We start from the raw sequence: 72,089 nt of genomic DNA, 5'->3' as shown, positions 1-72,089 counted from the left end.
CCTCTCCTCCTATACTGAATGATAGCATTGCTGGATAGAGTATTCAGGGCTTCAATTTTTTCCCATTCAACACTTTGGATATATCATGCCACTCCATTCTGTCTTGGAAACTTTCTACTAAAAAATCAGCTGATAGTCTTTTGGGTTTTCCTTTGTATATTACTGTCTTAATTTCTCTTGCTGCTTTTAATTTTCTTTCTTTATCACTACATTTTGACGATTTAATTATACTATGTCTTGGTGTGGATCTGCTCTAGTTAATTTTGTGGGGGATTCTTGTGCCTCTTGGATCTGGGTATCTGTTTCTTTCCCCAGATTATGGAAGTTTTCAGCTACTACTTCTTCAAATAAATTTCCTGCCCCTTTTCTCTCTCTTCTTCTTCTGTGATTCCTATAATACAAAGGTTATTTGTGTTTGATAGAGTCACTGAGTTCCCTAAATCTATTCTTATTTTGCATAATTCTTTCTCTCTCTTTTGTTCAGCTTGATCACTTTCCATTACTCTGGTCTTCTAGGTCATTAGTTAGTTCCTCTGCTTCTTCCATCAGGCATGTTTCTCATTTTGTTTATGGAGCTCTTTATCTCTGCTATGCTATTCCTTATCTCTGGATTAAGTTCTCACTTATACCTTCACTCTTTTCTCAAGTCCAGTGAGTACTCTTATGATCATTTCTTAAAATACTCCACCAGTCATGTAACTTACATCTGTTTCACTTAGATCTTTGGCCATGGCCTGTCCTGTTCTTTGGTTTGGGAGATATTTCTCTGTCTCGTCATTTTTGCAAATCTCTGTGCCTGTTTCTGTGTTTTAGGATAGACAGCTATGTCTCCTGTTTTTGAGCATAATAGCCCTATGAAGGAAAGGTCCTCTACTGCCCTGCCAGGTAGTATCCCCTCTTCCCCAAGGCCTGATGCTTCCAATTGTGCCTCCAATGTGTGGTGCATGTGCTCTGCTGTTTTCTCCTGGCCCTCTATAAGGCCAATCATCTGCAAAGATTCTCTTGGCCTGTTGTGGGAAGTGTTTGGTCCCCAGGCTGAATGTGGAGCATTTTAACGAGGTGTGCTCTGGTCTGCTTGTGAAATGAGACCTTTTACACCACTGCCAGTACTGAAGCTCCACAAAATTCTCCAGTCAAAAGACGTGGTGTGAGTATAGGTTTAGGTCTGTCTTCTAAGTGAGGGGATCCATTCCACTGGGACTGAGGCATGTATGGCTGTGAAGAGCAGTTCCACAAAAGCATGAGGTGGCAGAGCTGGATATAAGTTAAGTAGCAAGTGTCAATGCTGTGCTATTTCCCACAGGTGGCCCTGTTTATGCTGAGGGGCCGGGGTGGCAGGTGCCGTTTCCTTTGTTCCCAGAGTGATCTTCCTGTTAATGCTGCCTTTCTGGGACAGGCTCCAAGATGAACAAATAAACTCCCCACAGTGTGCCACAGGTGCTCTTCAGATCACTGTTTCCATGCTGTGTGTCCATGGGCTATTTACCTTGTCCTCTCTCTAAAAGCAGCTCCAATTCTTTCTGGGCTCTACCCAAGTCAAGTTCACTGACCTTTAAAACCAGGCTTTAAGTCCCTCTGATTGCAAGACTCCATGCCACTTGGCTCCCCCTGTGTTTCCAAGCTAATTGCTATGAAAATTCGTTTTCCCATGCGACCTACTATGTGTTAGTCTGTCTCCCATCCCTCTACATGACTACGGCTCCCTCCCCTCAGTGGCAGCCACAATCTGTTTCTGTCTCACACTGTATCTTTGTATTTCCTACCTTTTTCAATGTGGCCTCTTCTCTACCTTCAGTTGTGGAGCTTGTTCTCCCAGTCTTTGGGTTGATTTCTGGGGTATAGGATGATTTGATAGTTATCTAGTTGTATTTGTGGGACAAGGCAACCCTAGGGTCCTCCTACTTCACCACCATCTTCCCCTCTCTTCCATAGAGATTTTGTTTTTAATTTTTTAATGTGTATTTATTTTTGAGAGAGAAACAGAGCATGAGTGAGGGAGGGGCAGAGAGAGAGAGAGACACAGGATCTGAAGCAGAATCCAGGCCCTGAGCTGTCAGCCCAGAGCTTGATGTGGGACTTGAACTCACAAACTGTGAGATCATGACCTGAGACAAAGTTGGACCCTTAACTGATTGGGTCACCCAGGGATCCCTCTTCCATAGAGATTTTTAAATGTTTTTCTTTATGATTGTAAAACAAATTTAAAAAATCAATAAGTATACCGAATAATTGAACAGCACTAATTATCAAATTAACCTAATTGATATTTTTAAAACATTACACTACATGATGGAAAACTAAAAATGTCTTTCAAGTGTACATGTAACATTCATCAAGATAAACAACATACTGGAGCATAAATTTTGTCTCAACAAACTCAAAATTATTAAAATTATAGAAGCCCAGTTCAGGATGGTGACATGGGAAGATCCTGAATTCACCTCTTCCCATGGACACCAATTTACAGCTACATAAAAAACAATGCCTTCCTAAAAAAGAAAGAAAAAAAAAAACTAGCTGAACAACTGCTAACATAAGGCAAACAACAACAAAATACCATACCTCAAAGCAGGCTGGAGAGACTGAGACACAATTTCACCATAAACTTAACCTCAACCACATTGATCTACATTCAGGAGGGAACTCAAAACCCAGAGCTTCTCCAAAAAGAGTGAAGAATTTGAACTTCACATTAGGCCCCTAACTTTTAATACCTTCACCTAGGAGATGAGCCCCTAAGACCTGTAGTTTTGGAAACCAGCTGGGCTTGTGTCCATGAGATCCACAAGTCTATAGTAAACTGAGAAATGGCTCTTGGATTGTTCAACCACTAGCACATATGCACCCTGGGTCACAGCACAGAGGCAGTCAATTGAGAGGCACCCAGACTTTGTGTGAAGGAGGCCAATTAGCAAACCTTTATAACTGCAGCCTGAGGGGTAGGCTTCTAATTAAACATACATGTAAGGACCCACTGCAGTCTTCTCCAGAGACATTGGGAGATGAAGCCAACTTTGTGTTCTCCCTCTGCCTTGACCCAGAGCACCAGTATTTACTGGAGAAGCGCTTGTTCGCATATCTGGTGCCCTGGGTTTTACCTCTGGTGCCCCAGTTTTTGTGGCTGTTGCCTGGTTTGCCTAGATCTGGTGGCCAGAGCAGCTTACTTTCCTGGGTCCCATGGGACAATAACAAACAGAGATATGGTTTGGGCCAGCTACCATCCACCAGGGCACCACACAGGCATCAGACTGAAACACACTCCAGTATTTCTATGAAAGGGCCCTATTTACTCATCCTGGAGCTGAAGATTGAAGCTGGCTTGGCCCACATGTAAGGACCTACTGAGATACACTCAAGAGACAGAGGCTAGTAGATGCCATCTTTGCACTCTCCCTATGCCCCACTTCAAGTCATTGGTGTTTTCCAGAAAGGAGCTTTTTCACCCATCCAGCACCCCCATTTTTGTGACTGCCACCCAGGGGACACCTCTAGATTATGGAGCTCTCTGGTGCCTAGTGAGCCTTACACTTGTGCTCCCAAAGATCTGTATATATTTGCATACTTTAAAAAGCATACTGAAAGTCTGGCTTCCAATCAGGCTGAATCTAGATGCTGTCTGAGATCATCCCCTTTGGGACACTGATAGGCCTTGGCACACTCTCAACTACCTGGAGTACTAAAAATAAAAGACCCTGCTTAGACAAGCACAAAGATTTGAGAGATAACCAAGAACTACAGCAGTTTTGAATGATAAGTTTCATCTCCTACATGAGGCCACACCTTCAAGACTAGGAGAGGTAGCTTTTCTATCTTATGCATAAATGCCAATACAGAGAATCAGGGGAAATTAAGAAATAGGAATATGTTCCAAATAAAAGAACAATTTAAAACCTCAGAAATAAAAATAGAAAGAAACAATGATAAGTCATTTATCTGATAAAGAGTTCAAAATAATGGTCATAAAGATGCTCACTGAACTTGGGAGGAGAATGGATGAACATAGTAAGAACTTCAACAGGGAGTGACAACATAAAAAGCACCAAATAAAAGTCACTGAGCTAAAGAATACAATAGCTAAAGTAAAAAATAAACCAGAGATGTTCAACAGCAGATTAGATTAAGCAGAAGAAAGGATCAATGACCTGGAAGACTCGGCATTGCAATTCACTCAATCAGAGCACCAAAAACAAAAAAGATGAAAAAAAGTAAAGCTCACTTAAGGGGTTTATGGGACAACATGAAGCAGACCAACAGTCACATAATAGGGGTCTCAGAAGAAGAGAGAAAAAAAAAAACAGCAGAGAACTTATTTCAAGAAATAATAGCTGAAAATTTCCCTGAAGGAAACATTTATCCAGGTCCAGGTGCTACAATGACTTCTAAACAAGATGAACACAAAGAGACCCACAATAAGACATATGATAGTTAAAATGTCAAAGGTTGGAGACAGGGAGAGAATCTTAAAGCATTAAGAGAGAAACAATGTGTTACATACAAGGGAAACTCTGTAAGACTCTCAGCAGATTTTTCAGGAGAAAGTTTTCAGTCCCCAGAAGAGAGTGGCACAATATATTCAAAGTGGTAAAAGAGAAAAACCATCAACCAAGAATATTCTACCCTGAAATATTGTCATTCACAATTGAAGGAGAAATAAAACATTTTCCAGACAAGCAAAAGCTAAACAGGTTCATCAACACTAACTCAGCCTTACAAGAAATGTTAAAGGGACTTCTTCAGGCTGAAAAGAAAGGTTACTTTTTACTAACAGAACAACATAAAAAATATAAATCTTACTGGTAAAGGTAAATATACAATAAAATTCGGAATAGTCTAATGTAAAGGATTAATCACTTCTAAAGCTACTGGGAAGCTTAAGTAAAAATAGTAAAAGTAACTATAACTACAATAATTAATAAGGGATACACAAAATAAAAAGATGTAAAATATGACATCAAAACACAAAATGTGGGGAAGGAGTAAAAATATAGTTTTAGAATGCATTCAAACTTAAGTTGTCATCCACTTAAAATAGCTTGTTATAAATATAAGTTGTACAACATAAGCGTCATGGTGACCACAAAGCAAAAACCTATAGTACATACAAAACCATGTGTAGTCATGGTTTAGAGAATTTTTTATTTTTTTGTCCACATTGTTCTTATTCTAGCAACTGACTTCTCTGAAAGCTTTTTTCTTTAGATCAGGTCCCAAATTTAGAACTATAAAGACTGACAGGGTATCTTTTGCACTGAGGTCATCTTTAGTTTTCTGAATGGATGTGTAATAGTCTCTTGTTTCGCTCCTTTATCTTGCTTATGTAGCCTGTGGAATGAACGCATGACTAAAATAAAGATGCTAGCAACAATTAGTAGGGCTGTATGCTTCAGTGTTCTCAAAATTGCTCAACAGTATTGAAATAGTTGGTTTGTTTGATAGGTACACCCCACTAGAAGAGATATTGAGACAAAGGAAGTAGCTCATTCTCCCCCTTGGAAAGAATAATTACTAGTAAGTTTACTTTTTCAGAGTAGAAACTTGTTTCTCTAGGGGCACCTGGGTGGCTGAGTTGGTTAAGCATCTGACCCTTGATTTCAGCTTGGGTCATGATCTTTCAGCTCCTGAGTTTGAGCCCTGCTTTGGGATTCTCTCTCTCCCCCTGTCTCTCTGCCCCCCCCCCCTCCTCTCTCTCTCTCTCTCTCTCTCTCTCTCTCAAGTTAAAAACTTGAAAAAAAAAAACTTGGTTATCTATAAGGATGGACTATAAGAAAAATAACTGCTAGAAGATTTTATTTATTTTCAATAAAACAAACAACATTCCAGACACAAGCCTGGAATCACTGGGCAGTTGCTAGTGAAAAACAAAAGTGGAGTTTGAAAAACAATCTTGCCAATATTTACACTGAGTAAAGAGGTGCCACAACACAATAACACAAGGTCTAGATTAAATGGACAGAAAACCAAACATCTTCCTATATACAATGTTCACGGACAGTCCTATGAGACATTGTTCTTTCCAGTTTTTTTCTCTCATATATATATATATATACACATACATATACATATACATATAAACATATATACAACATATATAAACATATATAACATATATAAACATATATATGTATATGTATATATAAACATATATAAACATATATATGTATATGTATGTGTATATATATATATACATATACATATATATATGTGTATATGTATATGTATATATATAATTATTTTTTTTTTTAGGTTCTCAAGGCATTATAAAATACAGATAAATTGAACATAAAAATGACATTCAGAAGTTGAAACCCTGTCCACTAACTGAGATAGCACCATAGTGTCAAGACTGGCTCCATCCAAAGTTCCTAAGGGAGGACATCACTGAGATCTCACTGGGAAGAGTCCTGTCCAACTCTGCTAAGTGCTAATCCAGCCTTTAAATGACTCAGTCTTCTGTTGACAAAGTATGTGTTCCACATTAAGAAGAAATTGGCCCTGTTTATCCATTTCTTATTATTGTTATTTTTCATTAGGTTAGGGACCACTAACCTGCTTCTCACTTTAAGTTCCATATTAGTGCTAGTAGCTTTCTGAGAACTGTAGGACTTCTGTACTGAGCACCACTTTCTTTCGGGAACCAATTTAACTATCTTTACTGAGGATATGAGCCCTTATTTGACATTTCTTATACACAGCAGAAGTGGAGCAAAATTGCTTCTCCTCTTGCTTTCAGTGAAGTTCAGCCTCAAGATCACCTGTACAAGTGATGGTTGGGTGACAGTCGCACCATTGTGTTTCCTGCACTGTTCTTATATTGAAGAAGGGTGTGAAGTATATAATAATTAAAGAAGCATAATTTTATTACTCATAACATAGGTCATACTCCTTGGTCCATTTTTTCAAAAATTATATTCAATTTTATCAAATATATACACATAAATTGTATTCAAATTTATATGAAAAAGAGTTGATAGTGTTCTTTTTATGTTTCAATATGTTCCTGATATAGAATTACCTTTCTTTGCCATTCCTTTTATTCTATAATCTAAGGTGAACCTTAGCTTGGATTTCCCAGATTATCACATCACAATTAGCTTCTGAGTAAATTAGGATTACAGTTTGTCAAATTAAATGTGACATTGTCCTGGTCATGATCACATGACTTTCAATAGTACTGAATTATCACTGGGGTCCAGGAACATGGCTTCTTCTGAAATCCAGAGACAATAATGACTTCTACCCCACCTCTCCACAAAATGTTAAACTTAATAGAAATATATTTTTCCAAAGTGAGATACTATTTCTGTTCTGAAACTTGCACAGCATTATGCTGAGAACTCTGGAGTCATGATGGAAAATAATAAATTGGATTTAGGAATTTGGGGACCACTGGTTATCTTTACTAGGAGGGACACTTGTACGTGAGCTGTGGGTTTCATTACATAAGGTAAATTCAAATATTGTTATGTCCAGCAGTGAGTGACACTAATGAGGGAATCTTTTCAAGGAACTAGAATTACAACACAGCAGCCACCTCGATTTATATAAACAAAATGCCATCAGGGCCTTCATTTCAAGGTTAAGTAATTTGAGAGGTTAAGTAATTTCCCCAAACCTACAACACTATGTTATGCTGCAAAAAGGACAAGATTAAAGGTCTTTCTGACTTACAATTCTCTTCCCACCACCCCTTCAGCTCCTAAATACACTCACAAGTACATTTGTTGAAACAACTCTGTCTTCCAGTGAGAGAAATAAATGCTCCTAGAGTTTCAAACTTGTGTGAAGCACAAAATTGGCTCACCATAGACGTCCAAAAATGTTTCACATATAACTAGATCAACCCTTAAGGGTACTAAATTAAACCAACCTTTCTAACTCAGGAAATTCTAAGTTTCAAAATTGGATCTTAATACTGAAACTCTGACCAGCAACAGATGATGCTTTTCATCTCTGAGACTGATTGGTTTTCAACACAGAGATTACCCAATCCAGAAACAAAAATGAATTCCTTCGTTGGTATTACTTCGGATGTGGGTGAAGGATGGTCCTAGTCCTCACTGAAATTTGCCTGCTCCCCAGACCCTGTCCTCTCTGTTCTCCAACATGGCATGCCTGTGGTTCCCTAGAAGTTTCCTGATGGCAGCTCTGATGGTAATGCTGATGGTGCTGAGCCCTCCCCTGGCTTGGGCCAGGGATACCCCACGTAAGTACATACCTTGGTGCATAAGCTATTGTGGGGTAGAGGTAGAAAGGGAGTTAGCTTTGTCACCACATCCAGGCCAGGTCCCTTAGAAATTTCTGACATTTTCTTCAGTGACCACCCATCTTTTTTATATGGATCCTCCATTCTTTCCACAAAAAAAAGAGCCTGCACGCTTGTCCTTTCTACAAGAGCTTCAGAAGGGGCCTCCATATATATAGGCCATTTCTTCTTACTTCTCTTCTAATAAAACCTCTCCAGCCTTCCATCCCTTTCTTCAGGTTCTTCAGAAAATTTAGAAATAATGGTGTCCAAACGGTTTCCCATCCAGTTGTTCCCTTTTTTATGTTGAGTTATGCCAGAAAAAGGGTAAGTCTGTCTGAAAATTTTATGGGGAGTCAAAAGAGATTAGAAAGATCTCTTTTAGAAGAACTTGTGTTATGGCCTCAGCAGGATCTCTGATGTTGGTGCCTCTCCCTAATATGTGAAGATATATCAAAGGGTCTCCCCCATTATTTCCCTATCCTTTATCCCCAAACCCTAAGGTTTGTAAGACCTGTATCCCTGTGCTATAGATTCTCTGACAGATGCTGGGATTTTTTCTCCCTCTATTTCTCCTGTGGAGACTACCCTAGAACTGAAGCACAGAACCTTAGTACTTGAAATGACCCTATAGGTAAGGAGCATCCCTGGGTGTTCTTTGATGCCTTAAAGAACTTAAGCTATCTTCTAAAATCCTGCCACAGGTTAGTGTTCATTATGAATCTATTTTGGCCTTTCTATACTATCAGCTTCTCCTACATCTCCCCTTTCTCTGGCCTGAGCCCACAAGAAGGTATTCAACTAATACAGAAAAAATTATATGAAATTCTATTTGTATTTGTCAAAAATAGTCAAGTATCAGCAATTTCATATGGTTCAAACTGGACACCCTGAGCAGGTTACCAGTGGTGTGAAGGTTGTTTATATTCCTGGGGCTGAAAGTCAAGGGAACTCACTGGCCCCCTGGAGTCTTAGCCCCAAAGTTTGTAGGGTCATTCATCATGCCCTCTCCTTAATTAGCCATGTTTTTTTCCCTCTACTTCCAGTTCCTCCCTATTCTTTCTTCAGCTATGTCATCACCATTACTGAAAATCCCCACTGTTTGCCCAGACCCTCAGCACTATCACAGATCCATTGGATGAAATGAATTATAATGAAGTGTTCTCCTTAAAATCACTTTTTCTTACCTGGGAATGTGTCTTCTGACTAGTAGAAATAGAAAGAGGAAGTTTGTCTGTATTTTTCACAGGAAGCAGATGAGATCTAATGTATTATCAGAATAAAAGAATGTTGGAGCTTGAGCCCCTTCATACTTCCAGAATACTTGCAATGATCAGGTCCCAGAACACTGGGTTTCTTCATTTGGGCCACAGATATTCTTAAGCAACTGTTATGTACCGGATTCTGTTCTAGGATCAGAGAATTCTATTTGGATAAGAAAGAAAGGCCCTACTGTCATGGAACTTACCTAACGACAATAATAGGATAAATATTTAACAAAAAAGAAAAAAATTCCAGAGAGAGCTATAAATGCTCTTTAAAAAATATATCAGGACTGTGAAATGGAGAGAACTGGTTTCACTGACTTCAGCACAATGGGTAGGTAGTTCTCCCTGAAAAGTGACACTAGTTGACACATGAGTGATGAGAAGAAGCCAGTCATATGAAGGATCTAAGGGACAAGTGTTCCAGGGAGAGGGAACAGGGGAAAGGTCAATGTGTGGGAAAATGTTTGCTGAGTTTAGAAGACAGAAAGAAGGCAAGAGTGGCTGAAGCATAGCAAGGAAGTTGGAGAGTGACATAAGATAAGGTTGGAGAGGACAAAAGGAGCCAAATCATCTTAGATCCTGATAGCAATGGTAAGAAATTTGATTTTTATTTAGAGAGATATGTGGGGCTACATAAGGGATAAAGGTGAGTCCATTTATATTTAAAAAAATAATTCTAGCCACCATGTGGAGATTGGAAAGTAGAAGGCCACAAATGGAGTCAGGGAGACCATCTGGGAGCATGATATAATTCTCCAGGGAAGACATACTTGTGGCTTCATTTAGTGTGGTAGTGGGTGACAAAGACAGTAGTAAAGGCAAAGTGAACAGATATGGGACAGATATTTGTAGGACATGTTAATGAATTAAACGGGTGGGGTGGGTAGGTAGAAAATCAAGCTTATCCCTAAGGATTTTGTCTTCAATATTGAGTAGGTGGATGCTGATGCTGTTTACTGAGATAGGGAAAACTGAGAGAGGAAATTATTTGAAGTGGTCATTAGAAATAAAGACTTTCTTTCAGTTTGAAATGATTGTTTTTAACTTCTTCTTTAAAATTTTTTAATGTTTATTTTTGAGAGAGAGTGAGAGAGAGAAAGAGAGAGAGACAAAGCATGAGCAGGGGAGGGGCAGAGAGAGGGAGACACAGAATCCAAAGCAGGCTCCGGGCTCTGAGTTGTCAGCACAGAGTCTGACGTGGGGCTCAAACCCACGAATGGTGGGATCATGACCAGAGCTGAAGTCGGACGCTTAACTGAGCCACCCAGGCGCCCCAAGTTTGAAATGATTTTTGATATTTATGTGGAACTCTCATTGGTCAGAGAGAGAGTTCAAGAGGAGGCCAGATCTGGAGGCATGTATGTTGGTGTCATCGACACATGTGCTGTGTTAAATTCCAGGAAAGTAGAGGAGGTCACATAGGGACAGAAGAGGGCAAGAACCAATGAGTTAGCCAAGGTTACTGAGAAAGGTACCCAACACATGGAAGTCAAGGAAAGTAGTTTTCTTCACTGAGGAGGGAATGGCCGGTTGTGGTAAGTACCACCAAGAGGTGGGTGAATTGAGAACGTGACAGCAAAGTGAACTGGGTTTGGTGGACTTGATGTTTGCAGATTCGGTCGAATATCCAAAATAGAAACTGGACTGGAGCATTTGAAAAGAGAATGGGAGCTAAAGAAATGGAGGATGGATTAGAGATAACTCTTGAGTAGTTGATCTCAGGGAAAGACTGTACTCTGGGATCAGGAAGCAGCTGGACCTAAAATATAAGAATAAAAGAGCACAGGGCAGGTTTGAGGAAAGGGCACAGAACTTTTTGGCCCTCCCCAAGCATGCCAGTCTCCCAGAATCTCCACCTGTTCACTAACCCAAAAGCTCCCTGAACCATGACTTTTGGGCTTTTATGGAGGCCTCATCACATAAGCATCATTGATTAAATCCTTGACCATGATAACGGAACTCCAGCTTCAGCATTTCCGCCCTCCCTGGAAGTCAGGGGGATGGGACTAAAAGTTTCAACCCACTTGGTTGATTCTCCTGACAACAAGGGTTCCCAAAGCGGTATCCAAAAGTCACCTCATCAACATAACATAACATAACATAACATAACATAACATAACATCAACATAACATAACATAACATAACATCAACATAACAAAAGACACCTTTATTGTTCTTATCACTTAGGACATTTCTAGTCTCAGGAGTTCTGTGCCAGAAACTCAGACTAAGACCAAGTATATATTTCTTATTATAAATCATAATACAACAGCAGCTGATTGCCAAGACAAAGAAACCAGTAAACTTTGGTCCTGAACACATTTATTTTGCTGGAAAAACAGCTCTCCATTAGAACTAGATTTTTTGAAAATGTAAGTTTCATGTAGGACCAAGATTTTAAAGAGGTATGATACTGGAACTTTTTTCCATGTAATTTTCAGCTTCTTCATGATTAACAGTGACTTTTTCACCAGTTTTTTCCAGATGGTTTTCACTAGTGGTTGTCATCCGGAGATAGCTCACCACCCCTCCTCCCTGTTTCTTTGCCCCATGATTATTTGACAATATCTGGAGCCAATTATGGTTCTCACACTAGGGGTTTCCTCTGACAGCGAGTGGGTAGAGGCCAGGGAGGCTGGTAAACAGCCTACTATGTCCAGAACAGGCCTCCCCAATCCACAACTACAAAAATGATGTGGCCCAAAATGTCTATATAGTGCTGAGGCTGAAAACTGCTTTATACTGTACTACTTCTAACATTTCTACACTCACACTTTATATACACACTCATCCTCCAATTTAGTATTCCATGGTTAATTTTAGCTTGTTTCATTACTAGACAGTTGCACAAATTTACCGCCTTTTGTGTTGAATCTATTCATTCAAAGCAAGTGCAACTCTTCATTTTTATTTTTTGCTTTAAGCCAAGTTTTTCAATATTTCACAAGCTTTTGCTCATTACGTCTTTATCGACTGTCAACAACTTGCATTTTTAAGTTTTAAATAGTGGTGACTGACACAAATATTTTCCAGTACAATGCCTCACATTTCTGCAGTAATTCTATTTTCTAGACCATTGATGATATCAGAAGCTTCCATTTATCCATATTACTTTGTTTTAATGTTTATTTTATTCTTGAGAGAGAGAGAGAGCACAAGCAGGGGAGACAGAGACAGAACCTGAAACAGGCTCCTGGCTCTGAGCTGTAAGCACAGAGCCCAATGTGAGGCTCAAACCCACAAACAGTGAGATCATGACCTGAGCTGAAGTCAGGCACAACCGACTGAGCCACCCAGACCCCCCTATCCCTCACTTTTAACCACAGGGTTATTCTTTAACTCTTTTGGCATTGTCAAATGACAAAACTAAATCAATTTAGTAAACTATGTGATATCCTTTATTCAAGGCAAAATAATCCATGGATGGGGGAGTAAAGTGACCCACAAACTGTGGAGCACTTTCCCCAAGGGATTTGAACATTTATAGAGCATTAGAAGAGGGAACATGGAGACAGTGCATGATTGGCTAGAAGGTTAGGGATTTCCTTGTAAGGTGAGCAGGTGTGACTTTCCAAAGTCAGGTAAGCTAGCTAAACCTGAGTTGGAGAATTGTGATTGGTATCTGTTAAGGTTGCTTGACAGGTGTTTCCTGTAAGTGCAGGATGACTTAAGTTTAGATTTGGGATGTGAGTGAGATGCTGGGGTGGCCTCCATTTTATGGGTCCTGATAAAGAAATTAACTTTATTTTCACAGTTAAATTACATACAGACAAAAACACCAAATCTATATACATTTATATCATATATACCTATGTTTACACATATTAAAGCTACAGAATCACAAGTAAGAGCTCTGAGACACATTTGACTCCTTAATTCATCAGATTATATTTGCCGTATGAATTTTGGCACCAAAAAAAAAAAAAAAAAAAAAACCACACTTGATTTTCTGAGCTTCCTGGATTTAGAAATTCGGAAGTGGGATTGTGACCCTGTATTAGGATCACAGTTTTACTCTCCTTAAAACTCTTCATAGTTTCCCATTATATGTAATATAAAGTCAAAATCCTAATATCACCCTCAGGCTTTAAGTGCCCAGCCCCATATGATTTCTCCTTTCCTACTCTCCTTTCCTAATCATTTCCCTTTCCTCCTCTCACTGTCTGTGCTTCAGTGAACTCTTTTCTTCTGGTTTCCCAAGCAAATTCACCATCAGCTCTTTCAGGCTTTTGCACATTGTATTACCCTTACCTGAAATGTGTCTTCCTTTCTCCCAAACACACACACACACACACACACACACACACACACACCCTGTCGCTCACATCTACTTACTCCTTCCTGTCACATCCTAAACATCCCCCTTGAGACCACCTGTCTGGCACCCTAAGGAAACTCAGATCATCCAGTTATTCTCTGCTCTAGAACTGCAGGCTTGTCTTGTGACATTTCTCACCCCAGGTAAATAAAGTCCTGCCTGGCTGGGTTTTGTCTATCAGTTTCCCTAAATTTTAAGCCCTGCGAGTGGAGGGGATGTGGGGCTGTTTCCCTTCTCTGGGTTCGCAGGGGCGGCAGGGGCCTGAGCCAGCTCAGCCCAGACCAAGTGTTGGGTGGGGGTGGGGGAGGGGGACGCAGGTGGGACGTGTGTCAGGCCAGGAAAGGGCTGTGGGAGGCGAGGAGGGAGGTGGGTGTCTGCCGGGGGGAGGCGTCCAGGAGGAGGCGGTGAGGGGCAAATCCTCAGGCTGGGAGGTCCGCCTCTGAACCAGAACCCAGTGACCCGGAGAAGCTCCCAGGAGAGGGGTCACCTCCCCGCCTCCCCCCGCCCCCACCGGCAGAGGAGAGAAGAGCCGTGGGTGCTGGTGGTTTGGGGGTGCGGGTGGAGTCCCGAGGGGTAGCGGCGTCAGTGTCTTCCAGGAGCCCACAGGTGACCGGGTCGCCCTGTCCCCACAGCACATTTCTTAAATATGTGGAAGGCCGAGTGCCATTTCACCAACGGGACGGAGCGGGTGCGGTACCTGGAGAGACACTATCATAACGGGGAGGAGAACTTGCGCTTCGACAGCGAAGTGGGGGAGTACCGGGCGGTGACAGAGCTGGGGCGGCCTGACGCCAAGTACTGGAATGGGCTGAAGGACTACATGGAGGAGAGGCGGACAGCGGTGGACTGGTACTGCAGACACAACTACGGTGTTGGTGAGAGCTTCACGGTGCAGCGGCGAGGTGAGCGGGGCAGGGGGGCTGGGGCGGCCGGGGCTGCGCGTGTGCGACTGTGAGACAGACACTGGGTCCCAGTGAGCCTACAGGGTGTTGAGCAAGTGCACGTTACGGGGATCCCTGCGAGAGTGCGACGTCGGGGAGTGTGGTGTGCCTTTATGACTGTGGGGACAGCGTGGTTGTGTCCTTGTGTGGCTGTGGGGACAGTGTGGTGTGTCCGTGTGTGACTGTGGGGAGGGCGTGGATGTGTCCATCTGTGACTCTGGGGACCATGTGGTTGTGACCATGTGGACAGTGTGGTGTGTCCGTGTGTGACTGTGGGGACAGTGTGGGAGGGGTGCCCTGTGATGTGAGGGGGACAGAGAATGGGTGTGAGGGGGGCTGTGGGCCTAGATGTGGGGACAGGGAGGGAGGGTGTGTGGGGAGAGGGAGCAGAGGGGGGTGTCAGACATCCTTGGTGGCCTCTGAGGCAGAGGTTAGACAGTACAGGGGCTGGAGGTGGTGGACTGACTGGGGCAGGTCATTGGAGACATGGAGAAGGCAGAGGACAGTGTCTCCAGTTGGGGGTGAATGTTTACCAGAAGGCAGATGAGGATAGAAAAGAGTGGGGAGAATGTGAGGCCAGTCACACTCTGTTTCTGACATGTGTGTGCCCTTCTTTCTTTCTTTTTTTCTTAATTTTTTTTCATTCAGTGTTGTTGACATACAATGTTTTATTAGTTTCAGGTGTACAACATAACACCTTTGACAAGTTATACACTAATCAGTGCCCACCACAAATGTACGATCTGTCACCATACGTGACTATTACAGTGTCATTGACTATAGTCTTTGTGTCGTGCCTTCTATTCCCATGGTTTACTCATCTCATAACTGGAAGCCTGAATCTCCCACTCCCCTTCACACATTTTGTCCATTGCCCACCTCCTTTCCCTTTGCAACCATCAGTTTCTTCTATTTCTAGGTGTGATTCTGCTTTCTGTTTGTTTATTCACGTGGTTTTTTTAGATTCCTCATGAGTGAAATCATACGGTATTTGTCTTTATGAGTCTGACTTAGTTCACTTAGCGTAATACCCTCTAGGTCCACCCATGTTATCCAAATGGCAAGAATCCCATTTTTTATGGCTGTGTAATACTCCATTGTATATATGTACCACATCCTCCTTATCCATTCTTCTATTGATGGACACTTAGGTTGTTTCCATATCTTGGCTATTGTAAATAATGTTGCAATAAACATAGGAGTGTATATATCTTTTTGAATTAGTGTTTTTTTTTTTCATCAGATAGATACCTAGGAGTGAAATTATTAGATCATATGGTATTTCTAATTTTTTTTTTGAGGATGCTCCATACTCTGTTCTACAGTGGCTGCACCAATTTGCATTCCCATAAACAGTGTATAGGGGGTTCCTTTTTCTCCAAATCCTTGACCACACTTGTAATTTCTGATCTTTTGTATTTTAGCCATTCTGAATGGTATAATGTAATATTTCATTGTGGTTTTGATTTGCATTTCCTTGATGATTGTTGATGTTGAGCATCTTTTCATGTGTCTGTTAGCCATCTGTATGTGTTCCTTGGGAAATGTCTGCCCATTTTTTAATCAGATTTTTTTAAGATTTTAATTTTTTTTAAGATTGTTTATTCTTGAGTATTCTCTATACCTAAACTCACAATCCCAAGACCAAGAGTTGCATGCCCTGCCTACTGAGCCAGGCAGGCATTCAATCAGATGTGTGTGTGTGTGTGTGTGTGTGTGTGTGTGTGTGTGTGTTGAGTTTATAAGTTCTTTATATATTCTGGATATTAACCCCTTATAGTATATATAATTTTCAAATATCTTCTTTCATTCAGTAGGTTGCCTTTTTGTCTTGTTGATTATTTCCTTCATTGTACAAAAGGTTATTTGGATGTAGTCCCAATAGTTTATTTTCCTTTTGTTTCCTTTGCCTTGGGAGCCATATCTAGAAAAATGTTACTATAGCCAGTCTCTGAGAACTGCCTGTTCTCTTGTAGGATTTTTCTGTTTTAGCACATGCCTTTCTTAATTCTGAAAATTCTGAGATAGGGGCACCTGGGTGGCTCAATCAGTTAAGCATCCAACTTTGGTTCAGGTCATGATCTCTCAGTGAGTTTGAGCCCCAAGTCAGGCTCTGTATTGACAGCTCAGAGCCTGGACCCAGCTTCGGATTCTGTCTCCCTCTCTGTCTGCCCCTCTCCTGCTCATGCTCTGTCATTCTCTCTTTCTCAAAATAAATAAACATTAAAAAAATTTTTTTAAATTCTGAAAACCCTAAAACAAGTGTGCCTCTGTACATAAGCATTTCACTGAGAAAAAAAATATATCAGACTAATTGTTGAGGGCTGGGAAACTTTGAGGCACCTCTACTCTCCCCAAGGCTTCTCTTAGGTAAATTTCCTGGGACTTTTTTCTTTTCTTAGAGAATATGTTTACACATAGTTGAAATGATTGTAAAACTACCTTTTGAATTATAATTTTGATTCTTATCATTAACATACTGATGTATCTCTTTTTATAATGTCAATCATATTTAAGTAGCTAATACTATTACTTTGTGTAGTTACACAATTTACTTCACAGTCCCCTTTATTAGGTTCTTTCAATATTGACACTAAGTTGGAAATTTCTCTATTTTTTTTCTAAGCTTCTATTTTTTTCACATATTTATATGCCAATTATACTGCCCTAAGTATTTTCTGTTATCCTATTATCTCTGAGATCCCAGTTTTTTTCAGTAATTTTATGGGTTCCCTATGTAGTAAGATTAACACTTAGCTGATATTTGATTCAGCATTTTCACCATTTTCGGGTATATATCTCATTCTGTTTTTTATTTTCCAGGTTAAGAATTTACACATTTTTACTTACTGAAATGTACTGTAAAATTGTTGCCAATGATTCACCACCAATCTGAAATCTACTACTTTGTGGTATTATATAAATGTTCTCCACCAAGTTTTCCATTTCTTTTAAAACAATTGTATTAAGTGAGGGCCTGATAGTGTCAAAGATGGTCTCAAATGGTAAACACAAAACTAACGAATCCCAGACGCTGCCCTGGCTTCAAATATCAGTGGAGAAAAAGAGATAATTATAAAATAACAATTCCAATAAACGTGGCTTTTTGTTGTTGTTGTTGTTGTTGTTGTTGTTGCCAAGGATAGAGATGGATCACCTGAGTGTAAAGATAAGAACTTTTGAATGAATGACTTTCCTTCCTTCTTTCGCTCTTCTTCAGGATCATGCTTTTCTTGAGACTCAACTCATAGATACATAAAATCATCTCTGTGTGTTCCTGCCTCCCAGGGTGGAACCATTTCTGTCATTTTCTAAGGTGTGAGTGCACTGAGGTAACATTCCCTGGATTTCCTACCTTTTATCCCCATCTAGACAACTGCTGTTCCCCAATTTATTCACAATGCTTTGAATCATATTTTCTCTCAAAGTAAACAAAAACAATAAATAGCTAGCATATTATGAAAGCTGAGTTCCAGCCACTGTTTTACATATTTTAGATCCATCGATCCTCATAAAAGCCTAAGAGGTAAGTTAATATATTTTCCCCTTTGTAGGTGAGACTCAACTAAGGCACAGAAGAATTTAAAAATTCTCCCAGGTTCAACTAATAAGAGTCAGAGCTTGGATTTAAGCCCAGGCAGCCTAGCTCCAGATGTGATACCTTCAATTAATATATCTTATGTCAGGCAAAGATTTGTAAACACTTCAACAATGAATAACTGTTTCACACTATGGAAAAAAAACACATAAATTTCCATAACACCTCTCGATTCTAATGGGCCTGTGCTGTCAGGATTGAATTCAAGACTCATGAGACTGGCTGGTACTGGGCCACGTGGCCAGCTTTGAGGGAGGCCTGCACGAGATGCAGCCTGGGACCAGAGACCGGAGGCAGGAGGGCAGCCAGCCAGGGAGACTCACTCTGTCGTCCTCACTTAGCCCCGCTACCACTTGTCTTCTAGTTGAGCCGACAGTGACCGTGTTTCCCTCGAAGACGCAGCCCCTGCAGCACCACAACCTCCTGGTCTGCTCCGTGAATGGTTTCTATCCAGGCCACATTGAGGTCAAGTGGTTCCGGAACGGCCAGGAGGAGGAGACTGGGGTCGTGTCCACAGGCCTGATCCGTAATGGAGACTGGACCTTCCAGACCCTGGTGATGCTGGAAACAGTTCCTCAGAGTGGAGAGGTCTACACCTGCCACGTGGAGCATCCAAGTCGCACGAGCCCTATCACCGTGGAATGGAGTGAGAAGCTTTCTGATCTCATAAGTTCCTCACCCAGCAGGGAGGGGACTTTGCTTTCCCTGAGTGTTAGGTCTCTCCTCTCCCCACATCATACTGTCATTTGCTCCATGTTCTCCTCGCCACAGGTCCCTGGGGGTAGCCAAGTGATTGTTTCCACAAAGACCTTACTCCTTGGGAGACAGTTATGCCTGGCAGGCAGAAAGAGGTCATGCCTGTTTTGAGCCTCCCTGTGATATCACAGTTCATGGTTCCCCCTTGACCCTGGGCACCAGCCCCCCACCTCGGGTTGGACTTGTGCTTTTGGCACTGTTGCTCTGAGTTACCCATTGTGACCTAAAAAGAGGTACGTCATCTACAATGTAGGGACCTTCCTGACATGAGGAGAGTCCAATCTCACCTCAGGTTTCTATTGGCTCTGTTCCCCTGGACAAGCTACTTAAACCTCATGGAGTCCCACGCTCCTCCTCCATCAAATGTTGAAGTAGTGGATTTAACAGAGCTGTGATATTTAAAACGACTTCATTGCCTGAGTCTATTATATATTCAGTGTGATTTTTAAATCTCTTTTATGGTAACGTCCAATTATTCTAGTACCTTCAGGCAGACTTCTTCCCCCATTCTCAACGCTCTGAATCTGAGTCTCAGTTGGAGAAGGAGGACTAGGGATAAACATCACTACAACTAGCTTCTTCTCTCAGGGGTACAGTCTGAATCTGCACAGAGCAAGATGCTGAGTGGAATCGGGGGCTTTGTTCTGGGTCTGCTCTTCCTGGTGGTGGGGCTGTTCATCTACTTCCGGAATCAGAAAGGTAAGGCACCTGTTGGTAATTGAGACTCCCCATAGAATTTTTAGGGGAAGAAATATGGCTTTTTTAAAGTTATTTCTCTGTGTATCAGAGGCTCTTTATAAAACATCTCTTTAACCTGGAAATTTCCTGAAAATCCAGACATTTCCTGGAAACGCATGGAGATCTTGGGTAGAATCCCAGGGGCAAATGCAGAAGGAACCACTAATGAAATCACAGTGGATTTGTATGACACAAATTTCATAGGTCACCCCTCTCACTTTCTGCTCTCCTCTCAGCCCTGCCATCATGTGATGTGGGTGGTGGTGTTAGAGAAGTCTAAGGAGTGGTCTCTGGGGCTGGGGACACTGTATTGGGGACAGACTTGCCGCCATACTTTTAAGTATATATGTTCCCCCTCTCTTGCAGGACACTCTGGACTTCCACCAACAGGTAATGCCTTTAATCCTCTTGTAGAGATAGACTTGGGCTCTTAGAACTGATGTAGAGACAACAAGCCAGGAGACAGAAATCATAGGAAGACTGAAATGTGATCAGACAGTTTGCAGTAAAGCTTCTTTTCACCTGTTAATAAATGGTTTGCACTCGAAAGTAGCTTTGGTTCAAGGATACTTAAAAATATGTTCTTCTTACTGTGGTGCTTTGACATGAGGCCCTGAGAGAGGGGAGAGGAAGCTGCTTGTGGAGGTGGGTCTGGGAACAACACTCTGCTCTGTCTTCTGCAGGACTCCTGAGCTGAAGTGGAGATGCTGACACTCCAGGAAGAACCTTCTTTTCAAGCTTCTTTGCAGAGTGAAAAGGTTCCCAGCTTGGCTAGGGGAAGAGATCTTGCTGCTTTAAAAGTTAGTTCTCTGTAAATCAGTGACCCTGTAGAAAGCATCTCTTTAACCAGGAAAGGGCCCATATTCCTTCCACAAACACGGTGCTTTCTCAGGATCTGGTTTGCCCTGGCTTCAGTGACCCCGCAGAACCCATGCTTCTTGATGGCTCCCTCCACCCCCTCCTTGACCTGGAAGCCCCAGTACTGACTGCAGTTCCTTATCTTCATTCTCTCCCGGCCCCCTGTGAATGCAGCCCTTACAGCCTCCCCTGCATTGGAACTCACCTTCTGCTCACGTGTCTTTAGAAGCTTTTCTCAAATAAACGTGAAAGAGACTTATTTTTAAGTATTGGTCTTAGGGACAGGGGCCTCTGGGAACACACTCTGGGTACAGATGCTTGTAAATACCATCTTCCCACACTCCCCTCTGCCTTGCTAAAAAGCCAGCAAGTGCAATCTTTTTTTAGTCACATTTTCCTTTATTTATTTGCCTTTTTTCTTTTCTTCTTATTTTCTTATCATTTTCCTTTTTTTTTTTTTTTTTTTCATTTTTTCTTTTCTCATGGCAGTTCCCATCCTTGTAATGCCCTCTGCCTTGCTTTCACCAGTGGGCATCATCTTTGTGCTATCCCTCTGCCGTGTTCTACAGCATTAATATCTCCCAGAGGGGAGCTTCTACATATGTCTGGTGCACTGGATTTTATGCCTGGTGACCTGGTTTTTGCAGCTGCCACCCAAAGAGGTGTCCCTTAATTGCCTGGCTCCAAGGGCACTGGGACTTGTGTCTCAGGTTCACATAGGACTACAACAATCAGAGAGGCAGTTCTTGGCAATTGTCTATGGGACTGATTCTTGGTGGAGGAATGCTCCCAGGATACTGCACAGGGAGCAGACTGAAACACACCCCCAGTCTTTCTGAGAAAGAGGCCTATTTGGCTTGCAAATTTGTCCTGAGGGGCAGGCTTCTGGTTTGGCACACTTCTAGGGTATACAGAGGTGCTCTCAGGGAACAGAGACCAGTTGATGCAATCTCTGTGCTCTCCCTTTGCCTTATTATAGCTCACCAGTATCTTACAGAAAGGAGCTTATACACCCTTCTCAGACTAGAATAATGTCTGCCTTTTGAAGTCTCCAGAAAGGTTTACAGCCAGCCCCTTAGATGTGTGTTTAATTAGAAGCCTGCTGCTCAGGCTACAGCTATGGTGATAAGCTAATCAACCTGTTTTGCAGAACAATTGAGCTCCTGGGTCTGTTGCTTCTTGTTGTGCCCTGAGGGTGGGAGTTACTAGAGAACTCTTTCTCTGTTGGTTACCTTTGTGGGGGACCTGCAAACTTCAGGCCAGCTGGCCACCAGAACCAGGTGAAGTAGAGTGTTTCCCTGGTGGCAGCAGCAAAAAACAGGGAACTTGAGAAGGGTATTTAAAATATTTAAAATAAAAATTAAAAGCTCATTATCATTAAGGAAACCTTCATAAAACTTCAGCAGATTTTTCAGCAGAAACTTTTTTTTAATCTTTTCTTTGGGAGGGTGGGTGGGAAGAGTGCACACAAGTGCACAGGCATCGGTGGGGGAGGGGCAGAGGAAGAAGGAGACAGAGGATCTTAAGCAGGCTCCACACCCAGTCCAGAGCCCAATGCAGAGCTTAATCTCATGATAGTGAGATCATGACCTGAGCCTAAATCAAGAGTTGGACACTTAACGGACTGAGTCACCCAGACCACCCTCAGCAGAAATTTTAAACAGAGAGTTATTGAAGATGTTGTAAGAAACAAATTCCCAACAAAGAATACTCTACTTAGCAAAGTTATCATTCAGAATTGAAAGAAAAAAGGAACACTATTAGTAACAACAAAACATGAAAGTATAAATCTCACTGGTAAAGGTACCTATATAGTAAAAGCAGTGGATTAATATACAGTTTATGAAGCTGGAATAGAGGTTAAAAGACACAAGTAGTAAAAATACCTGTAACTACAATAATTAATTAAGGGATGCATAGGATAAAAAGATGTAAAATGTAACATCAAAAACACAAAACATGAGGGAAGTGTAAAATTTAGAACTTTAGCGTGTCCAAACAAGTTATAAGCTTAAAATAGACTCTTCAAAGTTGTTATATGTAAGCTCCATAGTAACCACCAAGCAAAAAACTATAATAGATACATAAAAATAATAAGAAAGGATCTAAGCATAACATTAAAAAAGTCTAAAACCACGACGGAAGAGAGCAAGAGAAGGAGAAAGGAATGGAGGAATTACAAAGCATCCAGGAAACAATTAACAAACTGGCAATAAATACATACCTATCAATAATTACTCCAAATATAAATGGACTATATTCTCCAAAAGATGTAGTGGCTAACTGGATAAAAATATAAGGCCTATCTATATGCTGCCTACAAGAGACTCACTTCAGACATAAGCACACACACAAACTGAAAATGGAGAGATGGAAAAAAGATATTCCATGCAGATGTAAATCAAAAGAAAGATGGGGTAGCTATATTTAGGTTGACAAAATAGACTTTAAAACAAAGACTATAACAAGAGACAAGGGCATTACATGATGATAAAGGAATATAACACTTGTAAATACTTACACATCCAACATAGGAGCACCTAAATATATAAAGCAAATATTAACAGATCTTAAGAAAGAAATCGACAGCAATACAATAACAGGGGATTTAATATCCCACTTTCATCAATGTATAGATCATCCCGAAAGAAAATCAATAAAGAAACCATGGCCTTAAATGACACATTAGAATGTATCAGATATATAAAAAACTTTCCATCCAAAGGCAACAGAATACACATTCTTCTCAAGGTCACATGAAACATTATCCAGGACAGATCATGTGTTAGGCCACAAAATGAGTCTTGTTAAACTTAAGAAGATTAAAATCATATCAAGCCTCTTTTCCTAACACAATGGTATGAAACTAGAAATCAATTAAGGATGAAAACTGGAAAGACCATGATCAAGATTAACATTATTGCAATTAGTATCAACAATAGTACTGAGGGAAAAAATGTTGACAATCAAAAGAATTTAGTGTTTAACTCTTGTTCTGGAAGCAAAATAAACCAACCACCATGTATTTAGCCTAGATGATAGAACCAATTGTAGGACTGATTCTTGTTGTACTTTTGTGTTTTTCATCACTTAGAATTTGTATCAGCAATAAAGTCCTTCTAGAAAAGCTTAAAATTTCTAATAGTCCCTATGTTATTTTTCTGCTTTGATTATTAGAAAGCACGTTTTCTCTGGTTAATAATGTAGCCATGGTTTAGATAATTTTTTTTTGTGGCTCCTTTGTTCTTATTTGAACAACTAACTTCTCTGAAAGCTTTTTCTTTAAGATTAGTTCCCAAATTCTGACATATAGAAATTCTGACCTGACAGGATAACTTTTGCACCCAGATCATCTTTAGCATTTCTAGATGGAATGTATGTAGCATATTTTTCTCCAACTTGCTTGTGTAACCTAGAGAATGAACATATGACCAAAAGATAGATGTTAGCAATAATCAATGAGGGTCATTTACTCCAAAGTTCTCAAAATGGCTCTACAATATTGAAAGAGTTGGTTTCAATATAGAAATCTGTTACATTTCTATAAACTGATAATGAAGAATCAGAAAGAGAAAGTAAGAAAGCAATCCCATTTATAATTGCATGAAAAAAATAAAATACCTATGAATAAATTTAACCAAGGAGGGGAAAGACCTGCACATTAAAAGCTATAAGAAATAGGGGTGCCTGGGTGGCTCAGTCGGTTAAGTGTCTGACTTCAGCTCAGGTCATAATCTCATGGTTTGTGAGTTCAAGCCCACATTTGGCTTTGTGCTGACAGCTCAAGCCTGGAGCTTGCTTCGGATTCTGTGTCTCCTCTCTCTCTGCCCCTCCTCTGCTTGCACTCTGCCTCTCTCTCTCTCAAAAATAAACATTAAAAAAATTAAAAACAAAAAAACTGTAAGAAATTAATAAAAGAAATTAAAGAAGACATAAATAAATGAAAAGATATTCCATGCTCATGGATTGGAAGAATTATTATTAAAATGCCCATAATTGCCCAAAGCAATCTAAAGATTCACCACAATCCCTATCAAAATTCTAATGGCAGGTTCAGTGGGTTGAGGATCTGAATCTAGATTCCAGCTCAGGTCATGATCCCAGGGTCATGGGATCAAATCCTGCATGGGCCTCTATGCTCAACATACAGCCTGCTTTAGAGTCTTTCTCCCTCTCTCTCTACTCCTTTCCTGATGCCCCTCTCCCTTGCTCTCTCTCTCTCTCTGTCTCAAATTTAAAAAAAATTTTTTTTAATTAAAAAAAATTTCTCTAATTCCAATGGTACTTTTTCACAAAAATAGAGCCAAAAATCCTAAAATTTGTAAAAAAAACAAAGCCAAAGAAAACTTGAGAAAGAAAAACAGCTGAGGCATTACACATTCTGATTTCAAACTGTATTACAAAGCTATCATAACCAAAACAGTACGGTATTGGCATAAAACAGACACATAGATCAATGGAATAGAATAGACACCCCAAAAATAAACCCATATATATATATGTTCAATTCATTTATGTACAGCATAGTGACTGTAGTAACAATACTGTACTGTATATTTGAAACTTGTTAAAAGACTAGTTTTTAAAAGCTATCATCACAAGAAAATTACATTTGTAACTATGTGTGGTGATAGATATTAACTAAACTTATTGTGATGATCATTTCATATCAAAACATTATATTGTACACCTGAAACTAATATAATGTGTTAATGATATCTCAATAAAAAGAAAATGTTTATAACCAAATATATGGGCATAACAAATCTCAAATGCCATCAATACAATGATATCCCTGTGAACTGTGGCAACTGTATTTTTCTGATGACCTCTCAAAAGTAGACAATAGCAATATATACATATTAAAGAGGTGTATTTGAGAAGTGCTCTATTCCATAAGTCCAGTAGCCAGTGCTGTTGTTTCCCAGTAACTTCTCTCTTTCTTCTTCTGATAAAAGACTGCATCCCCATGAATACTCCAGTGGGCAACTGACCTTCCTATAGCTATCAAATACTTCATCACAACGAACAGAGCTATTGGTTGAAGGATAAGTATATGGCTCAGTGTAGCCAATAATTATCCTTCCCTGGAATTTTCTACCAGGAGTGATGATTAAAGCACCATTGACTTAAGGCTAATGTACTGGAAGGATGTGACTTGAGAAGTGAGAAAGGACAGCCATATTTGTCACAATGTTGAGCAAGCAGTGAGAGAAAATAAGGTCAACATACCAGGAGAAACAAAGCTTAAGAGACAGAGAGCTAGGACAGAGAAACAAGAATGTGACCCTGAAGTCTCTCTTTCTCTTTCTCTCTCTCCCCCCTTTTCTTTTCCTATCTCTGTCTCTGTCTCTCATTTTTGCTATGTTTTTTAACTTATTCTTTTCAACCTGGTTTCCTATCAATTGTAACTGAAAGAATCTCAATTAAAGCTAAAACAAGTACCTGGAATTTGGTTGAGCATATGGCATAGGCTAAAACATACAACCATTTGAGTTTAGCTGGAAATGCGTCCATCATGTAAAGAATGCCAACTGGTACTATGTGGGAACATATCAGTTGAATAAAATATCTCCTGTAGTCAGATCATGAGCCTACTAAGTTTCTAACATTAAAAATATTGATGTATAATTGATATAATAGTACAAGAATCAAATTTCTTTTTAAGCCAATTCACCCAAAAGCATAAATACTAACCACGTTTGTTAAGTGGTACTTTTTCTCCCAATAGCTAAAAACCCAAGAGAGCTGAGACATGAGTGGTTGCATAGTATATGGAACTGGTAAAACTGGAATTATCTGCTCCATAAAGACTTGCTGGATGTAAAGTTAAGCAAAAAGGAACATACAGAATGAGAAATTGTTGCCCAGAAAGAGTAAGGGAAGTATTTGTGTGAGCATGTACAATGATCATTTAGAAACCTTCCAGATGTAATACGATTCCTTCCTGATAAAGTTACAAATATCTTCCATTTAAAAAGCTATTAACTGGAATGGGACCCAGCAGATGAGTCAGAGAAGTCTGTCTCTTTGTCACCATTTGCTTCCTATTCATAAGAGAAGAAGAAAACAAGTAAACTGAAGACCTGGGACTATGGTTGGAACACCTAAACCTGTAGTAATGAGAGAAAAGCTACAAGAATTGAGCCTGTATACATTTAAGCATCTTGACTCAATAAGAATTTAGTTTTAATCAAATTTCCCACTAGGATGAAAAAAATGTTTCAAAAAGAATTTAGGATTACATAATGCTTAAGATATTCTTTAGTATCCAGTGTGTCTACATCTACCCTCATGCTTCATTAAGCACACCAGAATGATGAGGTCACCTAAACTGTGCAACACACAGAAAAAGCCTACCCTGTGCTACCTCACAGAGGAGCCATGTGAGAAGAGAGACAACGTAAACCCTTCTTGGAATCAGAGCCAAGGTATAGCCAGATTATGAGACCAACCTCACTCCTCTTCCACCTCACTCAGCAAGTTATGCTATAAACCTTTCCCCCTTTGAGGGGAAAGGGAAAAATAGTTAGAGAGGGAGGGAGGCAAAGCTTAAGAGACTCTTAAAAACTGAGAATAAACTGAAGGTTGATGGGGGGTGGGAGGGAAGGGAAAGTGGGTGATGGACATTGAGGAGGGCACCTGTTGAGATGAACACTGGGTGTTGTATGGAAACCAATTTGACAATAAATTTCATATTAAAAAAATAATAAATAAATAAATAAATAATAAACCTTTCCCCCCTTTGTTGTGGTTATGCTATTGTTTTCTCCTGCATTGAAGAAAGTTGGATTTATCATTTCACTATTGACATCCACAGCAGAATAAGAAATTCATTATTACCAGAGATGCTGGACTTGAGAGTCAAAGTGATTTTTTTTATCTCTTTAAAATTGGACAAATGAGTTTGGTGGTATATGAACTACATAAATTCTACTTATAGGGAGAATCTCCTGAATTTTTTTAACAGAAATAAGAGAAAGCAAAAAAGCAGAGAGAGAACATATCAGAATGTATCAGCCTTGTATAATGGATTATGATAGTAGTATTATGATCACCATCATCATTATCATCATCATCATCATCATCACTGCTATCGTTATCTATCCAGCCTTGCTCTTTTCCATCCTTGTTTAGAGAAAGAAAGAAAAATGTCTCCATCCGTGACACAGAAGTGACACCAAATCCAAGGCCTGGACAATCAGAGCCCCACATCTCCCTGGAATAAAGTGATTTGTTGAAAAATTGGAGTGCCACTCAAGCTGGGATTTCCACAGATTGTTAAATTGAGGCTGACATAATGGTCTCTTGCTATTCAGGTAAGGGGCTAAAGTATGAGATGGCACTCCTTAATCCCCAACACCTATTTAACCCATCCCCCCATCTACCTCCCTTCTGATACCATCAGTTTGTTGTCTGTAGTTAAGAGTCTGAAAAAAAAAAAATGAGGCACCTGGGTGACTCAGTTGATAAAGCACCCAACTCTTGATTTCGACTCAGATCATGATCTCACAGTTCATGAGATCAAGCCCTGTGTCAGGTTCCGTGTTGACAACATGGAGCCTGCTGGGATTTTCTCCCTTCCTCCCCCTCTCCTCTCTCTCTCTATCTCTCTCTCTCCCTCTCAAAAATAAGTAAATAAATATTTAAATAAAGAGTCTGTTTCTTGGTTTGCCTCTCTTTTTCCCTTGGCTCATTTGTTTTATTTCTTAAATTCCACATATGAGTGAAATCATATGTTATTTGCCTTTCTCTGATGGACTTATTTCATGTAGCATAATACTTTCTAGCTCCACCAATGTCATTGCAAATGGCAAGATTTCATTCTTTTTGATGGCTAATATTCCATTGTATATATATAGTACATCTTCTTTATCTATTCATCTATCAATGTATACTTGGGCTGTTTCCATAATTTGGCTATGGCAGATAATGCTTCTATAAACATCAGGGTGCATGTATCCCTTTGAAATAGTATTTTTGTATTCTTTGGGTAAATATCTAGAAATGCAATTGCTGGATCCTAGGGTAGTTGAATTTTTAACTTTTTTTTTAATTTTTTTTTTTAATTTTTTTAAATTTTTTTAAAATTTTTTTTAAATTTTTTTAAATTTTTTTTAACGTTTATTTATTTTTGAGACAGAGAGAGACAGAGCGTGAACGGGGGAGGGTCACAGAGAGAGGGAGACACAGAATCTGAAACAGGCTCCAGGCTCTGAGCTGTCAGCACAGAGCCCGACGCGGGGCTCGAACCCACAGACCGTGAGATCATGACCTGAGCCGAAGTCAGACGCTTAACCGACCGAGCCACCCAGGTGCCCCGAATTTTTAACTTTTTGAGGAACTTCCACACTGTTTTCCAGAGCTGCTCTACCAGTTTACATTCCCACCAACAGTGTTAAGAGGGTTTCTCTTTCTCCACATCCTCGCCAATATCTGTTGTTTTCTTGTGTTGTTCATTTTAGCCATTCTGACAGGTGTGAGGTGATATCTCATTGTAGTTTTGATTTGTATTTCCCTGATGATCAGTGACGTTGAGCATCTTTTCATGTGTCTGTTGGCCATCTAGATATCTTCTTTGGAAAAATGTCTATTCATGTCTTCTTCCCATTTTTTTTTTATATTTTGTTTTTCTTTTGTTATTGTTGTTTAATTTTATTTTTTTAGCATATCCAAATTAGTTAGCATATAGTACAACAATGATGTCAGGAGTAGATTCCTTAATGCCACTTACCCTTTAGCCCATCCCCCCTTCCACAACTCCTCCAGTAACCCTCTCTTTGTTCTCCATATTTAAGTGTCTCTTATGTTTTGTCCTCCTCCCTGTTTTTATATTATTTTTGCTTCCCTTCCCGTATGTTCATCTGTTCTGTGTCTTAAAGTCCTCATATGACTGAAGTCATATATTTGTCTTTCTCTGACTAATTTCGCTTAACATAATACACTCTAGTTCCATCCACATAATTGCAAATGGCAAGATTTCATTCTTTTTGATTGCCGAGTAATACTTCATTATACATACACACACACACACACACACACACACACATACACACGCACACACACACACACACACACACACACACACATATATATACCACGTCTTCTTTATCCATTCATCCACCCATGGACATTTGGGGTCTTTCCATACTTTGGCTATCGTTGATAGTGCTGCTATCAACATTGGGGTGCATGTGTCCCTTCAAAACAGCACACCTGTATCCCTTGGATAAATGCCTAGCAGTGCAATTGCTGGGTGGTAGGGTAGTTCTATTTTTAATTTTTTGAGGAACCTCCATACTGTTTTCCAGAGTGGCTGCACCGTTGGCATTCCCACCAACAGTGCAAAAGAGATCCTTTTTCTCCACATCCTCACCAGCATCTGCTGTTGCCTGAGTTGTTAATTTTAGCCCTTCTGACAGGTGTGAGGTGGTATCTCGTTGTGGTTTTGATTTGTGCTTCCCTGATGATGAGTGATGAGCATTTTTTCATGTGTCAGTTGGCCATCTGGATGTTTTCTTTGGAGAAGTATCTATTCATGTCTTTTGCCCACTTATTCACTGGATTATTTGTTTTTTAGGTGTTGAGTTTGATAAGTTCTTTATAGATTTTGGATACTAACCCTTTATCTGATATGTCATTTGCAAATATCTTCTCCCAATCCGTCGGTTGCCTTTTGGTTTTGCTGATTGATTACTTTGCTGTGCAGAAGCTTTTTATTTTGATGAGGTCCCAGTAGTTCATTTTTGCTTTTGTTTTCCTTGCCTCCGGAGATATGTTGAGTAGGAAGTTGCTGCGGCCAATGTCAGAGGTTTTTGCCTGTTTTCTCCTCTAGGATTTTGATGGCTTCCTGTCTTACATTGAGGTCTTTCATCCATTTTGAGTTTATTTTTGTGTATGGTGTAAGAAAGTGGTCCAGGTTCATTCTTCAGCAGGGTGCTGTCCAGTTTCCCCAGCACCACTTGCTGAAAGAGACTGTCTTTATTCCATTGGATATTCTTTCCTGCTTTGTCAAAGATGAGTTGGCCATACATTTCTGGGTCCATTTCTGGGTTCTCTCTTCTGTTCCATTGATCTGAGTGTCTGTTCTTGTGCCAGTACCATACTGTCTTGATGATTACAGCTTTGTAATAGAGCTTGAAGTCCGGGATTGTGATGCCTCCTGCTTTGGTTTTCTTTTTCAAGTATGCTTTGGCTGTTTGGGGTCTTTTCTGGTTCCATACAAATTTTAGGATTGTTTGTTCTAGCTCTGTGAAGAATGCTGGTGTTATTGAATTCTGGAAAATAATGAAGCAGAAAAGAAGAGGGAAACAAAGCAAAAAATCATGATACAAGACTGAGAGAACTCAGTGACTTGTTAAAAAGGAATAACATTCGAATCATAGAGCCACAGAAGATGAAGAGAGAGAAAGAGGAGCAGAAAGTTTATGTGAGCAAATTATACCTGAATACTTTCCTGATCTGGGGAAGAACACAGACATCAAAATCCACGAAGCACAGGGATGCCTGAGTGGCTCAGTTGTCTAAGCATCTAACTTCAGCTCACGTCATGATCTTGCAGTTCCTAAGTTTGAGCTTTGCATCAGGCTCTGCATTAGAGCCTGGAGCCTGCTTCAGATTCTGTGCCTCCCTCTTTCTGTGTCCCTCCCCTGCTCATGCTCTGTCTCTGTCTGTCTGTTTCTCTCTCTCTCTCAAAAATAAAAATGAACACTAAAAATTTTTTTTAATCCAAGAAGCACAGAGAAGGCCCATTACATTCAACAAAAACCAACAATAATCAAGGCATAGCATAGTCGAATTCACAAAATACACAGACAAGAATCCTGAAAGAAACAAGGGAAAAAAAGTCCTTTAATTACAAGGGAAGATAGATCAAGTTGTCAGGAGATCTATCCACAGAAACTTGGCAGACCAGAAGGGAGTGGAAGGATATATTCAACATGCTGAATCAGAAAAATATGCAGCCAAGAATTCCTTATGCAGCAAAACTATCATTCAAAATAGAAGGAGAGATAAAGAGTTTCCGAGACAATCAAAATCTAAATGAGTTCATGACCACTAACCCAGCCCTGAAAGAAATTTGCAGGAGTACTTTTGTATAGAGAAATAACAAAAAAGACCAAAAGCAACAAAAAATAGGAAAGGCCGTGGAACATCACCAGAAACACTGACACTACAAGCAGCACAATGACACTAAATTCATATATTTCAGTAATCATTCTAAATGTAATTGAACTAAGTGCTCCAAGAAAAAGACATAGGGTATCAGAATGGATAGGAAAACAAGACTCATCTATATACTGCCTACAAGAAATTCATTTTAGACATAAAGACACCTAGAGATTGAAAGTAAAGGGATGGAGAACCATCTAACATGCCAATGGCCAACAAAAGAAAGCTGGAGTAGCCATATCAGACAATCTAGACTTTAAAATAAAGATTGTAACAAGAGATGAAGAAGGGCATTATATCATAATTAAGGGGTCTATCCACCAAGAAGACCTAACAATTGTAAACATTTATGCTCCAAACGTGAGAGCACCCAAATATACACATCAATTAATCATAAACATAAAGAAGCTCATTGATAATAATACCATAATAGTAGGGGACTTCCACACCCCACTTACAGCAATGAACAGATCATCTAAACGGAAAATCAACAAGGAAACAATGGCTTTGAATGACACACTGGACTGAATGGACTTAACAGATATATTCAGAACATTTCATCCTAAAGCAGCAGAATATACATTCTTCTCCAGTGCACATGGAACATTCTCCAGAATAGACCACATACTGGGACACAAATCAGTCCTCAACAAGTATAAAAAGATTGAGATCATATTCAGATATATCAATATATTCAGAACATTTCATCCTAAGCAGCAGAATATACATGCTTCTCCAGTGCACATGGAACGTTCTCCAGAATAGACCATATACTGGGACACAAATCAGCCCTAAGTAAGTACAAAAAAATCGAGATCATACCGTGCATATTTTCAGACCAAAACACTATGAAACTCGAAATCAACCACAAGAAAAAATTTGGCAAGGTAACAAATACTTGGAGACTAAAGAACATCCTGCTAAAGGATGAATGGATTAATCAAGAAGTTAAAGAGGAATTTAAAAAGTACATGGAAGCCAATGAAAATGAAAACACCATAGCCCAAAACCTCTGGGACACAGCAAAGGCAATTATAAGAGGAAAGTATATAGCAATCCAGGCCTTCCTAAAGAAGGAAGAAAGGTCTCAGATGCACAACCTAACCCTACACCTTAAAAAGCTGGAAAAAGAACAGCAAATAAAACCCCAAACCAGCAGAAGACAGGAAATAATAAAGATTAGAGCAGAAATTAATGCTATCAAAAACAAAAAATAAAAACAAAAAACAAAAAAAAAAACAGTAGAACAGATCAATGAAACCAGAAGCTGGTTCTTTGAAAGAATTAATAAAATTGATAAACCACTGGCCAGTTTGATCAAAAAGAAAAAGGAAAATACCCAAATAAATAAAATCAAGAATGAAAGAGGAGAGATCACAACCAACACAGCAGAAATAAAAACAATAAGAGAATATTATGAGCAATTATATGCCAATAAAATGGGCAATCTAGAATAAATGGACAAACTCCTAGAAACATATAAACTACAAAACTGAAACAGGAAGAAATAGAAATTTTGAACAGACCCATAACCTGTAAGGAAATTGAATTAGTAATCAAAAATATCTCAAAAAACAAGATTCCAGAGCAGATGGATATCTGGGGGAATTCTACCAAACATTTAAGGAAGAGTTAACACCTATTCTCTTGAAACTGTTCCAAAAAATAGAAATGGAAGGAAAACTTCCAAACTCATTCTATGAAGCCAGCATTACCTTGATTCCAAAACCAGACAAAGACCCCACTAAAAAGGAGAACTACAGCCCAATTTCTCTGGTGAACATGGATGAGAAAATCCTTAACAAAATCCAACAATACATTAAAAAAATTATTCATCACGACCAAGCAGGACTTACACCTGGGATGCAGGACTGGTTCAATATCCTCAAAACAATCAATGTGATACACCACATCAATAAAAGAAAGGACAAGAACCACATGATCTTCTCAATAGATGCAGAGAAAGCATTTGACAAAATACAGCATCCTTTCTTGATAAAAACCCTCAAGAAAGTAGTGATAGAAGAATCATACCTCGAGATCATAAAAGCTATATTTGAAAGACCCAAAGCTAATATCATCCCCAATGGGGAAAAACTGAGAGCTTTCTCCCTAAGGTCAGGAACAAGACAGAGATATCCACTCTCACTACTGTTCTTCAACATAGTATTGGAAGTCTTAGCCTCAGCAATCAGACAACACAAAGAAATAAAAGGCATCCAAATTGGCCAGGAGGAGATCAAACTTTCACTCTTCACAGATGACATGATAGTCTATATAGAAAACCCAAGGGGCGCCTGGGTGGCTCGGTCGGTTGAGCGTCCGGCTTCGGCTAAGGTCATGATCTCACGGTCTGTGAGTTCAAGCCCCGCATCGGGCTCTGTGCTGACAGCTCGGAACCTGGAGCCTGTTTCAGATTCTGTGTCTTCCTCTCTCTCTGCTCCTCCCCTGTTCGTGCTCGGTCTCTGTCTCTCAGAAATAAAAAAATAAACATTAAAAAAAAAAAGAAAAGAAAACCCAAAAGATTCCACCAAAAAACTACTAGAACTGATCCATGAATTCAGCAAAGTTGTAGGATATAAAATCAATGCACAGAAATTGGTTGCATTACTATACACCAACAATGAAGCAACAGAAAGAGAAATCAAGGAATCCATCCCATTTACAATTGCACCAAAAAGCATAAAATACCTAGGAATAAATCTAACCAAAGAGGTGAAAAATCTATACACTGAAAACTATAAAAAGCTTATTGAAAAAGACACCAAAAAAATGGAAAAATATTCCATGTTCATGGATTGGAAGAAAAAATATTGTTAAAGTGTCAATACTACCCAAATAAATCTACATATTCAATGCAATTCCTGTCAAAATAACACCAGCATTCTTCACAGAGCTAGAACAAACAATCCTAAAATTTGTATGGAACCAGAAAAGACCCCAAACAGCCAAAGCATACTTGAAAAAGAAAACCAAAGCAGGAGGTATCACAATCCCGGACTTCAAGCTCTATTACAAAGCTGTAATCATCAAGACAGTATGGTACTGGCACAAGAACAGACACTCAGATCAATGGAACAGAAGAGAGAACCCAGAAATGGACCCAGAAATGTATGGCCAACTCATCTTTGACAAAGCAGGAAAGAATATCCAATGGAATAAAGACAGTCTCTTTCAGCAAGTGGTGCTGGGGAAACTGGACAGCACCCTGCTGAAGAATGAACCTGGACCACTTTCTTACACCATACACAAAAATAAACTCAAATGGACGAAAGACCTCAATGTAAGACAGGCAACCAACGGAATGGGAAAAGATATTTGCAAATGACATATCGGACAAAGGGCTAGTATCCAAAATCTATAAGAACTCACCAAACTCCACACCCGAAAAACAAATAACCCAGTGCAGAAATGGGCAGAAAACATGAATAGACACTTCTCTAAAGAAGACATCCAGATGGCCAACAGGCACATGAAAAGATGCTCAAAGTCGCTCCTCATCAGGGAAATACAAATCAAAACCACACTCAGATATCACCTCACGCCAGTCAGAGTGGCCAAAATGAACAAATCAGGAGACTATAGATGCTGGAGAAGATGTGGAGAAACGGGAACCCTCTTGCACTGTTGCTGGGAATGCAAATTGGTGCAGCCACTCTGGAAAACAGTGTGGAGGTTCCTCAAAATTAAAAATAGACCTACCCTATGACCCAGCAGTAGCACTGCTAGGAATTTACCCAAGGGATACAGGAGTACTGATGCATTGTACCCCGATGTTTATAGCAGCACTCTCAACAATAGCCAAATTATGGAAAGAGCCTAAATGTCCATCAATTGATGAATGGATAAAGAAATTGTGTTTTATATACACAATGGAGTACTATGTGGCAATGAGAAAGAATGAAATATGGCCCTTTGTAGCAACATGGATGGAACTGGAGAGTGTTATGCTAAGTGAAATAAGCCATACAGAGAAAGACAGATACCGTATGTTTTCACTCTTATGTGGATCCTGAGAAACTTAACAGAAACCCATGGGGGCGGGGAAGGAAAAAAAAAAAGAGGTTAGAGGGGGAGAGAGCCAAAGCATAAGAGACTCTTAAAAACTGAGAACAAACTGAGGGCTAATGGAGGGGTGGGAGGGAGGGGAGGGTGGGCAATGGGTATTGAAGAGGGCACCTTTTGGGATGAGCACTGGGTGTTGTATGGAAACCAATTTGACAATAAATTTCATATATTGAAAAAAAACACAATGAGATACCACCTCACACCTGTCAGAAGGGCTAAAATTAACAACTCAGGCAACAGCAGATGCTCGTGAGGATATGGAGAAAAAGGATCTCTTTTGTACTGTTGGTGGGAATGCCAACTGGTGCAGCCACTCTGGAAAACAGTATGGAGTTTCCCAAAAAAATTAAAAATAGAGCTACCCTATGACCCAGCAATTGCACTACTAGGTATTTATTCAAGGGATACAGGTGTGCTGTTTTGAAGGGACACATGCACCCCAATGTTTATAGCAGCACTATCAACAATAGCCATAGTATGGAAAGAGCCCAAATGTCCATCGATAGATGCATGGATAAAGAAGATGTGCTATATATATATATATATACACAATGGAGCATTACTTGGCAATCAAAAAGAATGAAATCTTGACATTTGCAACTATGTGGATGGAACTAGAGGGTATAATGCTAAGTGAAATTAGTCAGAGAAAGACAAAAATCATATGACTTCACTCATATGAGGACTTTAAGATACAAAATAGATGAACATAAAGGAAGGGAAGCAAAAATAATATAAAAACAGGGAGGGGGACAAAACATAAGCTGTTGCAGGGAGTATGGCCAGAGTCGCAAAAGATGAGTCCACAAACAAAATGCAGTTAAGTGAAGGTCCTCATGCTCAAGTCGGAATGAGGCCCCGACTCCAGAATGAAGCCTCTTTTTATTAGGATAATTGCTAAAGACTACGTGCATAAAGTCAGCTAAGCAATTGTAGTAATCAACTTAATGGTTTTGCTTTTCAAGGTTGAATTCTGGGATAATTGTTTTTTATAATACTAGGAAGGGTCAGGTGTGAAGGAGGATCTGGCCCTGGACAATGTTAATGGCAGCCCTGTTCAGCTGTGTAAGCATGTCCTAAGGCCTTGCACCTTTTCCAGCCTCTCCCTTTTGAAGTCTTGTCCTTTGACGCTTCTCTCCTGCATCTCCCACAATAAGAGACTCTTAAATATGGAGAACAAACAGAGGGTTATTTGGGGGGTGGGGAGGGGGCTTGTGGGAGGGAAGATGGGTTAAATGGATAAGGGGCATTAAGGAATCTACTGAAATAATTGTTGCACTATATGCTAACTAAGTAGGATGTAAACTAAAAAATTTTTCAGAAAAAAAAAGAAAATAATCTTGCCATCTTCAACAACGTGGATACAACTAGAGTGTAAGCAAAATAAGTCAGTCAGAGAAAAACATCATATGATTTTACTTACATGCGCAATTTGAGAAACACAACAGATGAACATATTGGAAGGGAAGGAAAAATAAGACAAAAACAGAGAGGGAGGCAATCCATAGGAGACTCTTAAATACAGGGAACAAACTGAGGTTTGCTGAAGGGTGGGGGATGGGCTAAATGGGGTATGGGAATTAAGGAAGGCATTTGTTGGGATGAGCACTGGGTGTTATATGTAAGTGAGGAATCACTAAATTCTAATTCTGAAATCATTATTACACTATATGTTAACTAACTTGGATTTAAAATAATAAAACAATAAACTGAGCCTAGATGAATTAAAGAGCTAAGTCTGAAATGCAATATTACAAATGCATTGGAAAGAAAAATTAGAGAACACATTTGTGACTGTGGAGTTGTAAAGGATTTCTTAAATCATTAAAAGCATTGACCATAAAGATGAAAAAATGATGAATTCAACTCCACTAAAAGTAACAACTTCTGTCCGTCAAAAAATATCATTGAGGGGCGCCTGGGTGGCTCAGTCGGTTAAGCGTCCGACTTCAGCTCAGGTCACGATCTCACCGTCCGTGAGTTCGAGCCCCGCGTCGGGCTCTGGGCTGATGGCTCAGAGCCTGGAGCCTGCTTCTGATTCTGGGTCTCCCTCTCTCCCTCTGCCCCTCCCCTGTTCATGCTCTGTCTCTCTCTGTCTCAAAAATAAATAAACGTTAAAAAAAAAATTTTTTTTAAATATATATCATTGAAAGAGTTAACAAGACAAGCCAGAATGTACTAACAGGTATTTGTAAAGCATCACGGACAGTAGGCTTGATTCCAAATATACTTTTATCCTTTAAAAACAAATAGGAAAATACACAAAGTGTAATGGAGAAAAAGAAGAAAATATCTAAGTATTTCATAGAGAATAAATATCAATGGACAATAAACATATGCAGAATTGCTCATCCTCAGCAATCAGAGGAAGTGCAAAAAAATACAGTGAAATACATACTCACCAGATCAGTCACATTAAAGTCTAAAATACCAAGAGCTGCCAGGAATTGGGTTCTCTTGTAAATCACTTGTAAGAGTGCCCATAGAGACAATCAATTTAATTAAGAATAGGATATTCTGTTGTAAAGCTGACAACATGCAAACCTTTCTGACACACCAATTCCAAATTAAGTATACAGTCTTGTCTGAAAACATATAGACTCATATGCTTCAGGATACATGAAAAAATGGAAACACCCCAAAAGTCCATCCACATTAGAATGGATAAGTACATTGTTGTACCCTCATAAAATGGAATCTACTCCATAACAATGCAAAAAGATAGACAATTATTCATGGAAGACCAATGACAGATCTTCTCAAACATAATATTGAGCAAAGAAGCAAAACATAATACATTTCTAGAACATTTAAAGGATGAAATACTAATCTATGTTGCTTAAGGATATGTTTTACATATGTTTAAGCCATAACAAAAAGCAATAAAATTAAGATTACCAGAGTCATAATAGTGCCTACTTCTTGGAAGTATAAGTGGATGTAATTAGAAAGAAGTACATGGGAGCCTGTTGGGATCCTGGTAATATTCAGTCGTTTTGACTTAATTAGCGATTATTTGGATATTTCTCTCTAACTTTTGTTAAACTTTGCATGTGTGTTTTATTATGTAATGCCTGTGTTATGTTATATTTTAAAATAACTAATGTGGAAAAAAAAGTGAGATAATACTTACCCAGGAGTCAACAGTGTGTGTGTGTGTGTGTGTGTGTGTGTGTGTTTTAGAAAGATTGAGTGAGGAAGTTTGTGTAACAATACTACTACAGCACTTGGGATTTAGTGGTTAGAAAATAAATATTAATTCCCTTGTTTTTTCACCATTCTTACAGCCCTCTGCACCATCAATATTGACTCAAGTTTGTACATAAACTCAGAACTAGTGTCACTGCCTGTCCTCATCCCATTTTTCCTCTCCAACCCTAAGATATTATCTCTGTGAACCTGCAGTTTACACCCAAGGAGTGGGTAATTGTGCTGTTCTGATAGTGTAGCTACAGAGACCATGGCTGTAGTGAATTTTTCCAACCTGAAGTCTGATCATACATGAACACCACTTGGCCCAGAAAGTCTCTAGGGTGGTAAATCCTTTCAATCTACTCTCTGATGTTTCTTACTGCTTGTCAAGTGGTGCCATATGCATTCTGTCTTGCATCTGGTATTGGAATGCACTTTCTCTCTTCCAACTCTGAAATCCCAAGGTCTTTTTCCAGAGAGAAGTATCCTCCTTTCAATTGCAGAAGGTGAGAGAAGAATCTAGCAAAATTATTTTTTCTAAGGAGGAGAAATTTGGACAGTGATAACAGACCTTCCAAATTCTACCTAGGATTTTGTCAGAGAAAAACACACCTAACCCTAAGCCCCAGAGCCCCCAAGAAATTAATTCCCAGATCTGGGACTGCTGAAGAGTAGTTGTCCAACTCTTCCTTGGAGCTTCTCTGCAGTGAGCCATGGGGGTCCTCAGCACCATGAGAACAACCGTCACAATCCCAGCTACAGTCCAAGGGTTTCTGATGATGGTCACAGTCATCTGTCTAGACTTGAAACAGAAATCATGTAAAAAAAACATTGGCAGTCAGCACAGCTGCCACCAATTAACATAATGTTTCACTTTACAGAAAACTAGGAAACCTTCTATGAATTTTTGGACTTGACAGCTCCTAGGAAAAAAGCCAGTCACTCAACAACTCAAACTGTCATTTCTCTCTGGGTAAACTTTTTTAATGAAAGTTCAATATTCAAAATTATTCATGGACTGTGAACTAGTTCTTAGTACCCAGCACTAGCCCATTTAGTTCATCACCCAAATATCACTGAACTTTATGATATGCTGAAGGTACATGTGGAATTTCCAGGAACCAGAAGAATAAAGTGACTTTCAGTATTTTTTTTTTCTGGGACATTCATTTAAATTCTCTGGTTCTTATATTTAGGGTTTGATGATACGAAGGTAGAAAACAATGGAATGATATTCCCTGGGAGAGAAGATAATTGTTTAAGAGGTCTTCATTTCCTTCCTTGACACAGCACTGTAAGACATCATAGGATGCAACATAAAAGCAACAGATGTTGAGAAAAATGTATTTGTATCACAGACAATTTATAAATGTTGTGACCTTCAACAAATTATGTAATCTCTATTAGCCTCAGTCCTCCTATAAAGTGTAGACAATATCTACTTGGTGCGGTTACTATTAAGATGAAATAAAATTAGGTATATAATATGTTAATTGCAAGTTCTGATAGAAAGCTATAACTGAAGAGGTAATAGTTCATTTTCCCCCAGAAATAAGCTCTGTTGTGTGCTCTTAGAGGGGACAAAATAGAAGCTGTGATGAGCAGATGGTTGAGTAAAGCTCATGGAGTTATTTAATCAGCAACCTGCATTCTCAACACATACATCTTACATAACCAAAATTCAGAGGATGCTATCCAGAAACTTGGCTTCCCAGGGATACCTTAGTACTTCTGAGGCTACTGACAGCCCCAGTTACTACAAGAGCAACAGGGAGGTAAAATAGGAGGCTAAAAGGTTAAAATGGAGCTTTTGGAGACATGAATCTATGACAGAGAAACACAGGCACATATTATTATTATCATCACCATTAATATTATTATTTGTATTGATATAACAATAACAGCTATCAGTTTTAGACCCAGTATATGCCAGCCACTGCACTATACATTAAAATGTTACTTTATGCTATCTTATTAACAAATTATGAGGTAATTATTGTTACCTAAATTTCAGATGAGAAAACCATTCCTTAGTTTGAATGACTTGCCCAAAACCACAGCTTGTAATTTGTTTTAATTATATACCTTTTATAATCAGGATTGAGCCTTATATGATACTTAGTCATTTATACGTAACAGAGAAGTATTTGAGCAAAATACTGAAAAAACAGAACTATACCATTTCACACAGTAGGCTTTTGTAAACCCGATTAAGTACATTACCAAGAACAAGCCTGAGTGCTGTCAATTGAATCAGAATGATAGTGATCATAATGCTCCCTCATAATTGTCTTGCAAGCTGGTACAAAACATTCACCTATATCACGTTAATATTAAATATAGAGATGCCTGGGTGGCTCAGTCGGTTAAGCATTCTACTTCAGCTCAGGTTATGATCTCACAGCTGGTGAGTTGGAGCCCCACATCGGGCTCTGTGCTGACAGCTCAGAGCCTAGAGCCTGCTTCAGATTCTGTGTCTCCCTCTCTCTCTGCCTCTTCCACTTGTGCGCGCGCTCTCTCTCTCTCTCAAAAATAAATAAACATTAAAAAATTTTAAATATAAACTTATTTCATGATGTACATTAAATGATTTTATATAAGTTCTTTCAAAGTACTTATGATGCTTGAAAATTAGACAAATATATATATGTATATACATATATATACCCCCAGCTGCACCTTTTTTAATAAAGTGAGCAATCTCTAATTTTTATTGAAGAAATAGAATCTTACCTCAAGTAATTTTCAGGTAAATCTTTGAATTTTTGAATGCTGATGATTAGCAAATAAACACCCATTATGTTTCATATATTATGAACAATTAAGAATAAAGTTCTATGTCAATTGACAATAAAGGATCTGCATTGATCAGACATGCCCTAGTCTCACTGTTATAAGTGTCCAGATAATTTTTGGGTTCACTATAGACATGGAAAACATATTTTTACAAAAGAATCTTTCTATGGTGTCTGCCTTTGGCTTTTGTGCCTTCCCTATTATACATAGTTTTCTGGTTTTTCAAAATTAAAAAAATGTTCAAAGAAGATCAATCTAAAGAATGTGATACACATTCAATAAATGTTTACTGAATGCCTAACATGTGCTGCTGTAAAGACACACATAAAATAGCTACCTTCATAGTGTGTATATTCCACTGGAAGAAACATATTAGATTTTTTGAAAGATTTTATTTTTAAGTAATCTCTATACCCGACATGAGTCTCAAACCCACAACCCTGAGATCAAGAGGTGCACGCTCTACCAATTGAGCCAGCCAGGCAGTCCATAGATATTTTTAATTAATAAAAAGTTTAGCAGCCATTATGCATCAGTCACTGCACTAAGTGCTAGGGGTATACAGTAGCCCCTCCCCCCCCCACACACACACACACACTTACAGTTTCGCTTTCCATGGTTTCTGTTACCAGGGGTCAACCTTAGTCTGGAAGCAGATGACCCTCCTTCTGAGGATATGTCATAAGGTCAATAGTAGCCTGAGAATAATAGCGCTACTTCTCAGTGCCTGTGTCACTCACCTCACTTTATCTCATCACATAGGCATTTATCGTGAGATGATAAAATGCATCTCACACCCTCACAAGATGAAGAGTACAGCATAGTAAGATATTTTGAGATAGACAACATTCACATAACTTTTTATAGTATATTGTCATATTTTATTTTATCTATTTTATTATTTACTTATTTTATTAATGTTAATCTTTTACTGTGCCTAATTTACAAATTAAATTTTATCAGAAGTATGTATCTATAGGAAAAAAATATAGTATATATAGAATTTGGTACTGTCCGTGGTTTCAGACATCTACTGGGAGTCTTAGGACATATCCCCAGCAGATAAGGGGGGATTATTAGGATGTAGAAGAAAAATGGGGTTCAAATCCCAACAGATGTGACAAATATTTTCTCTTTCTTTTATCATATTAAGATCTGAAGGAAAAGGATTTTAGGCAAGAGATACTGCAAAGCCCCTAAGGAGGGTATGAGTGTGTTTTGTGTAGAGATCAAGATCAGTGTGGCTGGAACAAGATTAGAGAGTTCATAGAGAAAAAACTCAGGTATGACATGGCAAAGAGTTTTGATTTTATCCTAATGTTAATCAAAGAAAGACCTCCACCCTAATACTTGATTATCATATTTCCTAAAGACAATAGAAACATGAAATCTGTCAGTGATTTTTTTCTGCTTTTTTCCCCTAAAGATATGTCTATATTTTCAAAGATAAATCCAGAGAACAGAATATAATTCAGCACTAAAATGAGCTATCAAGCCATGAAAAGACTTATAGGAAACTTAAATGCATATTACTCAGTGAAAGAGGCCAATCTAAAAAAGGTTACATGGTGCATGATTCCAACTATATGCCACTCTGGAAAAGACAAAACTATACAATAAAAAGATCAGTGGTTTCCAGACATTAGAGGGGAGGGAGCAATGAATAGGGAGAACACAGAGGATTTTTAGGGCAGTAAAACTACCCTGTATGATACTATATTGATGGATACATGTCACACACATTTGTCAAAACCCACAAATTGCACAACATCAAGAGTGAACCTAATGTAAACTACAGACTTTGGGTGATAATGACATGTCTGTGTAGGTTCATTGATTGTAACAAATATACCACTTTGGTGTGAGATGCTAATAATGAAGAAAGTTATGTATATGCAGGAACAAGTGATGTATGGGAACTCTGTATTTTCTGCTCAGTTTTGCTGTGAACTTAGAACTGCTCTAAAAAACAAAATCTATTTGAGGAAAAATATATACGTATGTACCTACATACATATATACATGTATAAATAGATATAACAAGATAGCACCCAAGAGTAGAACCTAAGGAGAAGCAAATCAGGAAGAAAGATACCAGGAAGTAAGAAAGAGCTAGCAGAGGGACATAGAGCTGGCCCTGGGCTTCCTCCTACAGTGAGCTATGAAGAGCAGTGGCCCCTCAGAATAGAAATGTGTTCTCTGGAAACTCAGAGGAGAGACACCTGACTCAGACTGGAGCAGGGTGTATGTGTTGAAAGAGTACCCCACGAAAGAATTTCTGTGAGGGAAAATTGGCAATGAGTCCTGGAGTACATCACACAAGCCTTCACCTGACCTCCCCACCCCCCAACCCATGCTCACTGCCTCTCATCTCACACCCCACAGAGATGTCAGAGGCATTGGCATGCTTCCTGCCCTGAGTAACCATAACAATTTCCGATCTGCTATGACTTTATGTCACCTGGAGTTCTTCAGTCTGTAGAATTTCCTAATCCCAGAGGTGACTTTACACAGACCCTTCAAGTTACAATAGACTTTACAGTTCAGAGGTCTTTATGAATAACTGAAACCTGATCTGACCAGGCCAGCTGGTTACACCCAACTCTAGCTTTCTCTCGATTCCTTCTTGACATCATCCTGATCTGTGTTCTGTTATGAAGACAGTCACTGCCAAGAAAAATGCCTGAGAAGATGGTGACCCAGGAAAATATCTTCGTTCTGGGTAAAGTCCTTCTAATTATTCTATTTGGCAATGAGCATAGTATAGACAGATGTGGGGATGGAAGTAAGAGGCAGACAAGGCAATGCAGTGAATATGAGTTGGAGGAGTGGGGAACAGTCAAGAGAAACTTCCCTGGTGAACACTGTCTGTCTAAACCCAGATGCTCTCAGTTTTGGAAGATCCCTAGGGACAAATGTCCAAAAGATACCATCTTCTTTGATCAACATCTCTCAGAATCTATGCTTTATGAGTAGAGTTCAATGTCAACATCAGAACCTTCCTCTACTACCAGAGGACCCAAGGTCTTATTTTGTATTTAATTTGGAAATCAACAAATATATAATGAAGTTATTCTGTAGTTTTATTTTTGCCAACCTCAGTAATTTTCAATAGTCTTCAACAAACTTCTTCCTTCACTAGCAGTTACTAATTTAATCACTCAATTGCTTTGCAATATTTTGTGTCTTATACATTTTTAAGCTATACCTTCTTGGACAAGGAGTTGTATTAATTTCTTATGTGCCATTTAGGGTACACCTTTTGTCACAAATTTTCCCTTTCAAATCACAAAGTGAGAGTAAAGGGGTATTCTCTTTTTCATTTTGAGGAAACTAATGAACAAACGACATTAGTAGATCCATGTTTCCACATTTGTAAAAATTATTAACACCCCAGAGTCTGTTGTTATGAACAGCAATTGATAGGATTTGCAGTAGAGAGCCAACCATGTTGCTCTTTATTAGAATGGGCATGCCTTGAATTTTTTATAGGTCTATCAAAATCAGAAATGGGTTTCTTTTTTCTAATCTAGAGCTTATCTAATAACGAACTCTGAGCTCCTGATACGTCTAACCATTTCAGATCATGACTGTATCCTGCCCAGTCATCCCCATCTGCCTACACAGGTGTGTCCCCACAGGGATCTTGACCTAATAAGCCCACATGCACTTGTATACAGTCCTATTCTTGGAAGAGAGTTCCCAAAAGCAGAGGCCCAAAAAAGAGTATGTGTCTGAGAGCTGAGGCAAGAGAGCTTTTTGCTATCTCATGCTGAGAACAGACTACATGCTCACACATCATTTTGGCTTTGGTTCTCATATCATTCTTCCCTAATATTCCCAAGCTTACTTAACTTATTAATGTAATATACATTGATATATCTACACTAAATACATTTACAGCACGCTAAACAATGTGTTGTAGTGTCACAAAATTTTAATTTAGTTAATAAATATTTAACATTACTTAGTGCCAGGCATTGTTCTATACACTTAAGAAACAATAATCTTCATAAAAATCATACAGGATCAAATACTATTGTCATTCTCACTTTAGAGGTAGAGCGACCAAGGTATAGAGATGCCAGATAGCATGTCTATGTTCGCACAATCATTACATGGCAGCGATGGCATTTAAACTCAGACATCAAGGCTTCAGAGTCTGTGCTCTAAACCACTATGGTGTGCTACTTTTGATAGAACCATAATGATACATAGATAGCTGAAAGCTGTTGGATAGATGGATGGAGAGAGAAAGAGAAATTTACAGAGGGAGGGAGGGAGGATACAGAAGCGAAAGAGGGAAGGAAAGGAAAAAAAAAGGTTATGTATTTTGGTCTCTCTGCCTCTCTGTTACCACACCACACAAAAATAGTGCTAGAAATTTGCTATGCATCAGTAGCCAGAGCTCACTCTGCAGGAGTAGCCAGAACTCACTCTGCAGGCCCTATGTAGGTGTAGTGCTCACAGAGGAGGGCAAAGTGAGTGTGGAATGCACTGATGATTACTGCTGCAATACACAAAGTCAGGGACACATTTTAGAAAAAACATCTCACTGCGTGAGTTAAGGATTCATTGAATACCTGGAAATACATGGAAAACCTTCAAGGCCAAGGATCAACCACATTAGGAAAGGCCACCCTGCTCCCTCCCACAGAGGCATTTACATTCCAGGGCTGGGACCTCACCTCTTTATTGGTCCCTTGTTTATAGGGCACATGTAAGAAAGTGGCCTTGTCAGTAAGAATATTCAGATTGGTGCCAAGAAGACAGGATTTGGGCACAGATATCTGTCTGGGAACATCTGCTGCCAGCATCTGGGGAAGTTTCAGCCCATGAGAAGTTATTAATTCCTCTAGATGGGAGAGGGAGACCTCTGATATGACAGGAAGTTAAATATTGGCCTCAGTTCAGCCCCACTGGCTGGCAAGAGGCTCTCTGGGCCAGCTAGCTCCCTGTCCAGGCAAACCAAGTGAGCACATGGGCGGCCTTCTTGCTGCATGGTGGTGAGCCAGGGTGGAGACCTGTATGGCTGCTCCATGCAAAATACCACAGTCAGGAAATAAATGAAGGGTGGCTTCAAACATGAATGCCTAATTTAGGAAAAATACAAGATCTGGATTGCAAAATTGAAGATATTGATTCTCAGTCAAGTTGTAATTCCCATGAATTCTTGTAGCATATGCAAGAGTAGATAAAGGCAGCAATTTTAACAGGTCTCAAGAAACACCATATAGTGATGTGTGTGCATGAATATGCATATATATGTAGATACATATGTGCATATATGTGTTAATATTCAGATAAGCTCTAAATGCTAACAAAACTATCTGAGAAGAAAGATAAAAAAGGAAAAAGACTAATGAATGTGGTCAAGCTAGCAGAAAAATAATTTATATCATTTAGATATTTCTGACAAAAAGAAAATCTTTCTAGGCTTCTGGTGACTAAACTGATTTAAGGAGAAGATGAAGCCTTTTGTACAATAATTAGAACTAAAAGACTCAAAACAGTAATATTGTTGATAGTTTACAAATTTTTTAATGTTTGTTTATTTATGTTTTAGAGAGACAGAGAGAGAGCACAAGGAGGGGAGAGTCAGAGAGAGAGGAGGAGACATAGATTCCGAAGCAGGCTCCAGGCTCTGAGCTGTCACCACAGAGCCTGACACAGGGCTCAAACTCACAAACCATGAGATCATGACCTGAGCTGAAGTCAAATGCTCAACCAACCAACTAAGCCACCCAGGCACCCGGTATTCTACAAATTTGTGAAAGGAGCACCAAACAGAAAGCAAAAAAAATAAATAAATAAAAATAAATAAATAAATAAATAATTTGACCTTACACTAATTGGCCATATGACCCTAGATAAGCACTGGTGCAGAATAAACAGTCTTTTCTGATTCCCCAAGTGCGTGTCACTGGTCTCTTCCTGACCTCCGAATATTTGCTATAACATTTTTGGTGCATTGGCCAAGTGGTTGACAGCCATGCTGGCCCCTTGAACCACTGTTGTCAGAGGCCAGCAGAGAAGCCACTCATTGGGGGCCCTGCAACAGAAAGGAAGGCACACTGCCAGTGATTTCACTGGACCCCAACCCTTGCCAGGCCAGCAATAATTGGTCACCACCGTGCTCAAACCAACTTTAGTGGGAATCAGAAAATTCTGCCAGGACAGGACATCAGATCAGGTAAATGTCTCCAGGGACCCAGAACCAAATTCAGGCCCACCCTAGAGGTGGAAGGGAAGCTTGATCACCTCCCCGGTGACACAGTTGCCACATAGGACAGAGAAGTCCTGTGTGAAAGTCTGCAATCTGTCTAAATGTGTATGAGTGCCCGTACTCCATGATTTCAGCTACAGAGACTGAATGGGTCCTACCCTGCGATTCCATGATGACCTCATACAGCTCAAGGCAGAATCAGGTCCACAGAGGCCTGATCTGAGTCAGGGGTTTATACTGACCTTCCAATGCTAAGAGGTATCTAAGCCAGGTGAGGGGAGCACCCAGAGACAAAACCGTCTTTCTCTTCCCTCTTGTTTGTCCTGTGACACCATACATTGGGAGGGACCCATCTAGAATACCAGGATGGGGGAGAATTCCTCAAAACCAACTCTTAAAGCCAACTATCTCTGGTCACTCTACCTCAAAATGGGGACTTTAAAACTATTCCCAAGCAGCTGCCAAAACTCCCTATGTTTCAGGGAAATTCCCTGTCGTCTCTGGACTGACATGGACTGCCTAATTCCACCAGTGGAAAACAAAACAAAATGAAAGAAACCTGGGGTCTGCTCCTCTGTCCGAGCTGACAAGATTTAAAACTGGGAATTCTCTTTCTCTACCTTCTGCTAGCACCTCACCCCTTCTGCTTTCCTTCCCCTTCCCTCCCCTGCATAACTGGCTCCTCAATGCCTCAGGCACCATCAGCTCCTCCTCCCACCATAGATGTCAAGGAGCAAAGACTACCCACTTCAGATTTCCCCACCAGTGTTCCAGGTAAAAATTAACTATGGGGAAAAATGCCTTAAATGGACCCAAGTAAAACATATTCAATGTAGGGGTGCCTGGGTGGCTCAGTCGGTTGAGCCTCTGACTTTGGCTCAGGTCATGATCTCACTGTTCATGAGTTCAAGCCCCGCATCAGCTCTGTGCTGACAGCTCAGAGCCTGGAGCCTGCTTCAGATTCTGTGTCTCCCTCTCTCCCTCCCTCTCTCCCTCCCCTGCTCATGTTCTGTCTCCCTTGCTCTCTCTCTCAATAATAAATAAACATTTAAAAAAAATTTTTTTAACGTATTCTGTGTTTAAGCTAATTTAAGTTTGTTGGTTTGAGATAGACAATGTTTATCAACAGTAAGTTAAAAACAAAACAAAACAAAACAGCACTTTTATTCTATCTAGATTTGCTGAAGGTCAAATAAACTCATGTTATCTCTGTTCCAATTTGTTAGCAAAAGGATGCCTTAAATAATTGTTAATTTTGTCTCATAGTTTTCATGGGTAATTGTTAAGATAGCTTTCAAAGTCTTTGTTAACCTAAAACATTAAAGTTTTACTTCCATGATAAATTGGGATTGAATTCATTGGATATCTAACAAGATAAGAGGCAAAAACACTAATTACTAGATGTAAGTTTGTGCTTCTGACTTGTGCAGAGAAACTAAGGATATTTCGATCTGTTGGAAAACGCGCTTTGTACTTAATTGATTTCTAAGTTTGCCATTTAAGGAATTCTGATGTAACAGACAGTTCATAATCAGTTACTTAGTTACTTAGTTTTCACTGGAGACTAAGGTTTCTAAGAGTTAAAATTCTGCTAAATGTAATTAAGACTGCTGGAAATAAGGAAACAACTCTGTATGTAAAAAAGTAGATATGTAAGAAAGATATAAGAAATGGAAATACATCTTTATTGTAGGTAAAAGAAAGTAATTTTGGTGGTGCCTGGGTGGCTCAATCGGTTAAGCATCTGACTTTGGCTCAGTCATGATCTCACAGCTCATGAGTTCAGGCCCCGCATTGGGCTATGTGCTGACAGCTCAGAGCCTGGAGCCTGCTTTGGATTTTGTGTCTCCCTCTCTCTCTCTGTGCTCCTCCCTCCTCATGTGCTCTCTCTCTCTCTCTCTCAAAAATAAAATAAAACATTTAAAAAATTTAAAAAAAAAAGTAAGAAATTTTGTCCTAAATGAGACTGGCTATTTGGAGATAAATGACTTGGGATAGAATCTAAATGCGAAGGAAAGCTGTAGAAGGCTCATGAAGGGAAATCTTTAAAAAGAAATTTTATATATAGTCAGGACGGACTAAGATTAAAATGAATGGACTTTAAAAGTACATTGATTTAAGATTAAAAATCCTCCTCCTTTGATTCAAAGGCTGGAAAAATGATGGCAATACCTTGGTGCTGGCTTCCAAATCCTCCACACTTGTGTTGTTCCTATTTAGCAGAGGAATGGATGCCTGTGCCATATGAGGGATGGATACCATATGAAGGGCTTTTACCAAGATATATGGGAGCCTTTTTACCATTGTAGGCTGAAAATGAATATCCACATGGCAGGAATATATTTATGGGAACATTGATGAAAAAGGCAGGGGAATAGACCTTGACTTTGGCTCTTTAATCACCCCCGCAACGGCCGATGACCAATATGTAAATTACTGTTGGTCCAAAATAAAATTAGTGCATCCTATGACAACCTGGGAAGTCTTGTTTGGTTATAGCCCATACCCCCAAGGTCTTCTAGGTGGGAAACAGAGGGGTAGTAGAAATCGGGGAAGACCAGGTCAGTTCTCAGAGGTAGGGTCAAGTCTGAGTAAGAGTGACTACTCCCAGCACCTCGTGAGAGTCAAAGCGCTTTTGGTTGCCAGTAGCATAGACAGCCAAAATGTGAGAGGTGAGGAGATGGGGTTTCTTCTGGCCAGCTATAGAAAATTAAGATAAGGGACGCCTTTCTTCTTTTTTCTTATAGTTGAGTAATTCCCCAACTAAGGCCATTATTCCTTTGGAATGCATCATGACTCATTTTCTTTTACACAAAGACTTTGTCCCAATACAAATTGGAGGAAGAAACCTGGCCGCCAGAGAGAAATATCAATTATAATACTATCCTACAATTGGACTTGTTTTGCAAATGGGAAGGGAAATGGGGAGAAGTCCCCTAAGTTCACTGTTTTGGGGCCTTAAAAAAATTGAGATATATGTAAGCAATGTAAGGGGAATCTGATTTAATGGCAACTCTTTCTGAAGTCCAGCAATCAGGAGAGGAAACAATTAAGGGCCCCTTATCTCCATCCAAAGCAGATCTAGAGAAGGAGGAAGGGAAGTCTTGCATCTCAAACCCCTCCTTGAGTCCTCAATCTATATAAAAAGTGAAATGCTGCTCCCTGCTGCCCACCTTATCCAGGCCCTAACCATAATGTAACAGGTATGTTTCCCTTATGAGAAGCTAGAATGCCAGGAGGAGAAACCTTTTACATTACAAGCCTTAAGACACATAAAAGGAGACCTAGGTAAATTTTCTGAACGGATAAGTATATAGAGACTTTTCAGAATATTATGCATGTTTTTGAGTTGACCTGGAAAGATATAATGCTTTTGTTAAGTCAGACTCTTCATAAGGCAGAAATTATGGGGTTCAGGCAGCAGCTAAGAGATATGGGGATGAGTAACTCATTAATTATCAAGGAACTGGAAGTCCTATAGGGCACTTCCAGCTCCCTACTGGAGCTCAGGCAGTTTCACCCCAAGTTCCCAACTGGGACTATGTCCACTGCATTGGGGAATGGTATCGCTACCACTTCCAAGCTTGTATTTTAGAAAAATTAAAGAAATCTAAGATTAAGCCCTTAAATTATGCTAAATTAGCCACTATTTTACAAACACAGAATGAGAGCCCAATGGCCTTCCTGGAGAAGTTGAGGGAGGCTCTCATTAAATATGTGGCTATCTCCCCTGACACCCTTAAGGCTGAGATTATTTTTAAAAATTTTTTTAATGTTTATTTATTTTTGAGAGAGACAGAGACAGAGTGTGAGTGGGGGCAGCGGCAGAGAGAAAAGGAGACAGAATCTGAAGCAGGCTCCAGGCTCTGAGCAAGCTGTCAGCACAGAGCCCGACGCGGGGCTTTAACTCACAAACCACGAGATCATGACCTGAGTCAAAGTTGGACACTTAACCAACTGAGCCACCCAGGCGCCCTGAGACTATTTTAAAGGGTAAATTTGGGGGCGCCTGGGTGGCTCAGTCGGTTGGGTGACCGACTTCGGCTCAGGTCATGATCTCGCGGTCCGTGAGTTCGAGCCCCGCGTCAGGCTCTATGCTGACAGCTCAGAGCCTGGAGCCTGTTTCAGATTCTGTGTCTTCCTCTCTCTCTGACCTTCCCCCATTCATGCTCTGTCTCTCTCTGTCTCTAAAATGATAAACGCTAAAAAAATTTTTTTTTAAATAAAGGGTAAATTTGTCACTCAATCAGACCTAGATATTCAGAGGAAATGCAAAAATTGGCTGTTGGCCCGGAAGGGACCCTGGAGGAGCTCTTACAAGCTGCCAATTAGGAATATTACAACTGAGATGAAGAGAAAAGAACAGGAACGGAAGTTTAAAAAAAAAATCTGAGGCCTTAGTCGCAGCCTTACATACTACGTCAGACGAGACTTCCCAAGGTCCTGGCACCAAATGCCACTTATTTTGCCATTCAGGGAACTGGAAACAAGACTGCCCTCAGAAGAGACAACAGAAGTCAAAGTCCCATAAGCCATGCCCCTTATGTAGAGACAATCACTGGAAGTCTGAATCCCCCCAGGGACCTCTATCTGCAAGGGCTCAGATAACCAGTGTTCCTGAAAGGGACCAGTGGGGCCTGGGGCTCTTCGTGTGGCTCCCTGGAACCAACTGTCTATTGGAAACCCAGAGCCTCGGGAACTCTGGATATAAAAGAAAAACCAGTTGATTTCCTTCTTGATCCTGGAGCCACCTTTTCTGTCCTCCTTTCCACTCCCGGCCAACTATCCAAACCCAGCATAATAATCAGAGGTGTCCCCAGAAAGCTTATGACTAAATTTGTCTCTCAGCCCCTGAGATGTATATGGGGAAACCGAACTTTTTCTCATTCTTTCCTGATAATGCCAGAGAGCCTTAATCCCTTGCTAGGAAGGGACATTTTAACTGAATTAGAGTCTAGAGTGTTACTAGCTCCAGGAAAGATCAACATTTGCATGGGTGTTTAAAAATTACTAGATATTGTAGACTGTGGATACTGGGGTTCAGGAAAATAGTTCACCTGCTATATCAATTATAAAAGGAGACTCAATCCCACCTACTCTCCTGAGGAAATGAACTGGGGTCTGACTCATGGACACTGTCTCCAGCCCTTGAAATGGTTACAAACAGAGCAAGGGCAATTACTATTACCTAGCTCACAGAGCGAGAAGATCATTAAAGCACTGCATCAGGCCTTTCATTTAGGGAGGGATGAAACTTATCGAATGGCCCAAAGGAAGTTTACTGGGAAAAATTCATCAAGGGCATTTCAACAAGTAGTAGCCTGTGAAGTTTGTCTTAGAAACAATCCTCTCAACCACAAACTTACTCTCCCAGGCAATCAAGAAACTGAAGGCTATCCAGAGGAAGACTGACAAGTAAATTTCACTCAAATGCCAAGGTCAAAGGGATTCCAGTATCTCTTGGTATGTGTTGATACTTTTACTAATTGGGTAGAGGCCTTCCCCTGCAAAATGGAAAAGGCACAAGAAGTAATAAAACTTCCGCTTTACTGGGGCACCTGGGTGGCTCAGTCAGTTAAGGGGCCGACTTCGGCTCAGGTCATGATCTCACGGTCCGTGAGTTCGAGCCCCGCATCGGGCTCTGTGCTGACAGCTCAGAGCCTGGAGCCTGCTTCAGATTCTGTGTCTCCCTCTCTCTGACCCTCCCCTGTTCATGCTCTGTCTCTCCCTGTCTCAAAAATAAATAAACGTTAATTTAAACAAAAAAAAAAAACTTCCGCTTTACAAAATAATACTTGGATTCAGCTTACCTAAAAATTTACAAAGTAATAATGGTAAACAGCTGTCTTGGCTCTTTCTATGGTAGGACTCCTGGCTCTTGGAAAAGTTTTGCACCTCGAAATAAAACAAACTGTCTGCTTATATTCAGCAAAACTATAAATAACACCTCACAAGCATCCGATGCTTAAAAAAATTAAATAAAGTTAGGGCAAAACTCTTGGAGATAGAGCCACCGTTGATTACTTACTGCTACTCTGTCACCTGAGTTATTAGAGATTTCCTGACATATGTTGTTTCAATATAACCGATAATTCTCACAGTGTCTTAGACCACACTGTCCCTTATCAGCTTGAAAAAACCAGAATGGTCATCGTCACTGTTCCCTAAACAGCAGTCACAGGCCCTCTTCCAGGGGGAGAGATGAATAGGGAAAGGGTTAACATTAGGCAGGGAGAGATAAGGAACCTTCAGGAAGGCAGACTGCAGCTGCAAATGAGAAGGTAAAGAAGCAGATGGGGTTCTCCCCTTATAAAATCCTTTACGGGTGCCCTCCCCCCATTTTCAAGGGCATAAAGGGGGGTCAGGAATCTAAATAAGATAGGCAATCTGACGCTAAGGCAACAGATGTGAGCCCTTGGCTCTACCCTAACCACCTTACACCACTGGGTTAGGGAACAAATCAACAAATGGAGGCAAAAATTAACAGACTCATGGAACTCTTGGAACAACATATAAAATTGGACATCCTGGCTCCTCCCTTTAGCTGGTCCTCTCCTAATGTTTTTCATAGCCTTCCTGTTTGGTCCTTGTATTCTTAATATGCTAACCAGATTTGTTTCCTCTCACCTAGAAGCTATAAAGCTCCAGAGGTTGCACCAGTTGGGCCATTCTAGCTGTCGCTCCTCTCCTTTGGGTGGCTAAGAACCCTAGCTGTCACATTCCTCCTTTCGATGTCCCTGTCCAGCAGGAAAAAAACAGAATGGTCTCTGCCCCTCCTCCCATAGCAGCAAAGGGTTCCCTGGCCCCCACAAACTGATTTTCTCTAAGGCTGCTACAGGAGCTTGAGAATCAAGAGGGGGGAATGAGAAGGAAAGCTGACAAAAGCAGATTTAAAAAAAAAAAAAAAAAAAAGAGCCAGCCAGATGTCCGAGGCCGGATACTCCCCTTGCATACTTTTAGCTTCTATAATCTTGCTTGGCCTCTTGATCAGCCAACTGTCTGTGTAGCACAACTGATAAGTACCCCCCACTTTTTCCCTTGAGCCCCTGCAATCCCGCCCACCTGTGCAGCCCATAGAAAGTTTCCAAGCACCTGGAAGCTGACCAGGCATAAAAACAGGCCACTGCCCGGGCTCAGCCTTTGGAAATGACTCTGCTGGGCCGGCACTGGTGCAGAATAAACAGTCTTTTCTGATTCCCTGAGTGCGTGTCACTGGTCTCTTCCTGGCCTCAGAGTATTTGCTGTAACACTAGGCCTGGGGATAACTCATGGTGACTGGGAGACTGACCTGGGCCCTGAAGTCACTGAATAGCCAATTTGCCAAATGGCCTTGCTTCTCATTAACTCCTAAGTGTTAGTTAGCCAGATCTTGTTTTATATCCATAAGGCCATTTTACAGTATATCACATTCAATTTGTTTGTGACCCAGCTCCCTTGCTACAGCTGCAGACCTCTGCAATAAAGGTGACTGCCCAAGAAGGGAGACTTGGGGGAAAGAAGACAAGCAGTGAGGGGACAAGCAAGAGAGCTTCTGTGGCTGGGCTGGAAGTCTCGAGCCTCTCTTCTCCCTGCCCTGGATTTCCATGTCCCCCATCACTCCGTTCAGAGCCTTGCAGATGACATAATGTGAGAAAGGAGACACAAAGGCTACACAGGGAAAGCCCATTAGAAAATGCCAGATTTCCAGGGGATTCCCTCCACACAGGAAGTGCAAAAAATCAACTTAAACTTTGATCTCTATGGCCATCTGGTGGTCAAATGGCCACATCACAACCTCCAGGGCACCAACTCCCATTGTTGCAAAACAAAGCCGGATTCAAGTTTAAGGTTGTAAGTTTCTTTTAAGAAACAAAACAAAGGAGCCTAGGAGGGCGGGAGGGAGAGGGAGAGAGAGAGAGAGAGAGAGGAACCAAGAAAAAGAATCATAACTATAGAGAACGAACTGGTGTTTGGAGAGGAGGAGGGCATGGGGGAAAATGGTGAAGGGGATTAAGAGCACACTTTACTGTGATGAGCATGGAGTAATGTATAGAATTGTTGAATCACTGTATTATACACTTTAAACTAACATAAGACTGAATGTTAACTATGCTGGAGTTAAAATTGAAAAATAAAATACAAAAGGGGCACCTGGGTGGCTCAGTCGGTTGAGCATCCGACTTCAGCTCAGGTCATGATTTCGAGGTCTGTGAGTTCTAGCCCCACGTCAGGCTCTGTGCTGACAGCTCAGAGCCTGGAGCTTCAGATTCTGTGTCTCCTTCTCTCTGCTCCTCCCCCACTCGTGCTCTCTCTCTCTCTCTCTCAAAAACAAATAAACATTAAAAAAAAATTTAATAAAATACAATGATAGTAAACAAAATAAATAAAGAAAAGAAAAAAAATTGTTAAATTTCTTAACTTTTTCCAACTAGAATTTTGATGGCTAATCTAGAGTCCTAACGTGACAGTGTCCTTCATTTTGACATAAAAACCCAACCTTCTTTCACCTCATCCCTCACTTACTGAGAATGCTATAGACAAGGAGATCTTTCTGCCCCCAAAGTCCACCCACAGAAGGCCTGTGACTACCTCTCCCACCTTATCTTCCCCGTCCCACAGCACACTCCGCAGCCCAACCCTATGAGGTCACCACAACTCACTGGAAGCTGATGAAAATGAAGAAGTCTTCCTGAGGGAACAAGGTGGCAAAAGTGCAGTTTCAGGCGAAAGTCTGCCAGGAATAGACTGTAGAAACTTACTCTCTTAGAAATCACATATGCACAATCCATCAATAATGAATAGCAGAAAATGTGGTTTTCTATGGACACCAGAGGGAGACCACGAAACTCTCTCACTGAATACATGTCAAAAGTCATGCCTCCAAATTAAGGGCAATCAGCCATAGAGGCTGCTTTTAGGCCAACAGGCTAGAGCGATGGAATGCAGAAAGGGCCTACAGCGACCACCTGGGAGAATACAAACAGGCCAATCAGGCGACCCACCTCTAAATATCCATAGGCCCTAAATGACCAATGGGCTACTTACAACAAGGCACAGTAACCAAAACAGGGAGAATTCCATACCGCCATACCTCCTCATCTTCCCCTTTAAAAAGAGCCCTACCCACTGCCTTACTGAGGACAGCTTTCCTCTGAGGTCCCACCAACCACTCCCCTGCGGTATAGTCCACACCCACTTCCTCTAGGCAGACTGCCTCTCCTGCTGTCCTGCCCACTGCTCCCCTGCAGTGTATTCCACACCCACTGCCTCTTGGCAGAAGACCTCTCCTCTGTGTCCTGCCCATTGCTCCCTGGTGATATAGTCAATAAACTACCATCTCCTTTGTTCTACCTCAGGTGAATTATTTCACCTACCAGGCCACTGGCTTCCACCCAATCATTGCCCCACATTGGGGGGGGGGGCCCTCTCCAATGGAGAGCCACCCCGTTTAGACACCACCGAGACTTCCATGCTGCTGCTTACCACCCAAATCAGAACATTAAGGACACTGAAGACTTCTGTAACCAAACCGATGTAACTGGGACCCAGGGGTGCAAGAGTGCCTAGCTCCAGGGGTCCCAAACAGGGCTGCTGACAAAATCCAAAGGCAGAGAGAGGAGTGGTGGTGAAACAAGAAAGGAATTTATTTCGGTGAGGCCAACACAGGAAGACAGCAGGCTAGCATCTCAAAGACGGCCTCCAGAGTGGAGAAAATACACCCAAATTTGTATGAGGAAAAGGTGGGTAGGTATGTGCAGGTGGGCAGTGAAGGTCAGGTGGATCATGGTCTTGGGGGCAGTCGCGTGGGGTCTTGCTGGCTCAGGGCAGCCCATATTGTGGTGGGGGGGGGGGTAGTTCTGGTTCCCATCACAAAATGCTTTGTCCTCAGGGTCTTTTGCCTGAATTAAGAGATACGCTGGAAAGAACTTAATCAGAAAGTTTGAGGTCAAAATGGAGGTGGTTGAAGTCTTCCACTAACATGACTTTGCTCCCTTGTGAGTTACAGGTACAGACTACACCAGGTGAAGTTGTCACGCAAAGGAAGCTTTATTTGCAGCAAACCAGGAGGTCATGGGGAGTAATTTCCAAAGCTAGGACTTTGCCAGCAAAGGTGAGCAGGTTCTTTTTAACTAGGGTTTAGGATGAATATTCAGAAAAAGGAGCTTTTTCATCAATGTAAAAGAAGGCAGAAAATTGCACAGGCAGGCAGACTTAGAAAATGTGTCCATACAGGCATCCTATGTTATGTTAATGAAGCTTGTGTTCCTCCCTCAGAGGAGACTTTGCACTGTAATGAAGCAGAGGTACCTGTCAGAGGAGGGAGGTGGGTCAAGTCAAAGGAGATGTGAGGACAGACCAGAAGTCTGGGTGAAGTGTTGCTGCAGGGGGCACCTAGGGAAGAAATCAAAGTGGCCTCTAGATGCTGGAAAAGGCAAGAAAGATTCTCCTCTAGAGCCTCCAAAAGGAACACAGACCTGTTGACACCTTGATTATTCCCATATGACCTATTTCATGCTTATATCCTCCAGGACTGCCAGATAATCAATTTGTGTTGTTTTAAGTCACTAAATTTGTGATTGTTACAGCAGAAATAAGAATGATGGAGATTGGGGTGAAGATAGGGTTCAGAGCCAACGGCCAAGAAAGAATTCTTGAAGATGTCTTTGCTACAAAAAGGTGATTTTATTAAAGCATGGGGATAGGACCTGTGGGCAGAAAGAGCTGCACTGGGGTTGTGAAGAGTAACTAATTATATACTTTCAAGTTGGGAGGGGGTTAGGGACAGCGTAAGTCTCTAAGGAATTTTGGAAGCAAGGTTTCCAGAACCTTAAGGGGCTAGCTGTTATTAGAAAAACATAATTTATTACTGTTTAGTAAAACCTCAGTCATCAGCCCCTTCAGATGTATATCAGGGCCATATGCTTGGAGTATAATTGCCAACATATACTTGGGGGTTAAAGATAAAGGAGGTTTGCAAAGGAATTTTTATGTGTTTAAGGAGACACAGGATCCTGGTGGGGGGTGGGGGGGGGGGCGGTCAGGATAATGTTAAGCCAAGATTACCTTTTGCCCCTATTGAAATGTCATCATCAAGGCAGCTGTGCTCCTAGAGAAAGGTCACTCTGCCTGTTTCAAGGACTTGTCAATGGGCTATAGGCAGTAAGGGAATTTAATTTTTCATTTGCCTTTGTTCTTGGGCATCCAGGAGTGTCCTAGGAACATTACACATATCCCACCTGGAGGGAGGCAGTGCTGTTAGCCTGTACTTTGCCCTCAGCTTGCCTTATGCTCCCTCATCAGGAAAGTGATCTTGTAATTGAGGAGCAATATAGCTCAGAGATCAAGTTCTGGGGTCAAACAGATTTGAGTTATCATAGCTACATCACTTCCGACCCATATGAACTTGGGTGTTCATGAACCTCTTTAAGCCTCTATTTTCTCACTTGTAAAATGGTACTACCTAACAAAGTCTGTGTCTGGAAAGGGAAAATGGGGAGGCAGTGAGGTCTGCTGTTGTTCATTATAAGCCTTATACAAATACATGACATTTTAAACCATGTCTATTTATAACTTTCTTTAAAAGGTTAAATGAGTCTACAGGCACCTGGGTGGGCACCTAAGTGGCCCACTCGGCTCAGGTCATGATCTTGTGGTCCATGGGTTCTAGCCCTGCATCAGGCTCTATGCTGACAGCTCAGAGCCTGGAGCCTGCTTCAGATTCTGTGTCTCCCTCTCTCTCTTTCTCTGCCCCACCTGCCTCACACTCTGTCTCTCTCTCTCTCTCTCTCTCTCAAAATAATAAATAAATAAATAAACATTAAAAAAATGTTTAAGGCTTTAAAAAGGTTAAATGAGTCTAAAATACTAAAATACTGAAGGAAATGAAAAGAAGGGAAAAATTCATTTCTACTTTCCAAGGTGAAAACTCTATTACTTTTCATTTTTAATCCTCTTCAAAAAATAAATAAATACCATACTGTAAAGATTAATAGTGTTGTATTCAGTTAATATTTAAATATACCAGAATATATATCCTATATGGGAATTTGTTTACCACAAATTTAACTAACTATATTAGGTTAAAATGTTAACATTTTCTGCTAATCCTTGCAATTGTGTAACTTCAGAAGGGTTCAGAGATTCTCAGCAAGGGAAATAGAACCTGTCTTCTCCCTTTCTGCACAACATCAAAGCAGGTGAAATGTACAAGAAGATGAAATATACAAGACTCTCATGGTTCCTGAGTTTGAGCCCCACATTGGGCTCTGTGCTGACAGCTCAGAGCCTGGAGCCTGTTTCAGATTCTGTGTCTCCCTCTCTCTCTGCCCCTCTCCCACTCACCTCTGTCTCTCCCTCTCTCTTTCTCAAAAATAAACATTAAAAAATTTTAATAAAAATAAAAAATAGGGACAATACCAATACCGAAAACAAGGTTGCATAAAAATGGGGTCATTCATCCATTGCTGGTGAAACTAATGTGGGAAATCCGCTCTGGAGGACAGTTTGAGAGTTAGTTTAAAACTGTGCAACCCAGCAGTTACACTCCTGAGCATGTATCCCAGAAAAGTAAAGATCTGTGTTCACACAAAAACCTGTGCATGAATGTTTATAGCAGCTTTATTCACAATAGTCAAAAACTGGAAACAAACTGCGGTACATGCATAGCAAGTAATACTACCCAGCAATAAAAACAAACGAACTAAAGATACACACAACAACCTGGATGAATCTATGGGGAATTATGCTGGGGGAAAAAAAATTCAATCCCAAAAGGTTATATAGGGTATGATTCTATTTATATAACATTTTTGGAATGACAAAATTATAGAAATAAAAATGGATTGACGGGTCCAGGAGTGGAAGGGGAAGCAGGTGTGGCTGTTAAAAGGCAAGATGAGGGACAGTATGATGATGGAAATAGACTGTATCTGCATTAATCAATGTCACTATTCAGACTGTGACAATTTACTATAATTTACAAGAAGTTACCTTTAGGGGAAATTGGATAAAGGATACATGAGATCTCTTATTTCTTGTAAGTACATCTTATATAATTATAACAAAATGGAGTTTAATTTTAAAGAACGCATTAACATTTTCAACAAAACTAGGTGATAAGGTTCATCCATGTACCTCAAAATACAAGTTGGTGGGTGACAATCCACTAATAGTCACGAGATATCCCTGGAATAAGTGTCTGTGGTAGAGAATATTGGGAGAAGCACCCAGGCACTTGACATGTCTGAGAATATGATAAATCCCAAACAGTCGACAGATACTCATTGAAAAACACAGCAGACCAGTACAAGAGCAGCAGATGAAACTAGGCAGGACTTTCCCAATCCCACAGCAGCAGTTGAACACAAAGTAAGGTTAGAAGGGGGTGGAGCAGTCTCACCCCTAAGAATTATCTAAACTGACCATCCAGGAACTTTTCCAGGGCAGAGCCTTACACTGAGGAAAACACTGCGAGTAGTGGAACCAAAATTGAGCCAGACAGAAATAAGGAAATGAAGAAAAAGAAGCTCAAAGTGAGGGACAAAAACAGAGTCTGGAACTCTCCCAAGCAAGCTGCCATATTTTTTAGCATTATGCAAAAACAACAGAAGAGAGCGCTCTGGGGAGTGGATAAACATTCTGAAGTATGCCTCCTTCTAAAACTCAAGGAGATGGGGCACCTGGGTGGCTCAGTTGGTTAAGCGTCTGACTTTGGCTCAGGTCATGATCTCGCAATTTGTGGGCTCGAGCCCCATGTCAGGCTCTGTGCTGACAGCTCAGAACCTGGAGCTTGCTTCAGATTCTCTCTCTCTCTCTCTCTCTCTCTCTCTCTCTCTCCCCCCCTCCCCAGATTACACTCTGTCTCTCTCTCAAAAATAAATAAATGTTGGGGCGCCTGGGTGGCGCAGTCGGTTAGGCGTCCGACTTCAGCCAGGTCACGATCTCGCGGTCCGTGGGTTCGAGCCCCGCGTCAGGCTCTGGGCTGATGGCTCGGAGCCTGGAGCCTGCTTCAGATTCTGTGTCTACCTCTCAATCTCGCTCTGTCTCTCTCTCTCTCTCTCTCTCTCTGCCCCTCCCCTGCTTGTGCTCTCTCTCTCTCAAAAATAAATAAACATTTTTTTAAAATATTTAAGGAGCACCTAGGTGGCTCAGTCGGTTAAGTGTCTGACTTCAGCTCAGGTCATGATCTTATGGTTCCTGATTCCTGGGTTTGAGCCCTGCATCAGGCTCTGTGCTGACAGCATAGAGCCTGAAGCCTGCTTCAGATTCTGTGTCTCCCTCCCTCTCTGCCCTTTCCCTGCTCACACTCTGTTTCTCCCTTTCTCTCAAAAATAAATAAACGTTAAAAAAAATTTAAAAAGTGATTAACAGAATGCAATTACTTTTTTCTAAAGTTTATTTATTTTGAGAGAGAAAGAGAGAGAGCACAAGCAGGGGAGGAGCACAGAGAGGGAGAGAGAATCCCAAGCAAGCTCTGCACTGTCAGCACAGAGCCCAATGCAGGGCTCAATCTCATGAACCGTGAGATCATGACCCAAGCCGAAATCAAGAGCCTGACACTTAACTGACTGAGCCACCCAGGCCTCCCAGAATATAATTACTTTTGAGAGGAGGGAGAGGGGATTGATTGGCCTATGGCACAGGGAGACTCCTGCTCTGACTGGTAAAGTTCTATTTCTTGGCCTGAGTGGTGATTACAGGAGTTTTGCCTTAAATAATTCATTAAATTCTACATTTTGTATGGTTATCTGTTCCTCAGGTTTATTTTACAATAAAAAAGGTCATAAAAAACGGTGAAAAGGAAACAGTGCCTCTGAGCATTTGTCTTCTGGACACAGTGGAGAGTGCAGTTGGAAACAGAAAGACATGAGGATAACTCACAAGGTTAGGGCTGGACCATAGGAGGTATGCAGGTTGGGGCTGGTGGGAGTCAGCTTTGGTGGGAATTTCTGCACACTATCCTTGGAAATGGGGACTAATGGCACAGGCAAGGAGGAGGAAGAAGGGCAGACGAGTGAGAGATGATCTCAGAAAACAGAACTCTAGAATCAAGTCAGGACTCCTCCAAGGACTCAAGGAAGTAGCTCCAGAACATGGACCTCATGAGAGTCCTTTACTTAGTCATTTGAACTCAAGTCATTCGGTACTATTTCAGCCTCCAGGGCAAGAAGCTCTGATTGGGACCTTAGCGTGGCTATGGTGAGGGAACTGCTCTTGAGACCTGCAGGAATAGTGATCAAAGTCTGAGGAGGGACTCCACCCTCCCATTCCAGAGACTCAGCACCCAGTGCCACCCAGCCAAAGCCACCCTCACACCCTATCCCCAAGACCTCTCCCTCTGGCCAAAGCACAGGGACAACAATTGGCCACCCAAAGACAAGGAAGAAGACATTACCTCATCACCAGACAACTGCGTCTCCACATACCCTGGAATGAGAGGAAAGAAATAGAATGCCTCTAGTTAGGACCAAATGTGTGATTATCCTGACAGATAGGGACGAACTGAAATATCAATACTCCAGCTCTGCTGACCCCCTGAAATGTTTCTGAATTCAGAAAAGACTATCATGGTGACCTCTGAGAAGTACAATCAGCTTTCCCTGCCTCACATCTTTGAAGTTAGGGGAAGTGGGAGAAGCCACAGGGCAGGTGACAGGGGACTCCTGAGAGGCTCATTACCTTTCTGAGCCCTGAGGCAGATGACAGTCCCCACCAGAAGGAAGATCAGCCCAAGAAGGAAGGCTGCAATTCCACTTAGCATCTTTCTCCAAGAATATGCAGACTGAGCTCCTATGGGAAACAGGTCTGAAAATTAGTAAAAAGCTCCCAATGTTTGGCGTGCCTTCCTGAAATCTCAGAGTCCATTCTGGATACCAGATCAAATGCTATCTAGAGAAGAAATACATTTAGATATGGTTCTTTGAAGCCAAGGTTTGCACCCATGGAGTTTCTGTTACTGAATCTTGCAGCCCGTAAGAATGCCCCCTAAAATACTAAGACAAATTATTAGAGTATACTTGTTCCCAAAGTTGGAAATAAGTGATGAGGTGATTAGACCTCCTTATTTCTTGGCAGATACAAGGATAGATATCTGTCGTGTCTTCTCCCACCCTAACCCAAGGACCCGAATTCCATGACCCCTCAGATCAGGGGAAAGAAGAATGACTATCGGGACCAAGATGAATGCAGAGATAACACAGGCCGTGTGCTGAGTCAGCATCAACCTGAGTCAGGCCCAAAGAGTACAAGAAGCTGATTCTCACTCCACTCCACAGAAATAGGGCTCAGCAGGCTGGGATGATTAACAAGGCAGGTGTAGACATCTCCAAGTTCAGGAGTCATTTCCAGCATCACCATTGTCTGAAAGGTCCAGTCTCCATTCCTGATAAGGCCAGTGGACATGACCCCTACTCTCTCCTGCTGCCCATTCCGGAACCACATGATCTTGATGTCCCCTGGATAGAAACCTGTCACAGAGCAAAGCAGCAGATTGTGGTGTTGCAGGGATGGGGTCCTCTCTGGATACACCGCCACCTCTGGTTGCACTGGGAAAAGAGGAAAAAATGAGACATTGTGAAGGAAAACCACTAAGCCAGGACAAGGGTTCCTTGAAAGACAATCTCTTCCCCTAATCTTCTCACATCACCCAGGTGGAAACTGGAAATGTGGGGAAATCTCTGCCCCCAAGATTCAGAAACTGGGTATGTCAATGCCCCAAGGATGAGTTAGGCCTTATCAGATACTCCCACAATTACCCCCTTTATTTGAGAGCCCACTAGTCCTTAAAGTCTTTGAGAATTTGGGGGGTCTGGGACCAAGACCACAGTGACCTGACCTGTAAAGATAATTAATGAATCACAACTAGGGACAGAACATATACAGACTCCCCTGCTTACAAGCCATTTATCCTGAAGCAAGAAATTGCCCATCATGAGGAAGTAAAGCCCATGGTCACATTCACATGTAGGAGATTCCTGAACCTCACAAGACCTCACCTTCCACCTCACCTTTTCTCCCCACAGTGAAGGGTGCACCCAGCTTGTAGTTATGTCTGCAGAGTGCATCCACAGAAGCTTTACTCCTCTCCAATATATCTGGCCGATTGTTCCACAGCTCAGCATCAGGCTTCCCCAGCTCTGTCAATGCCACAAACATTCCCACATCGCTGTCGAAACGTGCATACTCTTCCAAGTTAAAAATGAATCTCACCACAAACTGCACCTTCTCTGTCCCATTGGTGAAGTAACAGTCAGCCTTTGCCTGAATCACAAAATCTTCTGGAAATCCAAAAAAAAAAAAAAAAAAAATAGACAAAAAACCAACCCTCACTTTTAGGAACCCATACGTGGTAAATTATGCCAGAACACACGGATTTGAGAAGAGGCTTTTGACCTCAGTAAATAGGTCAAAGTGGCCTCTTCTCCCCTGGGCCACATCTGGTTCCTTTTAGCAAAGAGACATCCATCGTGGAAAGCAGTCTGAGACCCATCCTACAGGGCCAGCCAAATGGAAGATGTGTAATCCCCAAAAGGCAAGCCGAAAAGAGAGTCCCAAGAGACATAAACATTCATTCCACAAACATTTATTGACTATTTGTGTTCTGATGACATTGTGCTTGGTTTCTCCAAGCCAAGCTTTCAGAAGCCCAAGACTTTAACTCCCTTTGTTATCAAGTCAAAAAGATCCATCCCCATGTGGAGTAATTCAACAGCACTCTTGCCCATGGTGGGTTCATTCGATACATTCCCTCTGGAGCAGAGTGAAGGAGTGATGGAGGTGGGCAAAGAAATTCAGACACGGTACACGTTTGATGTCAAATCAACCCCTTCCACTTTTCACTCACTATGGGTTTTCTCCAAGAATTTCCTTTTGGACCTTTCCCCTTGCACTTTTACTTAGACTTCACCCCTCTGTTGGCTCTAATAAGGTAATGATTTAATTACCTTTGTTGGTGTTAAGTAAAATAATACTAACCCATGGCTCGAAGATTAATATTGCTATCAGTATCGTTGGCACTATACCTACCATACCAGTAGCTACAACAACATGGTGATAGAAAATATACAATTAGCTTAAGCGTCTTTGGGGATTTTCACATGAAATACTGCCATTAAAGGTGGAATAAAAAAATCTAATTCCATGGTCTGTTATAATTTTCTACTTTCAGAGCACCTTACTGATATCAATAGTGATTACCTTGAGCTACATATTGTTTCATACACTGTCTACTCTGCTATTCTTCAATGTAATTTCACATTCAAAAATTATGTAATCTGTCCTCACAGGTAAGAAAAAGGATCATTCTTATTTGTTGAACACACAGTGTGCTATGGTCTGAGTGTTTATGCCCCTGCCCCCAAATTCTTATGTTGATATCCTGACCCCCAAAGGTGGTATTATCAGTAGGAGGTGCCTTTGGGAGGTGTTTGGGTCATAAGGGTGGAGCCCTTTCTCATGAATAGGATCAGCCCTTATAATGGAGGCTCCAGAGAGATCTCAAGCCCCTTCTACCACGTGAGAACACAGGGATAAGGTGCCAGCTGTGAACCAGGAAGAGAGTCTTCATCAGAACACAGCCATACTGGGGCATCTGGGTGGCTCAGTCGAGAGGTGTCTGACTTCAGCTCAGGTCATGATCTCATGGTTTGTGAGTTCGAGTCCCTCATCAGGCTCTGTGCTGGCAGCTCAGAGCCTGGAGCCTGTTTCGGATTCTGTCTCCCTCTCTCTCTGCCCCTCTCCTGTTCATCTCTCTCTTTCTCTCTCTCTCTCTCTCTCTCTCTCTCTCTCTCTCTCAAAATAAGTAAGCAAAAAATTAAAAATAAATAATAAATAAATAAAAAAGTACACAGCCATACTGACACCTGATCTTAGACTCCCCAGACTCCAGAACTCTGAGAAATAAATTTCTGTTGTTTATAAGTCACCCAGGCTGTGGTATTTTGTTGCAGTCACCAAAATGGATTAAGACACTTCGTAGATTTGAAAATTTGAAAAATTTTAAACAACAAATTGGTAAATGGCCCTGGGTTATGTTTCAGTTGACTTGAGTTCTAGTTCTATATCCGATAGTTTTACATAGAACCACTTACCCTCCCTGACCTGCTTTCCTTTGATAATCACACTGAAGGAGAGCTCAAAAGCATAGTGTTAAGACAGAAAAGAAACAGAATGTGATTTAATGCACAATGACATTTATTAAGATTTTTAAATACACGTGAAAAGCAATGCTAAATATTCTTAAAGACCACCCCATAGTTAAAGACACGTTAGAATGGCTCTCTAAGGAAAGGAGGGTGTGAAAATGGAGACAAGGAAAGAGGAGAGAGTCCTTGCACAGACAAATGATAACAAAGTGCTGTGAACTCTTTGGGTAAGATTAACGCAATTCTGTGGACTTGAGAACAACAATAAAAAAAAAGGAAATTCAAATGGGTTAATAATGCAGGTTGGCCAGAAAAGACCTCCCTGAAGAAACAGCATGAGTTAAGGCTTGAAGGATAGTAGTTACTGATCTCCAGTTGTAAATTTGCTCTCATTTCTCAGCTTCTCCTCTGCGAGCTACTGAGTGGAGCGTAAGGACGGCAGAATCCTTCCTGGGCCAGCCATACTCATCTCTTAGATGCTCTAACCTCCAATGCTCTTCCTTCTTACAGTTTAAATCAGAAAAAGAAAATAATTTTTTAGTCAGATTTGTGTCAGATTTAAGATCTGCACTGACTTTTTCTTCATCTGTGTTGTTTAATGGACATTATGAGCTCAGAGAGGTTTCTATTCTTGAAGAACAAAGATCTTCCACCCACCGCACCCTCCCAGGTTGGTTCCTCTTTTGCGTTAATGAAACTGACATTCAAACAGGTTCTGTTTTTAGCACATCACATCCTGTTTTCTGCTGATAAATATGTCTTCAGGGTGCAATATCGCCTCATGTTTGTATAGCCTATCTCCTCAGCTAGAAAAATAACAGCAATAAATACATGTACTTAGTAGCCTGGGGACAGTCTGAGGATAATGCATTCAACTTCTCTTATTTGTCAAAACTGGGGTTAATAAATGCCAAAAGAAGAAACTTTGTTTCCAAGTTCTTTTGTCCACGTGTATCTCAATTGGATAAATATAAAAACAGTCACAATCATCAGAGCAATCTCCTGTCTAAACAACTGGCAGCTATTTTCAGACTGCCTCCAGTTTATACAGTTCTTGAGACAGACATTGACACAATAAGGGCCCTAAGCAAGACAAAATGTTTCCCTTCTTCCTGTTACCCTACTCCTTGAATCTGCGGCTCTGGTACAGGAAGTCCCTTTTCCCACATTGTGTGTGGTAAAGAGAGAGCCTTATTTTTCTCCTAAAGGAAAGAACACTTTGAAGCCAGAAGCCAATTCTAGTCTGGTCTGCAGCCTGGACCCACAGGGAAAGGCATTCCTCCCCCATGCCAATTCTTGCATGCACACCTGGAAAAAAAATTGCTCTGTTCTTACCTGGAGAGTCTCTGCCTTGAGTCATGGAGGAATCCAGCCTGATTACACTCACTTGCAGAACCACCATCCAGGAAACCCACCCAGAACGCATTCTGGAAGGAAAAAATAAGTGAGACAGTAAAATCATCAACTTCTTCAGAATGGGGCATACCCCCCGCAAAACTCAGTCAAAAAAATATTTATTAAGAGTATGAATACTTTCCTGCCCACCTCAGGATTGGAAACTCTTCACACTGATAACCAATTACGATAGAAGAGTTTTGCATCATCAGATGCTAGGTAGACTACTTCCGTAAAGTTGTGTTATACCACTCAAGAATCGGTTACCTGCTTAATCACTGGCAGTAGTTTAAGGTATGTGGAAAATGGGCTGTGGAAAAAAAAAAACTTTTTTAAATAGTGTATATAATACGTGATCCTAGAAGAACTACACGGATTGTTTATTATGCATTCTGTTATCTTCTAACCAATGAGTCTCTTCCTCCTGTGGTGTGGTTGACGTTGTCAATGGAGTGTGCAAATAAAGCAGAAAGTAGACAGCATTCTGAAGCATTTGCCCTAAGAGGAGTTAATGAAGTGATTATCAGAGAAGAAACAGAAGAGATTGAGAATCACCTGGAGAGAATGATTTCTCATAAACCAAGAGAGGGCCACAAAAAGTAAAATGAAGAGAGGATTCTTAAAAGAATAAAAAGGTGCAAAAAATGTTCCAGAAGATAAAATATAAGAAACATTATTGTGTTATATAATTAGTGGAGCACCAATAACCTTCATTGGGACATGAATGAAGCTATATTTCAAAAGAGTAAAGAGCAAATTGGAAATGAAGGCAGCAGATATAAACAGTCCTTCAAGAGTGTTGGAAGTGAGCGACACCTGGACGGCTCAGTCGGTTAAGTGTCTGACACTTGGTTTTGGCTCAGGTCATGATCTCACTGTGAGCTCACGTCCCACACCCTCAGCGCGGAGGGTGCTGAGGAGAATCCCAGCCCCTTGGGAGAATCCCAAGTAGGGATTCTTTCTCTCTCTCTCTCTCTCTCTCTCTCTCTCTCTCTCTCTCCTTCTCACTCTCTCTTCCCCTCCCCAGCTCTCTCTCTCTCTCTCTCTCTCTCTCAAGATAAATAAATAAACCTAAAAAAAAAAAAGTGTTGGAAATGAAAACAAGGGAAAGGATGGGACTCAAACTTGAGCAAAAAAGCCACACTACAGGAAAGTTATGTATAAGAAAGACCATCACCTTAAATGGGCAATGGGTGTTAAGGAGGGCACTTATTGGCGTGTCTGGGTGGCTCAGTCAGTTAAGCATCTGACTTCAGCTCAGGTCATGATCTCACAGTTCATGAGTTCGATCCCCACATCAGGCTCTCTGCTGACAGTTCGGAGCCTGGAGCCTGCTTCGGATTCTGTGTCTCCCTCTCTCTCTGCCCCTCTTCTGCTCATGCTCTGTCTGTCTGTCTCTCTCCAAAATAAATAAGCATTAAAAATTTTTTTTTAAAAAAAGGAAGGCACTTGTTGTGATAAGCACTGGGTGTTCTATGTAAGTAATGACCCACTGAATTCTACTCCTGAAACTAATATTACCCTGTATAATAACTAACTAGAATTTAAATAAAAACTTGAAACTGGGACACCTGGATGGCTCAGTCAGTTGGGCGGCTGACTGCAGCTCAGGTCATGATCTCTCAGTCTGCGAGTTCGAGCCCCGCGTCAGGCTCTGTGCTGAGAGCTCAGAGCCGGGAGCCTGCTTCCAATTCTGTGTCTCCCTCTCTCTCTGCCCCTTCCCTGCTTGTTCTCTACCTCTCTCTCCCTCTCTCTGTCTCTCTCTCTCTCTCTCTCTGTCTCTCTCTCAAAAACATAAACATTAAAAGATTTTTTTTTACTTGAAACAGGAAAAAAAAAAAAGACCTTAACAAGTTTCTAAGTTAAGTGGAAGTTATCTGTATATGAGAGAGAAGAAAAGAGAAATTACCCCCCAAATTCTTAATGGAATCCAAAGAAAGAGATTATCAGACTTGGTAATAAAAAGGAATACTTGTTCAGAGACTGGAATGAAGACAGGGAGATTAGAAGTGAGAAAGAGGGGAACGAGGAAGTTCCAGTTGTATGGCTTCAATGGACTCAGTTTAGGACAAGGCAAAATCTTCTGCTAAAAAGGAGTTGGAAGAAAATCTATTTGACAGCTAAGGAGAGAAGGCTGCTTTTTAACCAAAATAGTCTGTAAGTACATTATAATTTATTTAGCACAGAGCCATCCATGTCTGATACTACCGGCCACGCAGCGATGACACAGCCATGTTCCTTATTCTCAAGAAATACATAACCTAAGCAGAGTGACAAAGAAACAGTCCACTGTAATGTCAGGAAGAATGAGATTAATTTGGTAATGTTTGGGTATGCAAAAGAGTAGATTTTAACTTAATCTAGAAAGAGTTCATGATAAAGTTAATATTTGATACAACAGACCTACCGAGCAGAGATTTTTTTGAATTTGAAATACCCACTGCTAATGGACAACAGAATGGAGACAGTGAAACAAAAAGTTTTTCTGGAATTCATTTAAAATTTCTGATTATCTGCAATAAATAAATACATGCATACTACTTCACTAAATGGGAAAAGATACAACTTTTTTTTTTATTCTTCGCTTCCCTAAGAGAATGCACATGTTCTGATGGGTGTGTAAAGTAGGATTATGATGGTCGTTAACCAGGACACCAAGGAATACTTGAGTTATGCCTTGCCAAGTACGCTGGGAGGCCCTCAGGAAATCTCTACCCATAAGTAGTAATAGCAAATTGTAAATCAAAGACTGACTCTATTATTAGCTGGTCAAATCTCTCATATACCCCAATAGAAGATTTTATGGTAAGCGTCTCTGAAGCATGAGACCCAAGCAAGGTCTAATGTTCCCTCTTATACACCACTTGTACCACTATGGAGCTGTAAACCCTGAAGGATTAAGAACTCCCAAGCATATGAGTAATAGTGTGGGTCCCAAAGGGACTCTGTTCACCTAAGGCAGAAATAGCATTCAGAAAAGAGGTGAAATGCAACTTTGTAAACTTTAAATACTGTGGCCCTGGAACTCTTAGTAAACATGCCCTGCCCTGGAATCTGACCAATCAAAATAATAATTCCGTCTCCTGGGAGATCATGACAGATAAAAAGATGGGGAGATGTGGAAGACATCACTAGTGTTCACCGACATCCTCTACTTCCTGGGCACATGGAAAACTATACTTCCTGATTTCCCAGGACTATGTGACCAGTTCTAGCCAATGGCCAGTGAACAAAAGGTTCTTGGTCAAAGAATTTAACTACCATTTTATGACTCTTCTTCCCTCACCAAGTCAACTAGGACAACCTTGTGCTGAAATGGTGGAATCTCAAATCAGAATATAAAAGCAGTCTAATTAGCTGAGTCGTCATGAAGAGCAGAAGCCCTTAGAGAATCACCCA

At 40.7% G+C, this 72,089-nt stretch overlaps 2 protein-coding genes across 5 annotated transcripts; one reads left to right on the top strand and one right to left on the bottom strand.

The window, feature by feature from the left end:
* Positions 1-8,018: 8,018 nt before the first annotated feature.
* LOC125938399 (DLA class II histocompatibility antigen, DR-1 beta chain-like) lies at positions 8,019-20,979 on the top strand. Of its 2 annotated transcripts, XM_049653505.1 has the most exons (6): positions 8,019-8,203; positions 14,462-14,731; positions 18,733-19,014; positions 19,713-19,823; positions 20,229-20,252; positions 20,546-20,979. In XM_049653505.1, the coding sequence occupies exons 1-6, from the start codon at positions 8,104-8,106 to the stop codon at positions 20,557-20,559; spliced, it is 801 nt and encodes a 266-aa protein (XP_049509462.1). In that variant the 5' UTR covers positions 8,019-8,103; the 3' UTR covers positions 20,560-20,979. The 2 variants fall into 2 exon arrangements, with proteins under 2 accessions (XP_049509462.1, XP_049509463.1); XM_049653506.1 differs by lacking the exons at positions 19,713-19,823; positions 20,229-20,252; positions 20,546-20,979 and adding an exon at positions 19,606-19,695.
* Positions 20,980-62,029: 41,050 nt separating this feature from the next.
* On the bottom strand, positions 62,030-68,884 carry LOC125938395 (HLA class II histocompatibility antigen, DO beta chain-like). Of its 3 annotated transcripts, XM_049653490.1 has the most exons (6): positions 68,631-68,884; positions 65,160-65,429; positions 64,416-64,697; positions 63,832-63,942; positions 63,548-63,579; positions 62,030-63,373 (listed from the first exon to the last, which is right to left on the bottom strand). In XM_049653490.1, the coding sequence occupies exons 1-6, from the start codon at positions 68,755-68,757 to the stop codon at positions 63,347-63,349; spliced, it is 849 nt and encodes a 282-aa protein (XP_049509447.1). In that variant the 5' UTR covers positions 68,758-68,884; the 3' UTR covers positions 62,030-63,346. The 3 variants fall into 3 exon arrangements, with proteins under 3 accessions (XP_049509447.1, XP_049509446.1, XP_049509448.1); XM_049653489.1 differs by having other exon boundaries at positions 62,030-63,579; XM_049653491.1 differs by having other exon boundaries at positions 62,030-63,579; positions 64,416-64,619.
* Between the last annotated feature and the right edge of the window lie 3,205 nt (positions 68,885-72,089).

The sequence above is a fragment of the Panthera uncia genome (genome assembly GCF_023721935.1).
Source record: "Panthera uncia isolate 11264 chromosome B2 unlocalized genomic scaffold, Puncia_PCG_1.0 HiC_scaffold_24, whole genome shotgun sequence".
In the NCBI taxonomy this organism is placed as follows: Eukaryota; Metazoa; Chordata; class Mammalia; order Carnivora; family Felidae; genus Panthera; species Panthera uncia.
Note: the sequence above shows the minus strand (reverse complement) of the source record. Positions and strands in the feature narration are given on the sequence as shown.

Coding starts and splice junctions, on each gene's coding strand:
- LOC125938399 (XM_049653505.1), top strand. CDS start 8,104: ATGGCATGCCTGTGGTTCCCTAGAAGTTTCCTGATGGCAGCTCTGATG. Junction 8,204..14,461: donor TTGGGCCAGGGATACCCCAC/GTAAGTACATAC, acceptor CTGTCCCCACAG/CACATTTCTTAAATATGTGG. Junction 19,015..19,712: donor CCCTATCACCGTGGAATGGA/GTGAGAAGCTTT, acceptor TTCTTCTCTCAG/GGGTACAGTCTGAATCTGCA.
- LOC125938395 (XM_049653489.1), bottom strand. CDS start 68,757: ATGATTTTACTGTCTCACTTATTTTTTCCTTCCAGAATGCGTTCTGGG. Junction 64,698..65,159: donor CTTCACTGTGGGGAGAAAAG/GTGAGGTGGAAG, acceptor CTCTTTTCCCAG/TGCAACCAGAGGTGGCGGTG. Junction 63,580..63,831: donor CTGCCTCAGGGCTCAGAAAG/GTAATGAGCCTC, acceptor CTCTCATTCCAG/GGTATGTGGAGACGCAGTTG.